Source organism: Salvelinus fontinalis, chromosome 12 (assembly GCF_029448725.1).
Source record: "Salvelinus fontinalis isolate EN_2023a chromosome 12, ASM2944872v1, whole genome shotgun sequence".
Classification (NCBI taxonomy): Eukaryota; Metazoa; Chordata; class Actinopteri; order Salmoniformes; family Salmonidae; genus Salvelinus; species Salvelinus fontinalis.
In genome coordinates this window covers 371,337-443,425 of record NC_074676.1, presented here as the reverse complement: position 1 = coordinate 443,425, position 72,089 = coordinate 371,337, and the positions used below count along the sequence as shown (strand labels likewise).

At 43.2% G+C, this 72,089-nt stretch overlaps 2 protein-coding genes across 2 annotated transcripts; both read left to right on the top strand.

Moving 5' to 3' along the window:
• Window positions 1–1,192: 1,192 nt before the first annotated feature.
• Window positions 1,193–5,110, top strand: LOC129866498 (carboxypeptidase A1-like). Its single transcript, XM_055939284.1, has 11 exons — window positions 1,193–1,273; window positions 1,682–1,763; window positions 1,949–2,083; window positions 2,257–2,361; window positions 2,585–2,686; window positions 2,919–3,020; window positions 3,180–3,290; window positions 3,842–3,932; window positions 4,141–4,340; window positions 4,508–4,592; window positions 4,789–5,110. The coding sequence occupies exons 1-11, from the start codon at window positions 1,206–1,208 to the stop codon at window positions 4,974–4,976; spliced, it is 1,269 nt and encodes a 422-aa protein (XP_055795259.1). The 5' UTR covers window positions 1,193–1,205; the 3' UTR covers window positions 4,977–5,110.
• An 8,439-nt stretch (window positions 5,111–13,549) lies between these two features.
• Window positions 13,550–58,189, top strand: LOC129866593 (testin-like). The gene is made up of 7 exons (XM_055939343.1): window positions 13,550–13,808; window positions 23,109–23,194; window positions 39,586–40,057; window positions 40,719–41,612; window positions 50,493–50,708; window positions 52,183–52,341; window positions 56,969–58,189. The coding sequence occupies exons 1-7, from the start codon at window positions 13,782–13,784 to the stop codon at window positions 57,158–57,160; spliced, it is 2,046 nt and encodes a 681-aa protein (XP_055795318.1). The 5' UTR covers window positions 13,550–13,781; the 3' UTR covers window positions 57,161–58,189.
• Window positions 58,190–72,089: the final 13,900 nt, after the last annotated feature.

Below are 72,089 nucleotides of genomic sequence, written 5' to 3'. Positions count from 1 at the left end.
ACATTTTGAATGCAGGACAGGAAAATTGTCAAATTCACAAACTTATCAAGAGAACACGTTGTCATCTCTACTGCCTCTGTCCTTGTCGACTCACTAAACACAAATGCATATTTAGTAAATATTTATTTAGTGTTGGAATGTGCCCCTGGCTATCCATACGTCTTAAAAACAAGAAAAGGTGCCATCTGCTTTGCTTAATATGAGGAATTTAAAGTTGGTTTGGTGTGTCTAGCTTGAAGGCTTCAAAAGTTACTGTTGGTGAGTTATTTTATATGATCAGACCGAAACATGAGCTCAGGAGTGATCGGGTGAAATATGAAGCTAGTGGACGGAGACAGCTTCAATCAGAACAGCAGTATCAACTTATAGCCTGCCCTTCTCATTACAGACACACAAATATCATACATAGAAGACATGCTAAAGTTCACCATTACAAAAAAATGAAAGGGGAGGTTAGCATTGTCCTGGGGGTTATGATATTTCTGTGTCTAACTTTCTCACTCATTATTCACGATTCATTCAGGATTATCCGTGATCATGGTAGCATCCACATTAATGTAGAAGTGTTTAGAGACATCTTATATTCCTATTTACAATAAAAGTGACTCCAAAATGACACAATACATTATTTACCATACATTTGTATTGGTATAAAATAAATTAGAAGGGAATTAGTCCCAAAACTTTTGCTCCCCTAAAATGTGGAGACTATGTATAAAAAGTGCTGCAATTTCTAAACTGTTCACCTGATATGGATGAAAATACCTTAACATTAAAGCTGACAGTGCACTTTAAACCACATTGTCATTGTATCTGGAGTACAGAGCCAAAATAAAATAAAAATTGTCACTCTCCCAATACTTTTGGAGCACACTGTATATATATAAAAACATTGGGGGTCAGGGGCCCCCTAGCGGTCAGGGGCTCTAAGTGATCATTATGTTGCTTATGTCTGGAACCGGCCCTGAAACTATATGTGTTTGTTTCAGATTTATTCATAAAGACATGTATAAATGTATAAAACTGCTGGCAAAAGGTGCAGAAACCAGCCGTCTGATACTTCCAAATATCTCCGAGCTAGCGTGGGAAGGAAAGCAGCAGGCATAACACGTAAGTACCCTTAAGCAAGGTCGTGGTTAGGTCATGTGATCTGGCGTGTGGCATAAAAGGTGGAGGCTACTGCCTGTGGCTCTACTCCATTGGTAATGATGAAGAGGCTGCTCGTTTTGACTGCGCTGTTTGTGGCCGTTTTCGGCAAGGAGACTTTTGAGGGGTGAGTGGACACACCAATATTTGGTGTCATGTTTGATATATCACCAGTAGTTGCTATGTAAAGATTGAGGAGCCATAGGAAGGGTAATAATGCCATATGTAATGCTTGCCCCTGTGATTCTGGAGACATGAGTTGCTTCTTTAGACTGAACGACAGTCAGGCCTTATTACTTTACAATCATCACTTCAACTGAATCATTAGAAATGACTACTCATGGGGAGGAACGGACAGATATCTTCAATGATAACTGTAAAGAGGAAGCAAAGCTTATGGTTAATGTTGAATAAAACCGTAAGTGATGCTGTAAGCAAGCGTTTAGCCACAGTCTTTGTTGGGTAACATTTTTCTCTCCCTTTCTCAACTCCAAGCATAGCTGTTGAAAGCTGAATGTTTCTCCTGTCTTTGTAGGGACCAGGTCCTTCGTATCACTGCGAGGGATGAGGTCCAGCTCACTCTTCTGAAGGATCTGTCTGAGATGGAACATCTCCAGGTGTGTGACATGATCATCACCACTGTAGAGCCTTGACCAGGACATTTCCCTTTCACTATAGCTGCTCAAAACACTTATATCGGCATACATTTTAGTCCAGGACTAGGCTGAATCTGTGTCTGGGCCCGTCTGGCCCATTGTGTTGGTTTGTTGACCTAACGTGTCATTCCTCTCCTCTGTCCCAGTTGGATGTGTGGATGGAGACCACTGACCTCCCCACTTCAGTGGACATCAGAGTTCCCTTCACCAGCCTGCAGACCGTCAAGGCCTTCCTGGAGACCGAGGACATTGAGTACTTCATCATGATCAAGGACCTGCAGGTAGGAGTGCTTTCTGAGTCAGGGAGAAAGTGACTGAGGTCAGGGTGATTACTTCAGTCTTACATCATCTTGGCTGATCTTTAAATGTGTAAATCCATGTCATGACTTACAGTAAATAAATAAGATGGTTGAATAAGCCTTGTAGTGACTTTTGACCGCCCTTTTGCCCACAGGTTATGCTGGATGAGGAGAAGGAGCAGATGCTGAGTTCTGCCCGTGCCACTGCCCCCAGAACCAGTGATGACTACGACTACTCCAACTACCACACCATAGCCGACGTAAGTTCTGTATCCCGAAACGCAAGCGGCAAGGAGAAATGGGACAGCCCATTTCACATGACCACTCAGAGCAGCACACATTCAGGCAGACACTATTAACTGTTATCATAAGATCCACATAAGAGTGACATGACAGTGACATGGTCTGACATGACACCTAGAGAATTGTTTGAGTTGACTGTAACATCTCTCTCTCTCTCTCTCTCTCTTTCCCTCTCTCCAGATCTACGCTTTCCAGGACATGCTGGTGGCTGAGAATCCCAACCTGGTCAGCAAGATCGTGATTGGCCAGAGCTACCAGGGACGCCCCTTGAATGTGCTCAAGGTAAGTTCCTGACCACAGTGGGCCTTGTCACATTACTAACTAGTACTCTTTACACGTGAAATATACATCTAATAGAGACATACAAGCCTAGTTTTTGCCTGATCCTGGATGAGCCACCATTTTTTGGTACATGTTAATTAAGTGCTTGGTTGTATGTTAAATGTCTCACGTTTACAGTATTTGAGGATTACGGTAGATGTTCTTTACACCCCCCTCCTTCTCTCTTTTCTAGTTCAGCACTGGTGGAACCAACAAACCTGGTATCTGGCTTGACACTGGAATCCACTCCAGGGAATGGGTCACACAGGCTAGCGGCACCTGGTTCGCCAAGAAGGTGCATCAGCACTAACTCCCTGACAGTCTTTAAACCTTTCCCCTCTCTTCATCTACGCATTTGTTCACCAAACCACTGTATCACTCTCACTATTACTCACTATGTATGGGCAGTCATGATTGAAGATTTATGATATAATTTTTCTGTTTCAATGTCCAGATTGTGACCGACTACGGACGTGACGCCGCCCTCACCGCCATCCTGGACAAGATGGACATCTTCCTGGAGATTGTGACCAACCCCGACGGCTTCTACTACACGCACACTAGCGTGAGTCGCTCACAACAGAAAATGTGTCATTTACGGTACATTTTAGGTTAATGTTCCGTACTTGATCACTATGATTACTAAATGTTAGATTTTGTTTACATCATGTTATATCGCTTCACCTCTTTGATTATTAACTACATGTTACACGTGTGCGTGATCTGAATCTCTTATACATATGTAAGATCTTAATTTGAGCCAGTTTGCTACAGCATGAAAATAATCCTGCAGCAACAGGAAATTTGAATAATTATGTGGATTATAATTAATGGATATTTTTGTAAGGGTTGATACTTTTTTTGCAACTGAAAATCAAATCTGAAATGTCAAAGTGGAAATTAGAAACTTCCGAAGTCTTTTCAAACCTCAAATACATTGCACATTTTCAATTTCCTGCGTTGCAGGAAAGTTCTCCTGCTACAGGATGATCAAATTAAGATCCTACATCTGTACCGAATATCAACTATCGAATCTAACTTTCACAAATCTCAGTGTTGTATCCTGTTTTGTCATTTGACTTCGCTCTGACATCATCAACCTTTCGTGTTCCACAGAACCGTATGTGGCGTAAGACCAGGAAGCCCAACCCTGGCTCTTCCTGCATTGGAACTGACCCCAACAGAAACTGGGATGCTGGTTTTGGAGGTTTATTTTCCAGTTCACTTGAATGTTGACTCAAATACAAAAGAGTCAGATGTCACAAACTAAAATCTTAATTTTTTGTCAAATAAAGAGCTATCTCCTTGCAACTGGTGAGACAGTATTTTACTGTGGAAAATGTGCATTGTTATTTTTTAGTCTGGCGCTAATCTTTTTTTATCCTTTTGTCTATCTCCTCTGTTACCTTTGGTAGGTCCCGGTGCCAGTGACAGCCCCTGCTCTGAGACTTACCGTGGACCCAAGGCTAACTCTGAGTCTGAGGTCAAGTCCATCGTGGACTTTGTCAAGTCTCATGGCAACCTGAAGGCTTTCGTGTCCATCCATTCCTATTCCCAGATGCTCCTCTACCCCTATGGTTACACAAAGACCCCCTGCAAGGACGAGAGTGAACTGGTGAATTCAGCATCTAGTTGTCTTTGACATGTTTGGTAACAACTTGTGGCATCCGTGCCTATAGGCAGCACCCTGCCTGCATTCTCCACTACATGTTGCCTCACCAGGGGAAGTGTGGCGCCAACAGGATACTTTAACATTACGTTACTTGTATTTTCTGCCCACAGCACAACCTGGCCAGGAAGGCTATCACTGATCTGGCTTCCCTGTACGGAACCTCCTACAGATACGGCAGCATAATCAACACCATCTGTAAGTGTCAAAACCCAGCTTAACCTATTCATTGCTTTAAATTGATCCCATCGCATGCCATTCCAGTCCACACTAGTCCACCACGGTCTATCAACATGAGCACACTCCATCTGAATAATATAAACAATGGTGTTATATACTCTGTGACATTAATACAGAAACTATTGTCAATTCCCTTTTTTCTTGTCATTTCCAGATCAGGCTAGTGGTGGTACCATTGATTGGACCTACAACCAGGGCATCAAGTACTCCTACACCTTTGAGCTGAGAGACACCGGTCGCTATGGTTTCATCCTGCCAGCTAATCAGATCCTTCCTACTGCCAAGGAGACTTGGCTGGCTCTGATGGCCATCATGGAGCATACCAAGGACAACACCAACTAGATGGGTCACCACGACAACCTACAGGACACTGTGTCATTGTACTGTTGTACATATATAGGAAAAGTTACCATTAAGTCTACCATGGCTCTGTCCAGGGCACAATGAGACCAATAAATGTCAACTGTTAAACCTGATTTTGTCTATTTCATTTTTCATACTCTGCCAAGCTCTTTGGGTGATGCCAAAATGAAGCAGAGAGAAAGGTTGTTATGGTTGAAGTAATCTCTCTTGGAGAGGTACAAACTGTATACGAAAAAACATATTTGAACTTGTATGTCAAAAATAAAGGAGTTTAGTAACATAAGAAAATGCAAAAACATGTTTTAAAATGTCTTCTAAATGAAAAGAAGTGCCCTGTGGGGGTGGGAAATATGGACCTGACAAATATTTATATCGAGTGATGTGGCTTCTAAAGCAGTTTTGGTGTCTCTCTGTCTCCATGGTTTGTGGCCTAACACATGTCTGAAGACGTTCAGCAAGGTTTCCCAGGTCATGTGGTTTAGAAGGGTAATGGGTGTGATAAACCCATTGGATCATTTCACCTGGTTTAATGTACACATATGTTGGTTTGAATTAGTTAGATTGTTAAACTGCAAATCATCTCTGACATGAATGTCTTTAAAGGAGATATGCAGGGCATGTAAAGTGTTGGTCCGATGTTTCATGAGCTGAAATAAAAGATCCCAGAAATGTTCTATATGCACAACAAGCTTATTTCTCTCAAATGTTGTGCACAAATTAGTTTACAACCCTGTTAGAGAGCATTACTCTTTTGCCAAGATAATCCATCCACCAGACATGTGTCACGCTCAGATCTGTTTCACCTGTTCTTGTGATTGTCTTCACCCCCTCCAGGTGTCGCTTATTTTCCCCAGTGTATTTATCCCTGTGTGTAACTATCCTGGTAGATTGATTGATAACCTGAACCAGGTTGCAGGCACTAGTTACAGATTGAAGCTTCCTCTTGACTGGGCAGCATGATGAAAGCCAGTCAATATTTAAATCACCCAGAAAATATACCTCTCTGTTGATATCACATACATTATACAAGCTTTTCACAAGCTTTTTTAGCAGTTGGTGGTCTACAGCAGCAGCCCTATTACTTCAGCAGTATTAACATGAGATCCTCTGTAAGCTTTACAGGAATGTGGTTCTGAATATAAACGTCAACACCTCCACATTTGGCATTTCTGTAAATCTTATAACCATGTATTGTTACCATTGTATCATCAAAGTTATAATCTAAGTGTGTTTCAGAGATTGTCAGAATATGAATGTCATCCGTACTAGCAAATCATTGATTTCATGAAGCTTGCTTCTTAAGCTACATATGTTAATGTGGGCTATTTGTTAGCACTTTTCTGTGATGCCTGATTGCTACGCTTACCAGTAAAGCAATAAAAACAGAGGTGGACATGCTCCGGTTATTTACGTTAGTGCAGGGTGAGCTGCACACGGTGGGCTTCCTGCTAGGGCACACTGTCTTAGTGCTAACAGTATAACTCTGCTTTATAGGCACATGGTTACTGCATACAATAGCTGTAGGATCAGCAGAGGCATTCAGGGCAGTAAGAGGGACATAAATAGGTTACTTACATTGTGTTTTCCGGCACCCCTAGATGATGTAAACTTTCTAAAGCATTATGACAACTCAGCGACACAATGGTAGGGATTAAATGGGCTGGGCATGCGGCCATAAAAGGGCAGGTAACTCCCACGAGCCTATTTCCAGATGGCTGCGACTCATGGTCCGTTAGAGTGGAGAAGTGAAAACTATATGAATCTTGAACAACGTTGATATGTGGTGAAAGCGAAAACTCCAAAGATGATAAGGATATGTTATTTGTTGGCCTATGACATTATCGATTCACAGTCCAGAAAATCAAGAATTTCATTTTATACATTGTTTTCACTAAATAACAAACATCTTACATGATAGGCTAAGCTTCGATTTGGCCTGTGACTGAGCTAAGTTTTATCCACATTTCTGCAAAACCACCCAGCCAGTTACACCATTCCTCAAGAGCCAGCTTAACTGCCAGGAGTTCCCGGTTACCGATGTCAACATTTTTCTCTGCAGGTGAGAGCTTACGGGAAAAGAATGCACATGGGTGGAGCTTCTGATCAGAGGGGGAACGTTGAGACAGAACAGCACCTACCCTGGTGTCGGAGGCGTCCACCTCCACGGTGAACTTGAGTTCTGAGTCTGGCTGAGTGAGGACCAAGAAATGAAGCGGCGCTTGAGTTCCAGGAATGCTGCCTCTGACTCAGGGGTCCAGTGGAACCGAGTGGAGGTGAGAGTGGTTAGAGGTGCTGCCAGATGGCTGTAGTTGCGAATGAAACATCTGTATAAATTGGCAAACCCCAGGAAACGCTGTAGCTGCTTCAGGTTAGAGGGTGCACCTCTACATAGCCTCGTGCTCGGGGCGAGCGAGGTTATACAACCAGATACTGGGGAGAGGAGCTCCAGGCTGGAAGTCAATGGCGCAGTCGTACTGCCGAGCAGGCGGCAGAGACAGGGCATGGTGCCTGCTGAACACAGGATCGTGATACTCGAGAGGAACTGATGACAGGTCCGGAGGTTCTGTAATGGACTGGTGCACAGACAAGGCAGGGGCAAGGGCAGAATGTAGACAATCTGAGGGACAAAATGAACTCCAAGTGGTTTACCTTTCCGGCAGTCCAGTCGATCTGTGGGTTGTGCAGCTTTAACTATGGATGGCCACGAACCAGGGGAGAGTGAGGGCAGTTGATTATGAGGAAACTCATCCTTTCCTGGTGGTTTCCAGAGAGACGCAGGATGACAGGGATGGTTCTCTAACAGACACGGGCGAGGAGCTGTCCGTTGAGAGCGTTGGCATCGAGGGGGGAATCGAGTGGGACAGTGTCCAGGACCAACTGGTTAACGACACCACGGTCCAGGAAACACTCGTCGGCTCTCGATGAGATCAGGCAGAGGCAAAGCCTAGCTCTGCCACACGAGTGTGCCGTCAAGCAGGGGTCTGGGGGGAGAGGGGCAGGCGATTTGGCTCCACAGTATATCCCCCACTGCTGCCGAGCCACCTGTTTTGCTGGGCGCAGGGAGCAAGGGGAGACAAAGTAACCAACCTGGCCACAGTATAGGCAGCTCCTAGTGCTAATTCACCGCTGCCTCTCCTCTGGAGAGAGACGAGCCCGGCCGAGCTGCATCGGTTCAGGTTCAGGACGAGACATGAGAAGGGAGGCAGTCGGGGAAGGAGAACAAGGCAAGGAAGCAGATGTTATTATCGGGCATGCACGGAGAAGGTTGTCGATGAGGATGGCAAGAGGGATGAACTCATTGAGTCCATCAGGCTCATCCCTGGACACCAACTAATCCTAGGTAGTCTCAGTGAGAGCGTTTTGGAACGCTCCCTGAAGAGCCTCCTCATTTCAGTCGCTCTCAGCGGCGAGGGTGCGAAACTCAATTGCCATTTCATCGATACTTTAGGAGCCTTGACAGAGGGACAGGAGTTGTTTAGGGCATCCTTACCGCAGACAGGGTGATCGAAGACTCTCTTCATGTCCTCTGTAAAGCTGGAGTAGGAGAAGCAGATGGGGGACTGTTTCTCCCATACCGCTGTGGCCCAGGAAAGTGCTGCAATCAGGAGTGAAATATTGGCCCGTTCGCTAGCATAAGAGTAGGGCTGTTGCTTGAATACTAGTGAACATTGTACAAAAAAAGCTCCGCAATCTCCGAGGTTACTATCATAACGCTCAGGAGCCGGAACAAACTGCTCACGGGGCGGAGGAGAAGGACTAGGGTCTGGTTGCAAGCTCTGGGCGAAGGTTCAACCCTTCAGGTTAGAAAGTCTCCATGAAAACTCCTTGACGTGCCCCAGAAGGGTTTTCTGGGCTTGGTCATGTTGCATCGAGCAGTGCTCCCTGGCCGGCGAGGATTTGGTGGAGAGGATCTAAGCCAGCTGGGTTCATATCTATGGCCAGTTCGTACTGTTACGTGGGGCGGAGCAGGTGAACCCAAATGCAGACTCAGATGAGGAGACAGAGATAAGGTAACTAAGGTATTTATTGAAAAGTGTGGGGGGTGGGTGCAGGTCAAAGGAAGCTCGGGTGGGTAGCATGGAACTAGGAACTGCGTCTGGGGAAAAGGGAGTAGGGGCAGGGTAAGCAGGTCCGGAGCGGAATCCAAGGAAGCAGGAGAGCGGGGGTCCAGGGCAGGGAAGCAGAACTGACGAGACAAGGGACTGGAGACAGGGACCAGAGTCAGCACGGACGGAATGAGCAGAGGCTACGAGCTGGCAGTGTGGAAGTGACAGGGCTGAGTATTTGTAGAGGCCTTGATTGTGGAACAGGTTGCAGCTGGTGGGGATCTGCTCTGCCTCCAGCACACCTGTCTCCACTCACACAATCACATACACACACAGAGAGAGAGGGAGAGAGCACTGGGGGAGTGGCAGCAGGTTAGGGAGACACAGGATGAGAAGTTGAGGGTGTGGCAGGAGCAGATGTAACAAGCCATCTGATGTGTTTCCAGCTCTTCTCATCAATAATTGACTTATAGCTTGTCCATGAAAGATGACTTTCAAAATATATATATATATTTTTTAAAACAGGACATTTATTTTGTGTGTGCTTGATCTTGTGTGATCTGAACTGTGCCATTCCTATTTAGCTGAACAGACATATTACCTTTTGCATTGAAGTGTGTATGGCTATCACTGTAAGTAGACATTGTAACAATGTAATTCAGGCAGTGCAGCATAGGTTAGATAGAAGGTAAAGGCCCCTTTAAATTCAAACTGTATTTTTACAGGTCCACAGCTATTTGCAATTGTTGTGGTCTTTTCTAAACTTTTTGTCTGTCAGATAGCCTAGGCCTACAGCAAATGTCACTGCAAAAGTTTAACATTCTGCCATCACCTACAAAGACATTTGATCAAGTTCGCTATTGCTATTTCCTTTAGAACACTGCCTCGGCCTAATTCGAATACATCCAAAATATACAGCAAATAAGGGCATTATTGTCACCATAAAAAGTGAATGGTGGGTGATGGGTGTTTTTCAGGGTGAGTTTTTTAATGCTCGTTCACGCTCGCACAGTTTCAGGACGGATCTGATTTATAAAGGGGAACACATGGCGTGCGCTAAGTTTATGAATCTCAATATTTTTGTAAGTGCGCAGTCTCTTCAGAAATAGTGAAATTTACGCAACAGTTATAAATGAGGCCCCAGGTCATTTGAAATGAAATCAGTATGTACTTCCAGTCTCTACATGGTGCATGTTATAAAAAGGGTGACTGCAGTTTGTCTTATGCAATCAAGCTGAAAACAACAATGACAGAGTAAAGATTTTTTTTTCTCCAGATTAAGAAGTATATACAGTATGTCTTGTAGAACAGGGATCTGAATGTGCAACTCTATGTTGTATTTGTATTTATTATGCCCCCCCATGCAGCTACTCTCCTGGAGTCCAGCAAAAGTAAGGCAGTTATACATTACAATACATTAACAACAGATTTAACAACATATTAAATGTCTGCCCTCAGGCCCCTACTCTACTACCACATATCTACAACACAAAACACAAAACTTTAGTATGTTGTGTTTGCTCTATTTGCAACATTCTACATTTTTCACTGAATTCACTCAGGTCACTAAAGTAAACTTAAAAATCCATAAACTTAAAAATCCTCAAATGATGATTACTGTTAACTGTTTTTTTAATACAGTTACCGAGGTACCCGCCTACTGTTTGGCTGTAGCACAGTTACACAAGGTCACAAGTTTTGTGAAACACCCAATGCTTCCTTTGAAAAAGACAGCAAAGCAGATGCACAGGCAGGAAGTCTCTAACCGAATGATTACTACACACTTCCTGCATCTGCATGATAATGAAAACAAGTGGCAGTATGTGTGGGCTTTAGATAGGGAATCGAGGACATATAGTAAATACAGCTGTACATGACTGTATCAAGACTCACTCAATCAGCCCAAGAGGGTCTATGAATCAGCTGTGTGGCAGACATATTGTTCATCTCCATAACAAATGTGTCATTTGTAAATGATGTCTGAGTGTTGGAGTGTGTCCCTGCCTATCCGTAAATAAATAAAAAACAAGAAAATGGTGACGTCCGGTTTGCTTAATATAAGGAATTAGAAATTATTTATATACTTTTACTTTTGTTAGTTAAGTACATTTTATCAATTACATTTACTTTTGATACTTAAGTATGTTTACAACCAAATAGTTTTAGACTTTTACTCAAGTTGTATTTTACTGGGTGACTTTCACTTGAGTCATTTTCTATTAACGTATCTTTACTTTTACTCAAGTATGACAATTAGGTACTTTTTCCACCACTGTAATTGTGTCACTTTTGTTTTAAACAGACTTTGCAATGGGATTTGAACAGGGAACCTGGCTCACACCTGGGAGGCCAACCTGTTCTCAGAGCATTTAGTAGTATTTTGTACTGAAATCTGAGACCCTCCAAATAGTATGATGTTACATTTCATATGGTATGTATTAATTTGTGGATGTCCATCACTCATTTCGTATGATATGTTATAAAATTACAAATCTTATTATATGTTACGATTTTTCAAAACATACAATAAGTTAAGAATTCCCTAAATGTTTATGATGCGTCACAAATTCTAGCTAGGTGGCTAATGTTATCTAGCTCTCTAACGTTAGCTAGGCTAGGGGTTAGGGTTAAGGTTAAGTTTAGGAGTTAGGTTAAAGGGTTAAGGTTAAAGGGTTAGCTAAAAGGGTTAAGGTTAGGGGAAGGGTTAGCTAACATGCTAAATAGTTGAAAAATAGCTAAAAAGTAGTAAGTTGTTGAAAAGTTGCTAATTGGGTAAAATGCTAAAGTTGTCCGTGATGACATTCAAACTCACAACCTTTGGGTTTTTAGATGTTTGCGTTATGTGCCCATCCATCTTCCCACTCTGACAATCCACCATCCTTTAGTTTTTTTGCCAAGTACATCGGTCTTACAGTGCATTCGGAAAGTATTCAAACCCATTGACTATTTACGCAGTTACGTTAGTCTTATTCTTAAATGTATTAAATCGTTTTTTCCCCCTCAATCTACACACACTACCCCATAATAACAAAGCAAAAACAGGTTTTTAGAAATTTTTGCAAATGTATTAAATTTAAAATGGAAATATCACATTTACATAAGTATTCAGACCCTTTACTCAGTACTTTGTTTAAAGCACCTTTGGCAGCATTTACAGCCTCGAGTCTTCTTGGGCCATACGCTAAAAGCTTAGCACACCTGTATTTGGGGAGTTTCTTCTATTCTTCTCTGCAGATCCTCTCAAACTCTGTCAGATTGGATATGGAGCGTCGCTACACAGTTATTTTCAGGTCTCTCCAGATGTTCGATAGGGTTCAAGTACGGCCTCTGGCTTCGCCAATCAAGGACATTCAATTCTTGCATTGGCTGTGTGCGTCGGGTCATTATCCTGCTGGAAGGTGAACATTCACCCAGTCTGAGGTCCTAAGCGCTCTGGAGCAGGTTTTCATCAAGGATCTCTCTGTACTTTGCTCAGTTCTTCTTTCCCTCGACCCTGACTAGTCTCCCAGTCCCTGCCACTGATAAACATGGTGCCAGGTTTCCTCCAGATGTGACGCTTGGCATTCAGGCCAAAGAGTTCAATCTTGGTTTCATCAGACCAGTGAATCTTGTTTCTCATGATCTCAGAGTCCTTTAGGTGCCTTTTCGCAAACTCCAAGCGGGCTATCATGTTTATTTTATTCAGTAGTGGCTTCCGTCTGGCCATTCTACAACAAAGGCCTGATAGGTGGAGTGCTGCAGAGATGGTTGTCCTTCTGGAATGTTCTCCCATCTCCACAGAGGAAATCCGGAGCTCTGTCAGAGCGACCATCGGGTTCTTGGTCATCTCCCTGACCAAGGCCCTTCTCCCCCGATTGCTTAGTTTGGCCAGGAGTCCAGCTCTAGGAAGAGCCTTGGTGGTTCCAAACGTATTCCACTTAAGAATTATGGAGGCCACTGTGTTCTTGGTGACCTTCAATTCTGCAGACATTTTTTGGTACCTTTCCCCATATCTGTGCCTCGACACGATCCTGCCTCGGAGCTCTACGGACAATTCCTTCGACCTCATGGCTTGGTTTTTTATCTGACATGCACTGTCAACTGTGGGACCTTATATAGACAGGTGTGTGCCTTTCCGAATCATGTCCAATCAATTGAATTTAGCACAGCTGGATTCCAATCAAGTTGAAGAAACGTCTCAAGCATGATCAACGGAAACAGGATGAACCTGAGCTGAATTTCGGTTTGAATGCTCATGTAAAGTATTTTGCAAAAAATTGTTTTTGCTTTGTCATTATAGGGTATTGTGTGTAGATTGATGAGGATTTTTATTTAATACATTTTTGAATAAGGCTGTAACATAACAAAATGTGGAAAAGGGAAGGGGTCTGAATACCTTCCTAATGCACTGTATTTAACCATACCAAACATAACATATCATACTAAATAGCTAGTGAGTCAGAGTTATGTACAGAATAATACGAAATGCCATGAGACCATGTTGCAACTGCAGCCCTGTTACAAAAAGAATGTGATCAACTTTCACCCGGTGCAAAAACGCCTACTCGGGACAGATTATACGAATCCCATCAATGCAATCAACCGGACAGCGGTGCTTGAAGAAGTGGTGGGCGAGTAAAATCGATAAACTCTCGGTTTAGTTTCTAAAGATTGGTGTCAACGTAAAGTCAGTCCAAGTTTTTGGTGTTTATTTGCAAGTTACGGCGGGACTCAAACAACATACGGAGGGGAATTGAAAATGGAGGTAGAAAAGGAAATAAAGAAGGTAAGTCTTCATGCTTGTATAGTTCCAGATAAGACATAACGCCCTAAAAGGTATATCCTACCAGGTAGCAAAGTCAGCAAGGAAGGTGCCTGCCTAGTCCTGTCAATGTGTAGCCAGCTACAGACTGCTTTTGATACTTTAAAAAATAGATTAGTATGAGCTATATAACCTTTCACATCTTTCTTTGTGTTAGTTATGACATACAAACCCGGGGTTGTCTTAATATGCATTGACATTATTCGCTTCGTTGGTAGACTACCCTTTTCACGATATTTTCATGTTTGAAGGAGGACAGACGTTCCGTCCTGTCTCACACTAGTGATGGGGTCGTTCGCGAACGAACGGCTCTTTTTGAACGGATCTTTTGTATCGGTGAAATAGCCGTTCAATTGCCTCCCTGATTTGCATACTGCTGCTACTACTTTTTGCGTTCAAAACAACGATTATCTGCAGATAAATTACCAACGAATTCTCTAAGAGCTTGAATCCTCACTGCAGAAACAATACTTAGTGGGGAGAGCCCGTAGATTCTGTGCTTAAAAATAAACACTTTTTTTTGCAGGTGAGCTAATAATTTGACCAGGTTAACATGCATTTGAACACGTATTTCATGATCTGACATAATTGTAGCCTACTTTTTGTCTTTACATTGGAAATTGGTTCTAGGTTGTTCTAAAAAATCATGGTTCTATGTCGATTTTTTTAGCATTTTGAACGAAGAGCAGTTTGGGAGCAAAATGAGCCGACTCTTTTAAGTGAACGGAGCCAAATGAGCCTGCTCACCGAAAAGCCTCGGAATGCCAATTACTATCTTCCACTCGCGAGCACTCAGCAGCAATACCACAATCTCCATTAGCTGCCTGCTGCAGCAGAGAACAATGCAGCATATTTTTTACCCAAAAAAAACCATCATCCACACACTGAGTCACTCACATGCATCATCATTTAAATAACATGACTATGATAACTGTTGTTAAGACAAACAGAGCTCTTCTCCACTCAAGGGGATTCATTTCTGCTGTCAAGTCTGGTGGGGTGGGGGGGCTTTATGATTCCAGACAGCCCGTCTGTCATCAAGGTCCAAGCTCTTGCACAAAGGGATTGTGCCTCGGTTAGTGCAATCCAGGTTCCTTGGCATGTCCCTAACCTTAACCCTTACCTAACCTTAACTTCAATTGGGTGAACGTTATTGGTGCCTGGAGAAGTGGGCATACTAAAATTTTGCCCAACATTTCCCAAATGGCCCGCCCGGCGAAGGAAAGTTGCCCTGTGTGAAAAAGTATATGAAAAAGAGTGACATACACTTTGAATGACCTAAAATGATCAATCTCAAATTGGTCTTTCACCTGCAGGTCAGCCCAAGCTGTACTGCAAGTTGTACTGTGCAAGTAGGCTAATTGTAGGCCTATTATTGAAATAGATAAATGAGATTGCCAACTGAGTAATAAATTCACAGGTTTTCGCTCTCAAAGTAACACTTTAATAGAAAAATAACAAAATTGGTTAAACCACACCAGGAGACCACTTTTGAGGTCTGTGAAAAATGTAGTTACCCTTTAATTCAACTGAGCAGGGACATAGCACTGTTGTTTGGTCAGCAGTATTTCTGAACTGCACATGAGATTGAGTTTGCAAAACAAATGGCCACTGACTCAACCCAGCCCAAAATGGCAAGGATTCTATGGTGTTCCCAAGTGGTTTAAGGAAACAATTCACAAATATTTATATTTTCAGAAGTGATGAACCGTCAGCTGGATATTCTGTTGAATACACAAACAATGAGCTGGACACTTTGGAGAGACTCATGGCTGGCTCAGACCAATATCTAGACCAAAGCCGTTACATTGTAGACCATCTCTGGCTATTTTCCCCGTTCGTTATTAACCTAGACAGATATAGTTGGAAACACGTCTATTGTTGGTAAGTGGAGAAGAGGGAGTTGATAGTTAACGTAAATATTATTTACTGAGTCATGCTCTAGTCTGGCTTTAGTTTTGCGTTCCTCCGTGTACATGCCGGCTGCACATTCCCTGAGGCCGAGGGGGGCTCGCTGCTTCACATTTAGTGCTCCTCCTGAGCCAAAAAAAACAGCTTCTCCAAACAGCAGTGTGTGCTGGAGTCCTGAGGGGCTCTCAGCATTGTGGAATACTTGACCATATAAGGGCGCAGACAGTGTTGACGGGGAAAGACAGACAACACGGGTGTTTGAAGTCCGTCTGAGAAGTGAGGCAGGACTGAATGATGCGAATGTGAGGGAGGGAAGAGTGCTACAGTATGGGCTGTGACTACAAACTCTGGAATTAGCCTCGGCACGCATCCCAAATGGCACTCTATTCCCTACGGGCCCTGGTCAAAAGTTGCACACTTTATAGGGAGTATGGTGCCATTCGAGACGCAGACCTAGTCTAGTGAGTCTGGTTTGATTCGAAAAGGTAGCTAGACAGAATTTTAGAGCTGCTTTATATTTGACCAAAATAGGCACTGAAGTAAAGGAAGTAGAAGAAGAGAATGCATGCAGAGGGTTGAGAAAAGTCGGCTTTATATGTTGCTTGAAGTATCAAATCTGGAATATATCCGAGGGGGAGTTTAGGGATTAATGGGACATCAGATTCCGTATTTGAATTTAGTAAGATGTTTTCCCTCTCACATCTGTTAGGCATGTTTATACGCAAATGTCAAGCTGTACAGTAATGCCGGTTGTACACTACACGACTTTCAAAATCCTAACATCTCTGAGCCTCTCACCTTAAACAACCATCTTTCCTGTAGTTGTTTGTCTTGCCAATGTAGTGGTACGCACACTAAACAATATGGCAGAGACGGTGTGTCACCCGCTACTAGATTCTTCACTTGGTCGTGAGGATTCTCCGTACCACCCCGCAGTCTCGCGAAAACAACGATGCGATTAGATCGTTAACGTAGCTCGAAAAAAAAAAGCAGCCTCCTTGCCGTTTTCAGTAACACATTCACACCTGCCATAAAGAGTTGAAATATCTAGCTTGAATAACATTGCTTGTGAAATTCAGAGATGTAACGATTTGACACTTTGGCTTTGGTGAAAGGCAAGTACAAACGTATGCTAGTAGTAGTCATCGCTCCTGCTCGATCGTCTACACATTCCGGGCGATGCGAAACAACGTCATCATCTCACTGGCTTCTTCTCTGCTGAGCTCTCATTGGCTAATGTTGATCACCTTTCTCAAAACGTTTCATTGCACATCTCACACTTAGAAGATCATTGCAGATTTTGTGCCAATAAAATCAAACATGTTTGAAAATATTGGGACGTCTGGGACTGCTCAAAGACGGGATTGGTAGATTGCATCTCTGACCCGCTCACATTAAACAAATGTTGGTGACGGCCACACGCCCTGAGGATACGACATGGGGATTTTGTCTCTGATCTAAAAAAACTTGTCTGGGACAGCTAAATCGGGGCCAAAATTGTGTAGTGTACACCCGGCTTAACAGAACATTGTAGATTCTGCTAACCTGGGTATTTAAAGAGGCCACTCCAAAACAACTAGGCCTAAGTAAGTACTGACTCCACCATATGAACTACAGTAAATACACTACATGACCAAAAGTATGTGGACACCTCGTTGAACATCTCATTCCAAAATTATGGGCATTAATATGGAGTTGGTCTCCCCTTTGCTGCTATAACAGCCTCCACTCTTCTGGGATGGCTTTCCACAAGATGTTGGAACATTACTGCGGGGATTTGTTTCGATTCAGCCACAAGAGCATTAGTGAGGTTGGACACTGATGTTGGGCGATTACAGCGGTTCGTCCTTTAAAAGTTGCAGCATACTACAGCACAGCTTGCATGGTGCCGCAGAATTCTATGGCATGTTACTTAAGTGTCAGCCATTGTAACCATTAAAGCTAGTTAGTGCTAGTTTGACCACCAGAGGGCATCTTTGAGAAGCATTTGATAACCTTCAATAGTGGCTTAATTAATTTGATTAATATTATGGTGTTTCTATTCCAAGAAAAACGAAAAACCCTCAGGGTTTCCGTTAGGATGGAACGGAAAATATGGAGCTGTACAACGTAACGGTCGGGAGTAGGCTACAGTACTAATAGCATAACATTTCCACACCCTACTAGCCAATACCCAAATGGAGATTCAGTGAAAATAAAAATCTCATTGATTTATCAAGACCAGTCCCCATGCTTGTCTCAGAGCAGCGCGAAACGTTGATAAAATAGTTGACCAAGGCATTGCTTCAAATAGGCTATTGCTTTAAATCCTATTACTTCTAACTCCAATATGCTATTTAAATAAATAAGATCTACACCACATTACTCAACATTAGTGAGCCTCATGTCGCCTACGGTAGGCCTACAGTATATCAGATTATTTTTTTCTTCCAATGATTACATATGGGTTTCCCGGTGGCGGCCGGCACGGGTATCGAACCTGCATCTGTAGCAACGCATTTTGCACTGCAACGCAGTGTCTTAGACTGGTTCGCCAATCGAGAGGCCCCATCCACAAAGTATCAAAATACAGAGAGGTGTTGGTAAAGGTATATTGTCCTGCTAACAGCCCATAGTGGGCTATTATAATACTGTACATGGTGTCCAGGTCAGGATAACCAAAACATTTCTTTATTAAAGACTATCAGAAAGAATGTTGGTACTAATTTATTTTGATCTAAAGCCATGAATAAGTGAGTCACTCAGCTATATGACCGTGCCATCAACATGATAATATATAAAGATATTTTGGAGGTTATTCCATAAAAATAAAAAAAAGTGAGCGATTGTAATATGAATAAAGGTCAATATACACTGCTCAAAAAAATAAAGGGAACACTTAAACAACACAATGTAACTCCAAGTCAATCACACTTCTATGAAATCAAACTGTCCACTTAGGAAGCAACACTGATTGACAATAAATTTCACATGCTGTTATGCAAATGGAATAGACAAAAGGTGGAAATTATAGGCAATTAGCAAGACACCCCCAAAAAAGGAGTGATTCTGCAGGTGGTGATCACAGACCACTTCTCAGTTCCTATGCTTCCTGGCTGATGTTTTGGTCACTTTTGAATGCTGGCGGTGCTCTCACTCTAGTGGTAGCATGAGACAGAGTCTACAACCCACACAAGTGGCTCAGGTAGTGCAGTTCATCCAGGATGGCACATCAATGCGAGCTGTGGCAAAAAGGTTTGCTGTGTCTGTCAGCGTAGTGTCCAGAGCATGGAGGCGCTAACAGGAGACAGGCCAGTACATCAGGAGACGTGGAGGAGGCCGTAGGAGGGCAGCAACCCAGCAGCAGGACCGCTACCTCCGCCTTTGTGTTAGGAGGTGCACTGCCAGCGCCCTGCAAAATGACCTCCAGCAGGCCACAAATGTGCATTCACAAATGGCCTCCTCCACGTCTCCTGATGTACTGGCCTGTCTCCTGGTAGCGCCTCCATGCTCTGGACACTACGCTGACAGACACAGCAAACCTTTTTGCCACAGCTCGCATTGATGTGCCATCCTGGATGAACTGCACTACCTGAGCCACTTGTGTGGGTTGTAGACTCCGTCTCATGCTACCACTAAAGTGAGAGCACCGCCAGCATTCAAAAGTGACCAAAACATCAGCCAGGAAGCATAGGAACTGAGAAGTGGTCTGTGGTCACCACCTGCAGAATCACTCCTTTTTGGGGGTGTCTTGCTAATTGCCTATAATTTCCACCTTTTGTCTATTCCATTTGCACAACAGCATGTGAAATTTATTGTCAATCCGTGTTGCTTCCTAATTGGACAGTTTTATTTCACAGAAGTGTGATTGACTTGGAGTTACATTGTGTTGTTTAAGTGTTCCCTTAATTTTTTTGAGCAGTGTAATATTTGTAAAGGCCAAAACATTTATTTCTGTTTTTAGAGGGAGAGAAACGCTGGGCCAGTTGTGGGAATCCCAGTCATGGGTTGGATGTGATACATAATAATAATAATAATAACACTTTTTGTTGTATTATTTGTTTTGTCTTTTCTGGTGGATTAAACTGAAATTACAACCAATCACGGCCGGTTGTGATACAGCCAACCTAACTAAGAAATACATTTGACGATAGAATTCTCCCCCTACCCTCCTAGGCAATTCTATTGTCCAGCTAATAGCCATAATGGCGCTGTACAACGTGACCGTGTGTGTTTGAAAGAGTATTCTCCAGTAAACAACAATTTGTTTACCTTCATTAGACAACTTTGTTCCAATACTTCTGTAATTCAGTGATATTTATTCCCATAGTAATTCATTATGGATCCATAACTAAATTAACATCTGCCTTTTGAAAGAGTATTTTTATCAGTATTTTATTAACAAAAGCATAAAGATGCTGATGAAGAAATACAGTACTCTACAGTATATGCTTTTACATTTGGATAATAAAGCATTTTGAAGATATAAGCCACCTGCATTTGTTTGTTAGGCTACTGTGCAGTCTGACAAGTAAACATAGCCTACAGTACATACTGTAGTTAACATGGGAAAGTGCCTAATTCCTTACATAAGAGAGAGCAGGCCATATCCAGACTTTCTCGGTGACCTCAAGTACTCATTAACTCTGACTTGAATGCTTTTCGGGTTGTACCAGTAATGGTCAGAAACTTCTGAGACACAGTATTAATGGTAATCCATCTCAGTTGGTATTCTGTTCCCATTCGTGGTATCTCGCTTCGGTTACACATCTTTGGAATAGCAGAACAGCATAACGGTCCGGGCGGCCCTTGCTGTGCCAGTGAGCAGTTGGTCAAGTTCTGTTGTCAGAAGAGGAATGGAAGTGTCAGGGTGAACCGACGACCTGATGAACCCGCCAGGTATGTTGACTCTGCCTGTTGGAGGTGGAGTTCCATAGCTCACAGGTGTGCCTGGCCCTCTTCAACGCGTCATTCTCCGCCTGACTCTCCGCCAACACCGCCTGGCTCTGGACCAATGCATCAGCTGTCGCCCGTATCTCTGCCCTCAGATAATGTTTCTCTTTCTGCTGGTCTGCTTTCAATGACTCGATGTCGGTCTTCAAAGTTTGAATCTGTTCCATGTGCACCTTCATCAGATGAGCAGAATGGTACCGCCCTGAGCCCCCATCGATTACAGTGGCCTATGATAGAAACAGTAGATCAATTAAGAATTAAAAGTGACTCCAACACACAAATGCTGCGTACACATTTTAAGAATCTAGCAAAACGAACCACTTTCTTGGCAACCATGCATTTTTTGGGTGCAGACCGTTGTCCAGCCCTTTTGTCCACTGATCTCCACGCATGGTTGTATGCTCTGCAAAAATACATTCATGTTTTTAGTACACAATAATTATTTTTATTTGTTTTATTTAACCTTTATTTAATTATCGATTTTATTAAACAGTATGCCTACACATTGATAGGCTATATAAAAAAATAGTTTTTAGGAAAATGTACTGAAACCAAAATACCTTTAATTTTGGTGATCCTCTCACCCCCGGCTCATTTTCAAGTCCTCTCGTGGTGATGGTCCTAACCCTGGAACGGGTAGCACCATAGAAAGAAGCTCGCTTGATGAAAATGATGTCCATTTATTCTGTTCTCTTTGGTCGTAATGTCATTTCTTTTTTTAGATAAACAGCTCATTTTTGAATTATAACTGTGTTAAGGGTGGAGTTTAAGGCGGGGTGAGGAGTACTGGAAAGGAGTGACTTTCAACTTACATCAGTATAGAGCAGATCGCCGATTGTCCTCACTTTGATTATGCTACTAATCGGGCAACAAGTGTTTGAAAACCTGTTTTCAAAATGCCACCAGCTGTACATCACTACTGTAAATAAAACATTGCATCTTATTTACATATTGTTTACTTTCTTTATTGTAACCACAATGTCACAAAATCTATCTTTCCAATTACTTTTCGAGTTTGGGATTTACAAATTTGTGCTTTTCATGTCATTTTTCGTTAAAGTATAACTTTTGACTGATGCCTTTAGTGAGTGGTGTAATGCTTTTAATATTTAATAATATCTGCCTTCCGAATTCATATCTAAGGGGCATATTTCACACCATTATTAGTTACATCGTTTTAGTTTGAACGTGCAGACTGGCACTAAGAACAGCGGGAACTTTTCCCTAGTCAGCGCCATTATTAGTGCAATGCCCCTTAAAGTGTTGCTCTGTGCTGGAGCAATGAAGTAGTGACGCAGGGTACTGTACTAAACCACAAATTACCTCTAAGTCCTGCAGCATAATCGCAAAACTTTTAGTGGAGCAACCACTGTAGGTCTGGCTCACGGTCGGCATTCCATTTCATCCCAAAGGTGTTCAATGTTGTTAAGGTCAGGGCTCTGTGCAGGCCATTGAAGTTCTTCCACACCGATCTCAACAAATAATTTCTGTATGGACCTCGCTTCGTGCACAGGGGCATTCATGCTGAAACAGGAAAGGGCCTTCCCAAACTGTTGCCACAAAGTTAGAAGCACAGAATAGGCTAGAATGTCATTGTATGATGTAGTGTTAAGATTTCCCTTCACTGGAACAAAGGGGCCTAGCCATAACCATGAAAAACAGCCCATTATTCCTCCTCCTCTACCGAACTTTACAGTTGGCACTATGCATTGGGGCAGGTAGCGTTGTCCTGGCATCTGCCAAACCCAGATTAGTCCGTCAGACTGCCAGATGGTGAAGCATGATTCATCACTCCAGAGAACCCTTTTCCACTGCTCCAGAGTCCAATGGTGCCGAGCTTTACACCACTCCAGCCGACGCTTGGGATTGCGCATGGTGAATTTAGGCTGTTTTGCGGCTGTTCGGTCATGGGAACCCATTTCCTGAAGCTATTGATAAACAGTTATTTGGAACTCGGTAGTGAGTGTTGCAACCGAGGACATATGATTTTAGCACTCGGTCGTCCCGTTCTGTGAGCTTGTGTGGCCTACCACTTCGCGGCTGAGCCGTTGTTGCTCCTAGACATTTACACTTCACAATAACAGCACTTACAGTTGACTGGGGCAGAAATGTTGTAAACTGACTTGTTGGGAAGGTGGCATCCTATGACGGTGCCACGTTGAAAGTCACTGTGCTCTTCAGTATGTCCATTCTGCTGCCAATGTTTATCTATGGTGATTTCATGGCTGCGTGCTTGATTTTACACATCTGTCCATAATGGGTGTGGCTGAAATAGTGGAATCCACTAATTTGAAAGGGTGTCCACATACTTTTGTATACATAGTGTATCAAACCCTGGCCTGAAACTTTCTACTGTATGAAATCATTTCCCGAGACAGTATAAGTATGTTAATCTCATTGATGTGCTGTGTCTGTTGGCAGATGACCCTGGGCCACGAGATTGGTGCCGGAGCCACGTGCCTGAAATGCAAGGACAAATGCGAGGGGTTCGAGCTGCACTTCTGGAGGTTTGTACTGCTCTCTACTCTGTTGACCCAGCATGGTCAGCACAGGCGGAAACATGTTTTTGCCTATTTTTCAGTGCACATGCAAAAAAATATAATTCTATCCGGTGCACATGCAAAAATATATTTTTTTCTTCTTACTTTTCAATAATATTAAATTCCATATGAACCAGACCCAGTTTGGCAAAAAACAACACTTATTTTCTCTTTGCTACACAACAGGGAAAGCCACTGTCCCCCAAAGCATGTAGCACCGAGCTTGTTGTGTTTAGTTCAGTTTCCTGTCCTCTTATGTTTGGATTACTGTAGAACTGAAGTGGCCTACATTCCTTTGACTTCCTGTCTGATTCCAGACTTACGATGCAGTCATTGTCTGGACCAATGACTCATTAAAATAGTTGTGTCCCCCACTGTCCCCTCTCGCCAATTAAGCCAGCATTCCTGTTTCCCGCTGACCCAGACAATTATCCACACCCGGCTAGCTTTCCTGAGACATCACAACAGGTGCCCTCATGCCTACTGCAGTTGCCGGTCGCTATGGCAACACCTAACCGCCACACAGACCACTGGGCACAACCTGGTTGAATCAACATTGTTTCAATGTAATGTATCAACGTATTGTGACGTGACATGTACGTGAAAAATACATAGAATTTGCAAAAACAGTTGTTTTGAGGGTTACATTTCAACACAGGATTATGGCATCATTATATCCAATTTGAAACAACGTCAGATCTTCAACATTATTACCACTGTCATAAGAAATACATAGGCTGGCTAGCACCTCCTACTGGAAAGTTCAACTTTCTACAGCTATCCATTTGGTCTCCCATCCAGGGTTTTAACCAAGCCCAGCTTTGGTAGGTAGTCCGTGATTGAGAGATCTCTTAATAAGTAAATAGATTTACAGTTGCTATTGAAGTCATTCCAAATTATATGTTTAACACAGCAAATGAAATGTGACCATACTTTATAAGTCATATATCATAAAATTATGATATTTAGGTTGATATAGATTTTGCGAAGTCATCAACAGCTATTGTTTCAAATCAACCCAGGGTTCAACTAAAAATGGAGAATACAAACATTGGTTGATTTCAAATATGATCTTCAAGTTAATAATTAGTATGTTGGATTCACGTCTCCATCTCAACCAAAAATCTAAGTTAAAGAATAGGACTAGGCCTATATCAAATCAAAATTGAAATGTACTATACAATAATAGGCCTAAGGTTCAAGCTCTGGTTGGTTTTCAAATGTAAGGACATTTAGTGATATTGAATTTGAAGGAGATGCTACTTGGATAGTTCCATCTGTGCCACTGACTTAGTCTGGCTTTAATTCCAGTTTGTCTACAAATTAATCATTGATATGTTCACATCTCAATCTCAACCAAAATAAAGAATGGGACTAAATCAAATCAGACTTTATTTAAAGTGCATTTAAAGTTTGATTTAGCTTTATTCTTTTACTTAGATTTTTGGTTGACACTTGATTGCATTGACACTTTTGTAATACAATAAATAGCCTTAACTTAAGGCTATCTTACAAACTAATGTAACAGTATTTATTCAACCTTAAAATAAGTAACAGATACATGGCCACATTTTTGAGGTTACATTGGTCCCCGATTTTCAAATCTTTTAAGATGGTCTGCGGACCCCAAACTGATCCAAAATTGCATTGGTCATTAAAGCGATTCAAACAATACGACTCGCCGGTTCACCATTTTTTCACGATCTTCCAAAAATACCTCATCTTTTGTGACAACTGACTCGTCCTCTCCTTCAGTGTCAAACTAAGCATGTAACTGTGTTGACAGTCATCGATCTACAAAGCATTTTGCATGCCGAACAACCTCAAACTGCACACTGTTCCCAGCTTCATGCGCTGACCAACGCGAGGTAGGCGGCCTGTTCCCGATCTTGCACATCTGCACGGCACCTTCAGCATTCAAATGCTAAAATGGCTTGAACGATACTAGGCTTTATTCGTTAATGGAAGCCTATGTAATTTGCTAGGTTATTGGTATCTACTGTATGCACTGTTGAAAATTGGGTTTTACCGGAATAAAAATAAGCTAACGGAAACACAACTCTCATCTGGCTATGCAGGGCTTAAAATAGATTGTATTTTGATTACTCAGGTTCACCATCAGCAATAGTTTTGGTAGATTTGTTTTAAACAATCAGTGTTTAACATCTGTAGATGTTTCTGTAACTATAAATGTCTTATGTAAATCATAGAAAGTGTAAATGTTCAAGATAGCATGCAAAGTTAACAGGTGTGTGGAGATCTTCACATTTGCTATAATCATCTGCAGAATCTCAAACAGCATTGATCACTTGCACTATGTACACTGAACGAAAAATATAAACGCAACATGTAAAGTCCTGGTCCTATGTTTCATGAGCTGAAATAAAAGATCCCAGAGAAATGTTCCCTACTCACAAAGGCTTATTTCTTTCAAATTTTGTTCACAAATTCGTTTACATCCATGTTAGTGAGCATTTCTCATTTGCAAAGATAATCCATCCACCTGATAGGTGTGGCATATCAAGAAAGAAGCGCAGTGACAAGACATTAAGTTTCTTGTATAAATACAAAATATCGGACTGTCACTCCCTGACCTTAGAGATCCTTATTATTCTCTATGTTTGGTTAGGTCAGGGTGTGACTCGGGTGGGAAATTCAATGTTTTCTGTTTCTTTGTTTTTGGCCGAGTGTGGTTCCCAATCAGCGGCAGGTGTCTATCGTTGTCTCTGATTGGGGATCATACTTAGGCAGCCCTGTTTTTCACCTGAGTTTGTGGGATCTTGTTTTCTGTTTAGAGACTGTTGCCTGACACAACTGTGCGTTTTCGATTTTGTTTGAGTGTTTTTTTAAATTAAAATCATGAACACTTTCCACTACTCTTTCTACCACCAACGAGAGCCGTTACACTGACATTGTATTCCCATGTGAACTTTGTTGTGCTTTTAAATGGTTGATGAAGACAGCTATTGCGTCGTAACTCCTAGAGTGTGCAGCTTTTCTTTTTCTTTTGAATGCGCAGTGATAACACATAGTCAGACATTGTTTTTCCATTGGAATTTGATTGTGCTTTTAGATTGTTGAAGCATGGCGATAACACATTGGGAATTCAACAAACGTCTGGGTGCCTTTTTGAGTGGGTGAATAAGGGTTGAAATCTCATTGATCAATGCCTCAACCAAATATTACCCACATTTCCATGTTGAAATGATTTGATGTGTCCAATGGGAAGGGTCTTTGGTCTTGGTCATGGTCAGACATGTCTGTGGCAATAAGAACAGAACTGGAAAGCTATTCTGTGTGATTTATTTGTTTTGTACATTTGTTTGGGGGTGTTACAGGTACACTATCCATTTCAAATTATATGTTTAAAAAACATGTAGGCTGCTACTAAATACATTAAATGTAAGAAATACATACTGAGTTTAAAGCTGCAATATGTAACTTCTTGGGCGATCCAACCAAATTCACATAGAAATTTGAGTTTTCGATCTGTCATTTTCATTGAAAGCAAGTCTAAGAAACAGATCTGTTCTATGTGCGCTATATCTATGCTTCCCGTTCTTATGTTTTCGTTTTTGTGTCTTTTACTTTTGGTTTTGTACACCAGCTTCAAACAGCTGAAAATACAATATTTTTTGCTTATGGAAAATATATTTCACAGCGGTTTAGATGATACAATGAAGCTATACACTATACTTGCTTGTTTTGTCACACATTGCCACATTTTTATCCAAGATGGCGTAGCAGTCAGATGTCCATTGTCCTCGTCTTGTCCCGTGTATATATATTTTTCTTCGCATATCTTTTTTATATATATATTATTTTCTTCTTAAAAACTCAACTTCAAAACACTCTCCTGCAACCCACCTCACCAAATGTGGTGCGGATCTGTTTTTTTTTTCTTCCTCAAAAGTATTATTCACCTCGTATCCGAAATCTACAACAGAAGCTAACAAGCTAACCAGAAGTTAGCCAGCTCACAAGCTAACGTTAGTAGCTAACGTTAATAGTTCAGCTAACCACAGCTAGCGCTCATCAGCTATCCTTTAGCTCGGAAAACTATTGCCAGTTTTGTACAACGCGACTCAGACCAGAGCATACCAGACCTATTTTTCTCTCCATATCCCCTGGACATTTACACCTGGATCTTGCAGCTAACTAGCTGCTATCCGAGTGACTACCGGCTAACATCAATTCCGGAGCAAACACCAATTATCCCGGAGCTAGCCAGCTGAAGAGTGCCATCAGCCACTCCTGGGCTACAATCACCTATCCGGACCCGTTTTACTGCCGATGCGGAGCCCCACCGGGCCTTCACGACTGGGATACCGACGTTATCTGCCCGAGGGAGTATTTCAACCGGCCCCTCCATCGCGACGTAACCTGAACGTCCATATACTAACTGCGGCCCGCTAATCGTTAGCTGTCTTGAGCATATCGGCTGCTATCTGAACAGGTCTATCGAACAATCTTCTTAGGCCACTATAACTATTTTGACAACTGGATTGGTCCCCTCTACCACACGGAACCCCACTAATCTACCGACGGAATTGCACGGCGTGGCTAAAAACAGACCTCCATCTTCTGCTAGCTTGCTACCCATGACTAGCTGTCTGAGTCACGAAGCTAGCACCAGTTAGCAAACACAATTCTACAACTCACAACCTCTCTTTCACCACCGCCATCCGGCTTGGATTCTCTGTAGACACGACCACGTCTGGTCTGCAGACAAATACCCCATCCGCTGTGCCCTCAACCGGCCTCCGTCTGAGCAGACCCCCTCCGCCTGAGCAGACCACCCCCCCGGGCTACTAACTTTAAACGCCGCGGGCTAGCTTAGTGGAGGCCTCACTACTTCATCTACGGCTGGCCCCTGGACACTATGATCACTTGGCTACATAGCTTATGCCTGCTTGACTGTCCATTAATTCACGGTACTCCATTCTGTTTATTTGTGTTTTATCTGTCGGCTCTGTGCCTTAACCTCTACTGCCTCAGAAACCCGGATCCGGGAGCACCCCCCACCCCCCACACACTGTTTAGCATAGCTAGCATAGCTTCACAAGTAGATAGTAGCATCTAAATATCATTAAATCACAAGTCCAAGACACCAGATGAAAGATACAGATCTTGTGAATAAAGCCACCATTTCAGATTTTTAAAATGTTTTACAGGGAAGACACAATATGTAAAGATGTAAATCTATTAGCTAAAAACACATTAGCATAATCCACCATCTTTTATTTGTCCACCAACACCAGTAGCTATCACCAATTCGGCTAAACTAAGATATTTATAGCCCCTAACCAAGAAAAAAACTCATCAGATGACAGTCTGATAACATATTTATGGTATGGGATAGGTTTTGTTAGAAAAATGTGCATATTTCAGGTAGCTGACATAGTTTACAATTGCACCCACCGTCACAAATGGACTAGAATAATTACAATGAGCAACGTGTTTACCTAACTACTAATCATCAAACATTTCGTAAAAATACACAGCATACACTAATCGAAAGACACAGATCCTGTGAATACAGACAATATTTCAGATTTTCTAAGTGTCTTACAGCGAAAACACAATAAATCGTTATATTAGCATAGCACATAGCACATAGCAGCCCAGCATTGATTCTAGCCAAAGTGAGCGATAAAAGCCAACATCGCCAAAAGATATAAATTTTTTCACTAACCTTCTCAGAATTCTTCCGATGACACTCCTGTAACATCATTTTACAATATACATATACAGTTTGTTCGAAAAGGTGCATATTTAGCCATACAAAACCGTGGTTACACAATAAAAATACTAGGAAATCAAGCCTCAATATGTCTGACGTCATCTATCAGAGTGATCTAGTTTAATTGAAAGCTAATCATATACTTGACTAAAAAATACAGGGTTTACAGGAATCGAAAGACAAATTAGTTCTTAATGCAACCGCTGATTTACATTTTTAAAATTATCCTTACTTTTCAATACAGGGTTCGCCAAGTGAAGCTATACCAAACAAAATGGCGAAATATGCGTTTAAAATATTTCGACAAACACGATTTATCATATTAAATATTGCTTACTTTGAGCTGTTCTTCCATCAGATTCTTGGGCAATGTATCCTTTCTATGTTATAAACGTCTTTTGGTCGATAGATGTCCTCTGTCCTTCGAAATGTCCACCACCAACGACCGACACCCCAAAACGTGTCCAAAGTTTCAGAGTGCACAACAAATAAATTCCTCAAAATCGCACTAAACGGATATAAATTGCTATAAAACGGTTCAAATTAACTACATTATGTTTTTAACACCTATAACGAGTAAAAACATGACCGGAGAAATTTTGCTGGTTAAAAAACGATTTGGAACGAGGCAGGTCCGATGTCCTTCACGCTTCAGGCGCACGACGAGAAAGGGCGGTCTCTATACATTTTGGTCTTTTATAATGGCTGTGAATGTCCCATCGATTCCATTGAAAACGTGATGACGTACAGACACCCAGAGGAAGACGTAGGCAGTGTCGGTTTCTTCATAGCATTCACTGTCGCCTTAAAAACAGACCCCAGATCAGAGGTAAAAATTTCTGAAATCTGAACCCTGTCATGAAAAGTGCTGTAGAAATTGTTCTGTACCACTCAGAGACAAAATTCCAACTTCTATAGAAACTAGAAGGTGTTTTCTATCCAATAATAACAATAATATGCATATTGTACGATCAAGAATTTAGCACGAGGCAGTTTAATTTGGAGACACAAATATGCTAATGCGGAACAGCACCCCCTATAGTTCCAAGAAGTTAACTCAGGATCTGTGTGTAGTTAATCCGACCCTCTCTGCCCAGTCGTCGTCATTTTTACCTTCTGTTGCTGTGTTAGCCGACTAGCTGCTGTTATCTGACCTGCTGTTTTAGCTAGCTCTCCCAATCATGACCTGCAATCACTTTATGCCTTATTGTATGTCTCTCTCAAATATCAATATGCCTTGCATACTGTTGTTCAGGCTAGTTATCATTGTTTTGGTTTGCAATGGACCCCGTAGTTCCACTCTCCGTACCTCTGATACCTCCTTTGTCCCACCCCCCCACACATGCGGTGACCTCACCCATTGAGACCAGCATGTCCAGAGATACAACCTCTCTTATCATCACCCAGTGCCTGGGCTTGCCTCCGCTGTACCCGTGCCCCACCATACCCTGGTCTGCACATTATGCCCAGAATCTATTCTACCACGCCCATAAATCTGCTCCTTTTATTCCTTGTCCCCAACGCTCTAGGCGACCAGTTTTGATAGCCTTTAGCCGCACCCTCATCCTACTGCTCCTCTGTTCCTCGGGTGATGTGGAGGTAAACCCAGGCCCTGCATGTCCCCAGTCACCCTCATTTGTTGACTTCTGTGATCGAAAAAGCCTTGGCCTCATGCATGTCAACATCAGAAGCCTCCTGCCTAAGTTTGCCTTACTCACCGCTTTAGCACACTCTGCCAACCCTGATGTCCTTGCCGTGTCTGAATCCTGGCTTAGGAAGGCCACCAAAAATTCTGAGATTTCCATACCCAACTATAACACTTTCCGTCAAGATAGAACTGCCAAAGGGGGAGGAGTTGCAATCTACTGCAGAGATAGCCTGCAAAGTTCTGTCATACTTTCCAAGTCTATGCCCAAACAGTTTGAACTTCTAATTTTAAAAATTAATCTCTCCAGAAATAAGTCTCTCACTGTTGCCGCCTGCTACCGACCCCCCTCAGCTCCCAGCTGTGCCCTGGACACCATCTGTGAATTGATCGCTCCCCATCTAGCTTCAGAGTTTGTTCTGTTAGGTGACCTAAACTGGGATATGCTTAACACCCCGGCAGTCCTACAATCTAAGCTTGATGCCCTCAATCTCACACAAATCATCAAGGAACCCACCAGGTACAACCCCAAATCCGTAAACATGGGCACCCTAATAGACATTATCCTGACCAACTTGCCCTCCAAATACACCTCTGCTGTCTTCAATCAAGATCTCAGCGATCACTGCCTCATTGCCTGTATCCGCCACGGGTCCACGGTCAAACGACCACCCCTCATCACTGTCAAACGCTCCCTGAAACACTTCTGCGAGCAGGCCTTTCTAATCGACCTGGCCCGGGTACCCTGGAAGGATATTGACCTCATCCCGTCAGTTGAGGATGCCTGGTCATTCTTTAAAAGTTACTTCCTCACCATATTAGACAAGCATGCTCCATTCAAAAAATGCAGAACCAAGAACAGATATAGCCCTTGGTTCACTCCAGACCTGACTGCCCTCGACCAGCACAAAAACATCCTGTGGCGAACTGCGATAGCATCGAAGAGCCCCCGTGATATGCAGCTGTTCAGGGAAGTCAGGAACCAATACACGCAGTCAGTCAGGAAAGCAAAGGCCAGCTTTTTCAAGCAGAAATTTGCATCCTGTAGCTCTAACTCCAAAAAGTTCTGGGATACTGTAAAGTCCATGGAAAACAAGAGCACCTCCTCCCAGCTGCCCACTGCACTGAGGCTAGATAACACGGTCACCACTGATAAGTCCGTGATAATCGAAAACTTCAACAAACATTTCTCAATGGCTGGCCATGCCTTCCACCTGGCGACTCCAACCTTGGCCAGCAGCCCCGCCCGGCCCGCTGCTACTCGCCCAAGCGTCCCCAGCTTCTCCTTTACCCATATCCAGATAGCAGATGTTCTGAAAGAGCTGGAAAACCTGGACCCATACAAATCAGCTGGGCTTGACAATCTGGACCCCCTATTTCTGAAACTCCGCCGCCATTGTCGCACCCCCTATTACTAGCCTGTTCAACCTCTCCTTCGTATCATCTGAGATCCCCAAGGATTAGAAAGCTGCCGCGGTCATCCCCCTCTTCAAAGGGGGAGACACCCTGGACCCAAACTGTTACAGACCTATATCCATCCTGCCCTGCCTAGCTAAGGTCTTCGAAAGCCAAGTCAACAAACAGATCACTGACCATCTCGAATCCCATCGTACCTTCTCCGCTGTGCAATCCGGTTTCCGAGCCGGTCACGGGTGCACCTCAGCCACGCTCAAGGTACTAAACGATATCATAACCGCCATCGATAAAAGACATTACTGTGCAGCCGTCTTCATCGACCTGGCCAAGGCTTTCGACTCTGTCAATCACCATATTCTTATCGGCAGACTCAATAGCCTCGGTTTTTCTAATGACTGCCTTGCCTGGTTCACCAACTACTTTGCAGACAGAGTTCAGTGTGTCAAATCGGAGGGCATGTTGTCCAGTCCTCTGGCAGTCTCTATGGGGGTACCACAGGGTTCAATTCTCGGGCCGACTCTTTTCTCTGTATACATCAATGATGTTGCTCTTGCTGCGGGCGATTCCCTGATCCACCTCTACGCAGACGACACCATTCTGTATACTTCCGGCCCTTCCCTGGACACTGTGCTATCTAACCTCCAAATGAGCTTCAATGCCATACAACACTCCTTCCGTGGCCTCCAACTGCTCTTAAATGCTAGTAAAACCAAATGCATGCTTTTCAACCGTTCGCTGCCTGCACCCGCACGCCCGACTAGCATCACCACCTTGGACGGTTCCGACCTAGAATATGTGGACATCTATAAGTACCTAGGTGTCTGGCTAGACTGCAAACTCTCCTTCCAGACTCATATCAAACATCTCCAATCCAAAATCAAATCTAGAGTCGGCTTTCTATTCCGGAACAAAGCCTCCTTCACTCACGCCGCCAAACTTACCCTAGTAAAACTGACTATCCTACCGATCCTCGACTTCGGCGATGTCATCTACAAAATAGCTTCCAATACTCTACTTAGCAAACTGGATGCAGTTTATCACAGTGCCATCCGTTTTGTTACTAAAGCACCTTATACGACCCACCACTGCGACCTGTATGCCCTAGTCGGCTGGCCCTCGCTACATGTTCGTCGTCAGACCCACTGGCTCCAGGTCATCTACAAGGCTATGCTAGGTAAAGTGCCGCCTTATCTCAGTTCACTGGTCACGATGGCTACACCCACCCGTAGCACGCGCTCCAGCAGGTGTATCTCACTGATCATCCCTAAAGCCAAAACCTCATTTGGACGCCTTTCCTTCCAGTTCTCTGCTGCCTGCGACTGGAACGAATTGCAAAAATCTCTGTAGTTGGAGACTTTTATCTCCCTCAACAACTTTAAAAATCTGCTATCCGAGCAGCTAACCGATCGCTGTACGTAGTCCATCTGTAAACTACCCACCCAATTTACCTACCTCACCCCCATACTGCTTTTATTTATTTACTTTTCTGCTCTTTTGCACACCAGTATCTCTTCTTGCACATGATCATCTGATGATTTATCACTCCAGTGTTAATCTGCTAAATTGTAATTATTCGATTTATTGCCTACCTCATGCCTTTTGCACACATTGTATATAGATTCTCTTTTTCCTACCATGTTATTGACTTGTTTATTGATTACTCCATGTGTAACTCTGTGTTGTTGTCTGTTCACACTGCTATGCTTTATCTTGGCCAGGTCGCAGTTGCAAATGAGAACTTGTTCTCAACTAGCCTACCTGGTTAAATAAAGGTGAAATAAAAAAATAAAAAATAAACTGAAATTAGGTGAACTATTAGCATTTTAGCAACCAGGAAATGGCGGCGCGATTTCTGCATAGTGCATCTTTAAGTGATAATACATTCAATATCAACAGGAAATGAAAATAAAGAAGTGGGCCTCCCACCCAGCCAACATGTCTCCATCTACAAGGCCGCCCTCCAGATCGAAATTTACATTGTTTTTCAATTTTGTGCCAAATAGAAATAGTGAGCAATAATAGGACTAAAGTGTAGTTTACGTTGTTTAAGGGATACATCAGTGAAGACCACCTCTTCCAGGGAAATAGGAGACACCATATTTCTCTCTCTACTCAGCCAGAGGGCTGAGTATTGTTTAATGGTATCATGTCTAAACCAATGTAGTATGGGACAAAATGCTAGTGCCTGGAAATATAATTTATTGTCTTTCCCTTTGCAAGTGTGTTAATTTTATCCGGTCTCGCGATACCTTGCAATATACTTTTTGTAGCTGCACTATGGATTTTATTCCAGTAGACAGAAGGGGGAGACAAAGGAAGCAGAAATTCAGCCGTGGCAATATATTCATTTTGACAAATATTCTGTCAGTTAAAGTAACTGGGATATTAGTCCATCTACTGAGGTTGTGTTGAATTTATTTGAGCATTCTGTTAAAGTTTCTGGCAATGGTTTTATCTAAGGAAGGATATCTATTCCAATATAAAATGGGAAACGATTGGGATTCCATAAGTAGAGATGGAGTCCTCTATCAGGGTCTTGAGAAGCAGTAGGGCAGATTTGGTGAGATTTATTTTATAACTTGAGATGGAGCTGAATTTGTCTATGATCTTCAAAGCTTTTGGGAGGGATTGTCATTGTCTAGATAAAGTAAGACATCGTCAGCGTATAATGAAATGACGTGATCTGTACAATTGTGAAATATTGGTCTAATTTCTTTCGATTGTCGAATTACCTGGGCCTGGGGCTCCAGAGACAATACAAATAGAAGAGGTGAGACAAGATCACCTTGCCTGCTACTTCTAGTTATTCTGAAAGGAACAGAGCAATCTATTGCCTATTATTACTATGCCTGAGGGATTGACGTATAGTATTTTAATCATATGAATGAAATTGGAGCCAAGTCCCATATGTTCCAAAATCGACCAAAGATATGACCATTCTAGTTTATAAAAGTCTATCAAAAGCTTTGCGTTGAGAGGTAGAACTGCCCAAGCAGCTTTGGATTCTGCCTAACCCTTTAGGACACATAGCGGCCGTCAACGGCCTTTCTTTAAATTACTATAGCGGCCAGGAACGGCCTTCTTTTTTAAAACTTTGAAAGTGATGATGACGAGGTGAGTGAAATAAGTAAATAGCAGTGGTGTTGTTGATGTTTGATGCTGTGAAACTTGGGAAATAGCTGTGATGATGATCACTTGGTTGGTATAGGTGAACACATCAGCAGTGGAGCAGGAGCTCAAATGATTGCTCTCTGTCTCATGGAAATAGTTGCAATGTTTAGCTGTTTATAGTCAGCTAACTAGTTGGTAATTTTGTCTTATTTCTACCAATGTAATTTAAATGAAAATGGCCCATGCTGCTTGCTATAGGTAGCTAATCTGTCAGGCAAGAAAAGTTGCATGTTGTGGTAAATTTGGCCTGCATTTGCAAAGCGTCAACTTCAGCTGTCACTTTCACTACAGACAATAACTAGCCACCGAAATGGAGATTAAAGTAATTAGTGTTTATCTGTTGGGCTTGGTCATGGTTTGTCATGTTTGCTAGGTACAGATATTCATAGGCTATACAGTTGAAGTTGGAAGTTTACATACACTTAGGTTGGAGTCATTAAAACTCGTTTTTCAACCACTCCACAAATGTCTTGTTAACAAACTATCGTTTTGGCAAGTCGGTTAGGACATCTACTTTGTGCATGACAAGAAATTTTTCCAACAATTGTTTAGACAGATTATTTTACTTCGAATTCACTGTATCACAATTCCAGTGGGTCAGAAGTTTACATACACTAAGTTGACTGTGCCTTTAAACAGCTTGGAAAATTCCAGAAAATGATATCATGGCTTTAGAAGCTTCTGATAGGCTAATTGACATCATTTGAGTCAATTGGAGGTGTACCTGTGGATGTATTTCAAGGCCTACCTTCAAACTCAGTGCCTCTTTGCTTGACATAATGGGAATATCAAAATAAATCAGCAAAGACCTCAGAAAGAAAATTGTAGACCTCCACAAATCTGGTTCAACCACCTGAAGGTACCACGTTCATCTGTACAAACAATAGTACGCAAGTATAAACACCATGGGACCACGCAGCCGTCATACCGCTCTGGAAGGGGACGCATTCTGTCTCCTAGAGATGAATGTACTTTGGTGCAAAAAGTGCAAATCAATCCCAGAACAACAGCAAAGGACCTTGTGAAGATGCTGGAGGAAACAGGTACAAAAGTATCTATATCCTCAGTAAAACGAGTCCTATATCGACATAACCTGAAAGGCCGCTCAGCAAAGAAGAAGCCACTGCTCCAAAACCGCCATGAAAAAGCCAGACTACAGTTTGCAACAGCACATGGGACAAAGATCGTACTTTTTTGAGAATTGTCCTCTGGTCTGATGAAACAAAAATAGAACTGTTTGGAGGAAAAAGGGGGAGGCTTGCTAGACAAAGAACACCATCCCAATTGTGAAGCACAGGGGTGGCAGCATCAGGTTGTGGGTGTGCTTTGCTGCAGGAGGGACTAGTGTACTTCACAAAATAGATGGCATCATGAGGCAGGAAAATGATCTGGATATATTGAAGCAACATCTCAAGACTTCAGTCAGGAAGTTAAAGCTTGGTCGCAAATGGGTCTTCCAAATGGACAATGACCCCAAGTATACTTCCAAAGTTGTGGCAAAATGGCTTAAGGACAACAAAGTCAATGTATTGGAGTGGCTATCACAAAGCCCTGACGTCAATCCTATGGAAAATGTGTGGGCAGAACTGAAAAAGTGTGTGCGAGCAAGGAGGCCTACAAACCTGACTCAGTTACACCAGCTCTGTCAGGAGGAATGGGCCAACATTCACCCAACTTATTCTGGGAAGCTTGTGGAAGATTACCTGAAACGTTTGACTAATTGACTGTATGTAAACTTCTGACCCACTGGGAATGTGATGAAAGAAATAAAAGCTGAAATAAATCATTCTCTCAACTATTATTCAAACATTTCAGTCTTAAAATAAAGTGGTGATCCTAACTGACCTAAGACAGGGAATATTTACTTGTATTACATGTCAGGAATTGTGAAAAACTGAGTTTACATACTGTACACCTTAGCCAAATACATTTAATCTTGTACAGTATGTAACTTCAACTGTACATTGCCTTGTTTTCCTTTATTTTTTTTACAGCTTCGCTGTCTTGTTAGGGTTTGTGCTCACGCAGTGGAGCTTATATGATATTGAGTTGCATTGATATTTGTTTACATAGACGGCTAATAAGTTGCTTGTTTTGTCCCGTTTCTACCGATGCAATTCATTTGGATACTTTCCTAGCTATGTAACTAATCAGCTAACATTGGCAAACTCTATAGTTAGTTGGTCAGGCAAAAAATAGAGAGGAAGCAGGGGGAGAGGAGGAAGCAGAGGGAGAGCACACCCGAGAGGGGAGCCTACGTTTCCATGAAGTGTGTCTGCCCCAAGTCCCACCATTCACCAATGTACCACATAGCCTGGAACTAAAGTGACAGTAGCAAGGGTTTTGGAGTCGTTTTTGAAAGTGGTAGGAGTCTGTTGTTTAACACCAACATGTCCTCCACCACATCCACTGAATCCACATCCACAGTTACTGAATTGTTGTCAAGGTCTCTTTCTACATTTTGTGTCAGGCATAGTTTGTACCTAATCGTATTGAGAGAGGTTATATACATTTTTAAATAGTATCTGAATAGTTGTTTGCATTTTTACATTGTTACGGAAGTAAGAATCGTTGTCAATCGAATAGTCTACTTTGTGTGGGTTTTGTAATACTTTCTGAATATTGTCCACTGGTCACATTTTGGATAATTTTTAACATATTTATATATAAATATTATTTATAAGTAGAATGTATTTTTCTTGGTACATTTTTGCGTGAGTAATTTAGTAATTTAATACAATTTAAATACTCTAGAGTTTTTTGTTGTTTTTAGTGTTAATGGTTTTTTGATAATGTCTTTAAACGTGACAAAATTACATGAATGTGGTGTCATATTCATTAAAGGTTGAGGTTGTGCTTTTTAAAACTAAGTTAACTTGTAATTGTTCTTTGTTTGTTTGTTTATCTTGAATATTCTCAGTAATCTATAGCGGGGGTTCCCAAACCTTTTCACTCAGGCCCCCCCTTCCAGCATTGGGGAACATTCATGGCATAAACTGTTCACACCACTCTTGTTGGCGGAAATAACATTTTGCAGTTTTAAAGCAAATTTTCTTGCAATTGTATAGATTTTGCCACATCTAATGTGTATTCATGTGATATTTGAGTGACTCAAACATTACGACAAAATCTATGGGCAAAAAACCTAGCTAAAAAAACATTGCTAGAATATCAGGACCTCTGGAATGCTTGATAGGAATATTAAGGCCTTTCAAATTCCACGAGAGAACAGCTAGTGTTGACATTGTTTTTCTAAAATGTAATTGTTATCTTTAGTATTGATAAGCCAATAGATGTCAAATAAAAAGCAGAACCACAGGGAAACCCAACCATTGGTCACTCCCCACCCAGAAGACCCTTTCTATAAATCGTTCCCCCTTACCCAGCCCCCCTCCTCCCTAGCCCTTAGCCCTCCAACCGGGGTTTACCCCACCCTGCACTGTAATTACAGGGTTGTAGCATAACGCCGAGGGGCAGCCTGAGATCTCCTAAGCAACATATTTTTGGTCTTTGAGTAGGTACTGTATATATAATAATATTATTAAAGTAAAACAAAATAAGTAACCAATTTAGACCTTTACAATTAAATTAGCAGACATGAGGATTAGGAGTGGGTAATGAAAAGAAAAAAAACAATGTATGACAGATATGCAAGCCTGAATGTCTGAACAGTAACACAAAAAATACGATAGCTGTAGGATCCATATATTGTCCATTGTTCATTAATTGGCATCAATGCTCAGCAATGCTGAGCAATAATAGGAATATTGTTCCTTGTACCCTAACATGAGGGGTATCCTCATCATTCTCTTATGCTTCGTGCAGCATCATAGCCATAGGCTAAGCTGCATGATTGTACATGGAAAGCATACCTGAATAATGAGCCAGTAATGGGGTTCCATCTGGCGGCTTGTCCCCTTGTGGGTTGGGTTCGATGTGCTTCTTGAAGAAGTCTTGAGCTTCATTGGCAGTGGAAAACGTGTGTGTTGTGTTTCTGGAAGGTCAAAATGAGTTTTGCCGGGTGGATGAAGCCACATCTCAGGTTTAGCTGGCATAGCTGGGATCTCACCTGGTTTTAGGTCTCCCTTTGTTTTTAGCAGTTCGGACCTCAAGGGGTGCACATTTTGTTTTTTGCCCTAGCACTACACAGCTCATTCAAGTAATCAACTACTCATCAAGCTGTGTAGTGCTAGGGCAGAAAACAAAACCTGCACCCCTTGGTGTCCCGAGGACCGAGTTTGGGAAACGCTGCTAAAGGGCCTACTGTTTTTCCTGGTCAGATGATCATTAAGGAAACCTATACATTTGAGAGTGCTTAGGCACAACCAAAAATATTTTCTAACCTAACCCAGTCCCTTTCCTTATTGATTTTCCCCTCCACAGAAAAATCTGCCGGAACTGTAAGTGTGGCCTGATGGACCACGATGTTCAGATGAACTCTGAGGATAACAGGAAGGTTGGCAAGCTGTTTGAGGACACCAAGTACACGGGTCTCGTCGCCAAGCTCAAGACAGACGGCGACCCCACATACAAGGGCAACCAGGTCACCTTCTCCATCTCCTCCAGCCCCATGTCAGCCACCGCTGTACCATACAGTCCCCACACTGTGCCAGCCAATGCTGGGGCCGGTGCTGGATCTTGGGGCGAAGTTGGGGCGGGGGCCGTAGCTGGGTCTGGTGCTGGAGCAGGCGCCGGTTATGGGGCCAGTGCTGGGGCTGGTGCTGGGCCCGCTACCATGTCTAAACCAGGGGCAATCAGACCTAATGCTGTGTCAGTCAATGTCGTGCCAGTCAGGAAGGATGCCGTGATGTCTGTCACCTACGAGTGGGCACCGCCAGGGGTCAAACAGTATATGGTAAGGGTATAACTACTGTATCATAGGATTTAAAATACCTAGGAATCCCAAGAGTAGTGTACACGGGTCTGAACCTGAAAGAATCTGGTGCTGTTCCCTTGGCATGATGCTATTCATTCTAGAAGCAAAGTCATCATAATGTGCTGTACAATGAAATATTATTAAAATCTTGAGGTTGCAATATAATATACTTATGGGTCTGTAGTTGGTCTGGTTCAGTTCACTAAACAAGGCATTGGTGTGTTGTAATGGAAGATATTGTCCACTAGAGGTCACTGACTTGAAGTTCTGTGCCACCAGTGCTCATGATCTCTTCGTATCCCTCAACAAGCAAATATGTGTTCTTTAGGGAGAGGTTGTAAGTTGTCCTCTAATAGCTGGCTTCCTCTCCCCAATTCTCCCTTTACACCAGTTCATTAACACAGCTTAATTTTAGTCTGTTCCTTTCTGCCTCTTTATCTCTGTATTTCTATCATTTTTGTTTTCACTCTCTCTCTATTTGTGCCTATGACTCTTCCTTCCTCCCTTTTTATGTCCTTTCTGCCCCTCCTCTCATTGTCTCTCTCCCTCTCTTCTATCTTCCCCTCCCTCTCTCTTCTCCTCCCATCTCCTTTACAAAGTCCTGATATCCTCTCTCTCCTCTCCACTTTGCCCTCATCAGGCAGTCCGCTACATTGAGCTCCTGCCCCCAGAGAGGCGTCCCATAGCGGGCACGGAGGGTGCAGCCTACCGCCGGCAACAGATGGCAGTGCAGCTACCGGAGCACGACCAGGACCCGGCCAAGTGCCACGAGCTGACCCCCGCAGAGGTCAAACAGATGCAGCAGTTCGTCCGCAAGTACAAGGACGAGGCCCTGGGAGTGGGAGACATCAAGCTGCCCGAGGAGATGATGGGACAGGGTCTGGGTCAGGAGAGAGGACCAGGACAGGGAGCACCAGGCATGGGAGCACCAGGCATGGGAGGACCAGGGATGGGAGCACCAGGGATGGGAGCACCAGGCATGGGAGCACCAGGCATGGGAGCACCAGGCATGGGAGCACCAGGCATGGGAGCACCAGGCATGGGAGCACCAGGCATGGGAGCACCAGGCATGGGAGCACCAGGCATGGGAGCACCAGGCATGGGAGCACCAGGCATGGGAGCACCAGGCATGGGAGCACCAGGCATGGGAGCACCAGGGATGGGAGCACCAGGCATGGGAGCACCAGGGATGGGAGGACCAGGGATGGGAGGACCAGGGATGGGAGGACCAGGACAGGGAGGACCAGGACAGGGAGGACCAGGACAGGGAGGACCAGGAATGGCAGAACACCCAGGGATGGCAACAGCTGGGGGAGCCTTTGGGCCTGCAGGTCCTGGTCTTCGGACTAGACCCGGGGCTGGGGGTGCACTTGGGCCAGCCGGACCAGTTCAGCCTGGGATGTGGGCTGGGGGTTACCCTGGGGCAGGAAAGGGTGCACCAGAAGACATGGGTACTGCTGCCACCACTACCGCTGGGTCAATGGGCACTCCGGGAGCCCCTGGACCTCACCTGACTGGGCCCTGTGGACAATACGTAAGTGAGTGAGTGTGAGAGAGAGAGAGAGAATTGTGAATGACTGTGCTGGTTGTAACTTCCCCATCGTGGATTTAAAAGCACTGGCTAGGTTTAATCAATGTGACACCCACCTAGGGCTGGACCGGTTTGGGTTTTTACCTTACCTTCTATAACGGTATTTCAATGTTTTGTTTGTTAAATAAGATACGCAACTCCAGCGCGTGTAATGTCAGTTTATATAGTTTACTCCATTTGTTACTTGTAAGTCGTCGCTCTCCATTTCCTGCATGCCACTTCCCACAACAAGCCCTGCCCCTGAAGGAGAGCAGTTGTTGGTGTTGCTCGACCATGGAGTCATGAGCACTTCACTTGCCGTTCATTCTGCATGGTCAGACGCAACAAGATGTTGGTGACAACGATGCTGCTTTCAAAGCTTTCTATAACTGCACTTCATTTGTGTATCTTACTGTCTGAAAACAGCTAGTTTGTCTTTTCTTAGCAAGTTGTGGCTAAAATAAATTGTGTTAGCTGCTAAAGCTAATTGCTAGTTAGTTGGCTAGCTAGCTAGTTTGTAATCAGAGTCAGGGCAAACCTAACTAGCTAATACAGCCTGATACCAGTGCTGGTGTACCCATACAGAAAAGTAATAAATGGCCTTATACATGTATATCAAAGAACGTGACATATATTTTTTAATATATTCTCATATATTTTAAAACATATATAAATCTCATACAAAACAATATCATACAAAACAATATCATATGGATATGTATTTTCATCATGAAAAATTTACTCAGAATATTCCTTTTTATTTGTTCGACGCATTTAATTGCTTTGAAATGTGTTCCAGAAATGTTTAAATTTTTTACATGGCATATAATCTCACATGTGGGATGAATTATTTTCTAATTTAGTGTTAGGCAACCTTGTGACTAATTTGTCGTATCTTTGTATCTACTATAAATGTTGCCATCTCATTTTGAGATTAGTTTGACATGGTGTAGACTATTGTAGGTTTATAGTTTCTGATGTACAAGTTTTGAAAACGCACAGAAACCTATCTAAGTATGAATGTTTATTTTCATTCACTATAGTTGTGGTTGCCCATAAGGTTATGGAATCACATTGTGTTCATAACACGTGGTTTAGGTATCGTTGTAATCAATGACTGTATATTGTTGTAATCCACTATTATTTTGGGCTGAGTCCTCCAAGGATTTCCATTGGGAATTTTTTATGCCTGTTGCCACCAGCAGGGGGTGAGGAAGCGCAGCGGTTTGCGTCTCCCCTCCCCTCAACAACACTTGAAGAAGACGCCTGTGACAACTTTTACTGTTTCTCCTACTCTTTAAAAAAAATAAAAAAATCTCTTAAACAGGTATGTAGTGTACACAAGCACATTGTCTACAGAAAATGTTAGTCAAAATGGTTATCTGAGTGATACTTACCTTTTATGTTGAAATTGTAAAGTTTTTAAATCTGTAAATTGATTGAGGGAAAACTGTTAGCGATCTTGACATAGAGATGACTGGGTTTGTGGTTGCTAAGCAAGGCTAGCCCATAGAATAACATAAGAAAAGATGGCGCCAGATAATATTCTGTTTTGAATTTATTGATTTAGCTATAGCTCCTCTGAGGTAATATTGTAGTTTGATTTCTACTCGTTTGTATGGTCTAGGCCCTGACATCTCCCCATCCAAGTGTTATATATTACAGAGTTGTGTTTTTTTGTTTAAACTCTATACGCTAACTACGCTAACGCTAGCCTGTTAAGCCTATACGGTATTAGCTTAGCGGCTAACGTAAACTCACCCCATTCCGTACAAATGTGCGCAACCGCAACATTCAAACGAGGCTACAAAGAAAACTAATGGGACTGTAGCGACTGTGTTGACTTCAAAATCGGGGGTGTGAACTAGGTTTCTATTCAAGCATTGATCGACATGGTAATGGCTCTATAGTATTGGAGAAAAGTTGATAACGGACCCTCCGTTACATCGTGGCGTGTCATGTCGTAACGTACAGCACGCATAAAGCAACTATTTCTGTCTTACAATCTCTCTCCACCAGGTGTAGCACTTCTCTCATCGTTTAAAAACAAGAAATTGACAGTGACGGGGGTAAGGGGGGATACCTAGTAATTTTTTGCATCATCATTGCATGCATCATCATTCTCAAAGCCGCTGTTTACTTCTAAGATCACTTTAGCACCGCCCTAAAAACCCGATTCAAATTCGACACAAACCTTCAAATAGGTATGTAATGACACATTATATAAACTCTTTATAGTGTTTTATTTACATTTTAGAGGCGATAAGGTGATAAGTTGGACAGATCGAGTAGAAAAAAAGCAATTTTCCCACACAACATCTCTCCTTCTCACTATCACGCATTAGTTTCGCTTCCCCACCCGCCATTTTTAAAAGACCCGACGGGGCTCATTGCCTGCTTGAATTATGCAGAAACGGGAAGCGTTTAGGTCATGTAATTGATCATGTTGGAAAGGGGAGAAATTGTGCTTTACAATGGTATTGACATTACAGTTGATCTGGAAGTATTACGTTTTTGAGGCGCTAAAATAAGGTCAATTGTACGGACCAAGGCGATGTACGAGTTTACGTGAGTTTACGTAAGTTTACGTTAACGTTAGCTGGCTCAGTATTGAGATGACTACTGGTTTATGGTTCATTTAGCTATTTAAAGGCATTTTTTATTGAAACATAGTACATGAGATTAAGATAAATACTGAGAAGGTTTATTTTTTAATACAAGTCAATGTATTAGCTAGTATGACTTTTTAAATACAGAGGATATATTATGTTACAATACTTTTTAGTCTTTTACAACATCTGACTGAATTATTGATTTTTTGCAGATGGAAATTCACCCTGGCTCAAACGTTACAGTCCTAAAGAACGTCTGGAGGGCAGCCATGCAACCAGGCCAACAGTTCCACTACAATGGCAACAGCACTTTTGTGTGGTTTAGATCGGGTTTCCCCAAACTTTTTGCCCAAGCACCACACAGCTGATTCAAATAACTAACTCATAATCGAGCTTTGATTATTTGAATCAGCTGTGTAGTGCTAGGGCAAAAACCAAAGCGTGCACCCAGGGGGGGCCCCAGGACCGAGTTTGGGAAACACTGCTTTAGATGTTGACATGTTGCTGAAAAACAACCTGAGAGTTATGTACATATATTATATAGACTGCAGAATTAGAATGATTAGAAGGGGAATAAGCCCTTAGATCATGGCTAGGAGGGGCTCTGCCTTGGAGGTGAGGGAGGAGCTTTCTCAGGCTCAATAGTTTGAAGAAGATCATTTCAGATCATTTTTGGGGGCCGGGTCTCTATCTCAGAATACACATATAAGGAAAACAGGTGTTGTGTCAGAGATATATCGCCTATGAAAAGAGGCTACTTACTGTTCACCCAAACCAATGCTGTTTTGGATGGGAATGTCCGCTCCACTCGTTGTAATTCTATGTGACAATGGCTATGGTCCAGTATGTTCAGTGCCTTTGGGAAAATTATTCAGACCCCTTTTTCCACATTTTGTTACATTACAGCCTTATTCTAAAATCAATCTAAACACAATACCCCATAATGATGAATCAAAAACAGGTTTTTAGAAATGTTTGCAAATGTATTACGAATATAAAACTGAAATAGTACATTTACATAAGTATTCAGACCCTTTACTCAGTACTATGTTGAAGCACTTTTGGCAGCGATAACAGCATCGAGTCTTCTTGGGTATGACGCTACAAGCTTGGTACACCTGTATTTGGGGAGTTTCTCCCATTCTCTGCAGATCTTCTCATGCTCTGTCAGGTTGGATGGGGAGCGTTGCTGCACAGCTATTTTCAGGTCTCTCCAGAGATGTTTGATTGGGTTCAAGTCCGGGCTCTAGCTGGGCCACTCAAGGACATTCAGAGACTTGTTCGGAAGCCACTCCTGGGTTGTCTTGGCTGTGTGGTTATGGTCGTTCTCCTGTTGGAAGGTGAACCTTCGCCCCAGTCTGAGGTCCTGAGCACTCTGGAGCAGATTTTCATCAAGGATCTCTCTGTACTTTGGTCTGTTCATCTTTGCCTCGATCCTGACTAGTCTCCCAGTCCTTCCCGCTGAAAAACATCCCCACAGCATGGTGCTGCCACCACCATGCTTCACCGTAGGGATGGTGACCAGGCTTCTCTCAGATGTGACGCTTGGCATTCAGGCCAAAGAGTTCAATCTTGGTTTCATCAGACCAGAGAATCTTGTCCTTTTAGGTGCATTTTGGCAAACTCCAAGTGGCCTGTCATGTGCCTTTTACTGAGGAGTGGCTTCCGTCTGGCCACACTACCATATAATGGCCTGATTGATGGAGTGCTACAGAGATGGTTGTCCTTCTGGAAACTTCTGGAAGTTTCTCCCATCTCCACAGAGGAACTCTAGAGCTCTGTCAGTGACCATCGGGGTTTTTGGTCACCTCCCTGACCAAGGCCCTTCTCCACTGATTGCTCAGTTCGGCCGGGCGGCCAGCTCTAGGAAGAGCCTTGGTGGTTCCAAACTGCTTCCATTTAAGAATGATGTAGGCCACTGTGTTCTTGGGGACCTTCCCCAGATCTGTGCCTCGACACAATCCTGTCTCGGAGCTGTACGGACAATTACTTCGACCTCATGGCTTAGTTTCTGCTCTGACATGCACTTTCAACTGTGGGACATTTACATTTAAGTCATTTAGCAGACGCTCTTATCCAGAGCGACTTACAAATTGGAAAGTTCATACATATTCATCTTGGTCCCCCCGTGGGAATTGAACCCTGGTCCCCCCGTGGGAAATGAACCCACAACCCTGGCGTTGCAAGCGCCATGCTCTACCAACTGAGCCACACAGTTTGGGACCTTATATGGACAGATGTGTGCCTTTCCAAATCATGACAAATCAATTGAATTTACCACAGGTGGACTCGAATCAAGTTGTAGAAACATCTCAAGGGTGATCAACGGAAACAGGATGAACTTGAGCTGATTTTCGGTTTGAATACTCATGTAAAGTATTTTGCACCTGAGCTCAATTTCGAGTCTCTTAGCAAAGGATCTAAATAAGGTAATTTTTTTTATATACATTTGCAAAAATATGTCAAAAAAATAATTATAATAATTCGCTCTGTCATTATGGAGTATTGTGTGTAGATTGCTGCGTATTTTTTTTCTTCATGTTTTCGAATAAGGCTGTAACGTAACAAAATGTGGAAAAAGTCAACGGTCTGAATACTTTCTGAACGCACTGTATACGTATGTATTATTTGTAGCGTTGTACACATAAGCCAGAGTCATTATCTTCAGACCTAACTAAAATTGTAATATCTGGCTGTGTCATTATACATAACGATGGTATTTATGAGATCATCTGACTCTGGGTAATTAGAAAAACAACCAATAATCTCCAAATCTCTCAGTATCACTTTAAAAATGAATTGCCCATTTAATAAATTGAAGATGATAAAGGGATAGTTAACTAATTTTTACACCTTATAGTCCGTTTTTTTGTTAGCCATCTATGTGGGTGATGGGGGCAATTAGACAAAGTTCAATGTTTGTGGCCAAATCCCCTCAAGTTCAAAGTGGTTATTTGAACAACTCTGAAACATGGATTACAGTTTCTGCTGGCCCATAGACTACTTTCAGGGTAAGGAACCATCTGACTGGCTATGAGCTGTAAAAAAAAATAATTACTATCCCTTAATTTAATTTACAATTCAATCATTGCACATAGGGCATTAATGGTCAAGGATTTCTTATTAAACTGAATCTGATAATCTTTTCACAAAATTGTTTCCATAAAAAAATAATATGCATTCATGACCCCAAACCTAACCCCTAACTGTTCTATGTACTCTTTATCTTGTATTTGTTGCTTTCTTTCCACAGATGCTGTCATGAAGCGATTCCCTGGTGCAACAAAGTGGGAACGGCTTAAAACAGTAAAATGGCTGAATTGAGAAGCGAAGAGAACATTTTTAAATGAATAGGATTAAATGTTGTTTTTGTGTCATTTGTTCTAATGTTTTATTACCATCACTACAAGTATCACTGAAATAATTATCCCCTAACATACGGTGCGTTCGGAAGGTATTCAGACCCCTGGACTTTTTCTTCAACGAAGTACTGCATAAAGGGTCTGAATACTTATGTCAAATTGTAGTGTGTCACCATACATGTTAACAATATGTGTTAACATTTACAGTGAATTTTTCCACATTTTGTTACGTTACCCCTTTGCTATGAGACTTGAAACCTGTTTTTACTTTGTCATTATGGGGTATTGTGTGTAAATTGATGAGGAATAAAACAATTCAATCAATTTTAGAATAAGTCTATAAAGTAACAAAATGTGGAAAAAGTCAAGAGGCCTGAATTCTTCCCAAATTCACTGTATATGCTAACACATATTGTTAACATGTATTGTGACATACACTACATGGCCAAAAGTATGTGGATACTCCTTCAATGTAGTGGATTAGGCTATTTCAGCAACACCCGTTGCTGACGTGTATAAAATCAAGCACACAGCCATGCAATGTCCATAGAGAAACATTGGCTGTAGAATGGCCTGTGCTGAAGAGCTCTGTGACTTTCAACGTGGCACCATCATAGGATAACACCTTTCCAACAAGTCAGTTTGTCAAATTTCAGCACTAATCAACTGTAAGTGCTGTTATTGTGAAGTTGAAACATCTAGGAGCAACAACGGCTCAGCTGAAAGCCACACAAGCTCACAGAACGGGATCGCCGAGTGCTGAAGTGAGTAAAAATAGTCTGTCCTTGGATGCACCACTCACTACTGAGTTCCAAAGTGCCTCTGGAAGCAACGTCAGCGCAATAACTGTTTGTCGGGAGCTTCATGAAATGGGTTTCCATGGCCGAGCAACCGTACGCAAGTCTAAGATCACCATGCACAATGCCAAGCTTCGGCTGGAGTGATGTAAAGCTCGCCGCCATTGGACTTTGGAGCAGCGGAAACGCGTTCTCTGGAGCGATGAATCACGCTTCACGATGCGGCAGTCAATTCTGGGTTTGACAGATGCCAAGATAACGCTACCTGCACGAATGCATATTGCCAACTGTAAAGTTTGGTGGAGGAGGAATAATTGTCTGGGGTGGTTTTTCACGGTTCGGGCTAGGCCCCTTAGTTCCAGTGGAGGGAAATCTTAACGCTACAACATACAATGACATTCTAGACAACTTTTTTACTTCGTGGCAACAGTTTTGGGAAGGCCCTTTAATGTTTCAACATAACAATGGCTCTGTGCACAAAGCGAGGTCCATACAACACAACACCCCATCAAACACCTTTGGGATGAATTGGAACGCTGACTGTGAGCCAGGCCTAATCGTCCAACATCGTTGCCTGACCTCACTAATACTCTTGTGGCTGATTGGTAGCAAGTGCCCGCAGCAGTGTTCTAACATCTAGTGGAAAGCCTTCCCAGAAGACTGTAGGCTGTTAGATCAACAAAGGGGACCAACTCCATTTTTGGGAATGAAACGATATATAACAATATATATTTATCCTTTCCATATATAATATGGGTTCATGTTGTAACCAGAAAAGTGATAAACAAATCAAAATATATTTGAGATTCTTCAAAGTAGCAATCCTTTGCCTTAATGACAGCTTTGCACACTCTTGTCAGGCAAAGGGTGGCTTCTTTGAAGAATCTAAAATATAACATGTTTTTTATTTGTTTAACACTTTTTTTGGTTACTACATGATTCCATATGTGTTATTTCATAGTTTTGATGTCTTCACTATTATTCTACAATGTAGAAAATAGTAAAAATAAAGAAAACCTCTTGAATGAGTAGGTGTGTCCAAACTTTTGACTGGTACTCAATGTGTAGTCACCTTAGGGCCATGAACTACATAAAGCATTTAGAACTTTTATAATTCAAAAACGTCAAATACTGTCATACCCTCAAAAATGTAAACAATATGGTGATATGATATTTTGGCCATATTTCCCAGCCCTACCCCTGAGCCATTTGATAAATGAGGGGTGATTTCTAAGATTGTTTTCCGCCATCCAATGCTTTTAAATCTATGAGGGGTGAATGAGGGAGTGTACGTAGAGTGGACTTAATCAAAGAGCCGGTATGCACTTCCTCAAAATAGTCCAAATGAATCTAAGATAAATCAAGAAATCTGTCATTTTTGATATTTTGCCAAGGAGTTCTTAGTTACGCAATTTTACATCTATGTTTGGTGAAGTATTTGTCTAGTAAAAAAATGTGCATGAAAAATAGTCGTCTCCCATTGAATCACAACAAACACTTAATGGAAGAATCCCGTCATAATATATACGCTAACCATTTCTACTGGGAAGAATGCGACGGGCTTAATTCCCAGCAGAGAATAGTATCTGGTATTTTAGATATAGAACGTAAATTCAACGGGCCACAAGATGGAGCCAGGAGTAAAAATATCAATCACTTTTTGGCGGAAAGTTTTGTACACTTTTACATGGTGATTTGTTTATCGTGGTTTTAATGTACCATTTTTCCATCTAACAGAGATTTGGCTCATGCAAACCCCTGTCTGTCTGTCTCTACTCGTCTCTCCCCATATGCAGTTAGTTATTCAAACTGAATGATTTTTTTTAAATTTATGGGCATTGTCAGGCAGTGTCTTAAACTGCATAATGATAACAATGATTACGATTTAAGTGTATAATGGCAATTGCATAAAATAATAGGATGGGTCTATGCTACAGAGCCATTGTTTTTGTGAGGGCATTGCTAATGAAGGTCTCCTTCCTCCTTTTTATCTCCTCTCCTTCCCTCTCCTCCTTCCTTCCCACTCTCTCCTTCCTCCCCTCTGTTCCTCATACCCCCCTGCCCCTCCTCCAGTCGTGCCACCAGTGCCAACTGCCCATGCGTCAGGGCGAGCCTGCGGTGTATGCAGAGCGTGCTGGCTACGACAAGCTGTGGCACCCAGCCTGCTTTGTATGCTGTACCTGCTCAGAGCTCCTGGTGGACATGATCTACTTCTGGAAGAAGGGACAGCTCTACTGCGGACGCCACTACGGAGACAGCGAGAAGCCCCGCTGTGGAGGCTGTGACGAGGTGAGGGATTTGAGGGGGAGGCAGGGAGGAGAGAGGTGAGCGGGGGAGGCAGGGAGGAGAGAGGTGAGCGGGGGAGGCAGGGAGAAGAGAGGTGGGGGGGGGAGGCAGGGAGAAGAGAGGTGAGGGGGGGAGGCAGGGAGAAGAGAGGTGAGGGGGGGAGGCAGGGAGAAGAGAGGTGAGGGGGGGAGGCAGGGAGAAGAGAGGTGAGGGGGGGAGGCAGGGAGAAGAGAGGTGAGGGGGGGAGGCAGGGAGAAGAGAGGTGAGGGGGGGAGGCAGGGAGAAGAGAGGTGAGGGGGGGAGGCAGGGAGAAGAGAGGTGAGGGGGGGAGGCAGGGAGAAGAGGGGTGAGGGACGAAGGGACAGGTGCACTAGGATGTCACTACGGAGACATCCGAGAAGGGGGAAGGTGTGACAAGGTGAGGAGGGATGGGGAAGACAGGGGTGTTAAAGGAAGAGAGGTCAACAGGAGAGTAAGATTGTTATTCACACACTTTATGTAGATTCAGGTGTGTAGAGATGAAAAAACTGCAACGCAAACAAAAATAGATGTACTGTAGGGAAGAGTGGGGTAATTGAACCAAAGTGGTATGTTGAGCCACCCTTGTTTCTAGGAAATCATACACAAAATTCATAATTTGACCACATATTTAGGAAGAGGTCATTGTTTGATGGAGTCTGAAGTTAGAAACCACATGGAAAAAGTGGTAAGCAAGTTATGTTCAAAAAAACAAATGGATTTTCACCAAGTCAAATGAATGCATTGTTTGAGGTTGCATGATCCTTGTATCTAAACCAATGTAGATCATTTTAAGATTGTACTATACATCAGTTGGAGTCTCTATAAACTTCAGTATGTGGTTCTAAACCTAGCGTGAATGTGCATCCTTGTAGCTGTATGGGCTAATATAGTCAAAATGTTTACCTTTGGGTAAGTTGGGCCAATGGTTGAGCCAATAGCATGTTGAACAAATTGAAGTATTTTCTTCTCAGGTGTAATGCAAGGCATTATCGCTGGGGTATGATGTAAAAACAGGGCCTGGTCTATGTTAAAAGTGTTTTTAAAAAAGTACAAAGCCTGTGATAAAAGATACTTAAAATGATTAAAATACAAACTATTTTGATTCTGTTGAATTGTGTTTGGGAAATAAAGATTGACATGGTTATAAAAAGGTAGTGGTAATATTTAATTCAGTACAGAAATGTGTAGGCGGCTTTACTTACCCTGTCCCGCGGCTCAACCAAACCCCTAGTCCATTTTTTGGAAAAGCAATGTTTTCAAAACTTTAAGTGTTTACATGAATTCTGATTTATTTCCAGGGATACACAACATCCTGAAATATATGTAGATATTGTTTGAAAGAATACTATATTTCCGTTCACGGAGTGATGCTGATTGTAAAAAAAAAAAATGGCTCAACCTGTTTATTGCTCTTCAATGTGTTGAATTAACTGTATCATGATGTGTGTCTCTACAGCTGATCTTCAGTAATGAGTACACACAGGCCGAGGACCAGAACTGGCACCTGAAACACTTCTGCTGCTTCGACTGTGACTGTGTTCTGGCTGGAGAGACCTATGTTATGGAGAACAACAAGCCTGTCTGCAAGCCCTGCTACATGAAGAGCCACGCAGTAGTAAGGACAGAGAGGGAGAGTGTGTCTGTGTCTGTGTCTGTGTCAAATCAAATGAAAGTTTATTGGTCGGGCACACAGATTTGCAGATGTTAGCGCAGATGCAGCGAAGACCTTCTGTTTCTAGCTCCAACAGTGTAGTAACATCTAGCAATACAACAACAATACGCACATAAGCCAAAGAGTACAAAAATATATCAGAACGAGCAATGTCAGAATCCAGAGTATAAATATATACACAGAGTATACAAAACATTAAGAAGACATGCTCTTTCCATGACATAGACTAACCAGGTGAATCCGGGTGAAAGCTATGATCCCTTATTGATGTAAATTGTTAAATACCCTTCGATTAATGTAGATGAATGGGAGGGGATAGGTTAAAGAAGGATTTTTAAGCCTTGAGATAAGCCTGGGATATCTGGAAGGTGTTCCTAATGTTTGGTATACTCACGATGCGTGTATATATATACAGTACCAGTCAAAAGTTTGCTGGAAGTTTGCTCAACCAGCTTTATGAGGAATGCTTTTCCAACAGTCTTGAAGGAGTTCCCACATGCTGAGCACTTGTTGGCTGCTTCTCCTTCACTCTGCGGTCCAATTCATCCCAAACCATCTCAATTGGGTTGAGGTCGGGTGATTGTGGAGGCCAGGTCATCTGATGCAGCACTCCATCACTCTCCTTCTTGGTCAAATAGCCCTTACACAGCCTGGAGGTGTGTTGGCTCATGGTCCTGTTGAAAAACAAATGATTGTCCCACTAAGTGCAAACCAGATGGGATGGCGTATCGCTGCAGAATGCTATGGTAGCCATGCTGGTTGTGTGCCTTGAATTCTAAATAAATCACTGAGTGTCACCAGCAAAGCACACCCACATCATCACACCTTATCCTCCATGCTTCATGGTGAGAACCACACATGCAGAGATCATCCATTCATCTTCTCTGCGTCTCACAGAGACATGGCGGTTGGAACCAAAATATGTGTAATTTCATAGTTTGATGTCTTCACTATTATTCTACAATGTGGAAAATGGTAAAAATAAAGAAACCCTTGAATGAGTAGGTGTGTCCAAAATGAAAATGTTGACGGGTACTGTGTGAATATATACAAATATTATACATATATACAAATATTTACACATGTTAAGTTTGCTGAAAATAGACGCAGTTGACTGTTAGAGGACGTTTCTTTTTTTTGCTGAGTTTTTATATTATATATATATAACTCAGCAATATACAATGCTCAAAAAAATAAAGGGAACACTTAAACAACCCAATGTAACTCCATATCAATCACACTTCTGTGAAATCAAACTGTCCACTTAGGAAGCAACACTGATTGACAATAAATTTCACATGCTGTTGTGCAAATGGAATAGACAACAGGTGGAAATTATAGGCAATTAGTAGGACACCCCCAATAAAGGAGTGGTTCTGCAGGTGGTGACCACAGACCGCTTCCTGGCTGATGTTTTGGTCACTTTTGAATGCTGGCGGTGCTCTCACTCTAGTGGTAGCATGAGACGGAGTCTACAACCCACACAAGTGGCTCAGGTAGTGCAGCTCATCCAGGATGGCACATCAATGCGAGCTGTGGCAAGAAGGTTTGCTGTGTCTGTCAGCGTAGTGTCCAGAGCAGAGGCGCTACCAGGAGACAGGCCAGTACATCAGGAGACGTGGAGGAGGCCGTAGGAGGGCAACAACCCAGCAGCAGGACCGCTACCTCCGCCTTTGTGCAAGGAGGAGCACTGCCAGAGCCCTGCAAAATGACCTCCAGCAGGCCACAAATGTGCATGTGTCTGCTCAAACGGTCAGAAACAGACTCCATGAGATTGGTATGATGGCCCGACGTCCACAGGTGGGGGTTGTGCTTACAGCCCAACACCGTGCAGGACGTTTGGCATTTGCCAGAGAACACCAAGATTGGCAAATTCGCCACTGGTGCCCTGTGCTCTTCACAGATGAAAGCAGGTTCACACTGAGCACATGTGACAGACGTGACAGAGTCTGGAGACGCCGTGGAGAACGTTCTGCTGCCTGCAACATGCTCCAGCATGACCGGTTTGGCGGTGGGTCAGTCATGGTGTGGGGTGGCATTTCTTTGGGGGGCCGCACAGCCCTCCATGGGCTCGCCAGAGGTAGCCTGACTGCCATTAGGTACCTAGATGAGATCCTCAGACCCCTTGTGAGACCATATGCTGGTGCAGTTGGCCCTGAGTTCCTCCTAATGCAAGACAATGCTAGACCTCATGTGGCTGGAGTGTGTCAGCAGTTCCTGCAAGAGGAAGGCATTGATGCTATGGACTGGCCCGCCTGTTCCCCAGACCTGAATCCAATTGAGCACATCTGGGACATCATGTCTCGCTCCATCCACCAACGCCACGTTGCACCACAGACTGTCCAGGAGTTGGCGGATGCTTTAGTCCAGCTCTGGGAGGAGATCCCTCAGGAGACCATCCACCACCTCATCAGGAGCATGCCAAGGTGTTGTAGGGAGGTCATACAGGCACGTGGAGGCCACACACACTACTGAGCCTCATTTTGACTTGTTTTAAGGACATTACATCAAAGTTGGATCAGCCTGTAGTGTGGTTTTCCACTTTCATTTTGAGTGTGACTCCAAATCCAGACCTCCATGGGTTGATACATTTGATTTCCATTGATAATTTTTGTGTGATTTTGCTGTCAGCACATTCAACTATGTAAAGAAAAAAGTATTTAATAAGAATATTTCATTCATTCAGATATAGGATGTGTTATTTTAGTGTTCCCTTTATTTTTTTGAGCAGTGTATTTCAAGGACTACCTTCAAACTCAGTGCCTCTTTGCTTGATATCATGGGAAAATCAAAAGAAATCAGCCAAGGCCTCAGAAAACAGTTGTAGACCTCCACAAGTCTGGTTGATCCTTGGCAGCAATTTCCAAATGCCTGAAGGTATCACGTTCATCTGTGCAAACAATAGTACGCAAGTATCAACACCATGAAACCATGCAGTCGTCATACCGCTCAGGAAGGAAACGAGTTCTGTCTCTTAGAGATGAACGTACTTTGTTGCGAAAAGTGCAAATCAGTCCCAGAACAACAGCAAAGGACCCTGTGAAGATGCTGGAGGAAACAGGTACAAAAGTATCTATATATCCACAGTAAAACGAGTACTATATCGACATAACCTGAAAGGCCGCTCAGCAAGGAAGAAGCCACTGCTCCAAAACCACCATAAAAAAGATCGTACTTTTTGGAGAAATGTCCTCTGGTCTGATGAAACAAATATGGCCATAAAGACCATCATTATGTTTGGAGGAAAAAGGGGGAGGGCTTGCAAGACGAAGAACACCATCCCAACAGTGAAGCACGGGGGTGGCAGCATCATGTTGTGGGGGTTCTTTGCTGCAGGAGGGCCTGGTGCACTTCACAAAATAGATGGCATCATGAGGTAGGAAAATTATCTGGATATATTGAAACAACATCTCAAGACATCAGTCAGGAAGTTAAAGCTTGGTCGCAAATGGGTCTTCCAAATGGACAGTGACCCCAAGCATACTTCCAAAGTTGTGGCAAAATGGCTTAAGGACAAAAAAGTCAAGGTATTGGAGTGGCCAACACAAAGCCCTGACCTCAATCCTATAGAAAATGTGTTGGCAGAACTGAAAAAGTGTGTGCGAGCAAGGAGGCCTACAAACCTGACTCAGTTACACCAGCTCTGTCAGGAGGAATGGGCCACAATTCACCCAACTTATTGTGGGAAGTTTGTGGAAGGCTACCTGAGACAATTTAAAGGCAATGCTACCAAATAGTAATTGACCCACTGGGAATGTGATGAAAGAAATAAAAGCTGAAATAAATCATTCTCTCTACTATTATTCTGACATTTCACATTCTTAAAACAAAGTGGTGATCCTAACTGACCTAAAACAGGGAATGTTCACTAGGATTAAATGCCAGGAATTGTGAAAAACTGAGTTGAAATGCGCTGTTGTCCCTTCTTCACCTTGGGTGTCGGTGTGGTGGGACCATTTCTGGTCCTTGATGATGTGAACAGCGTTTGACCCCCTCCACTGCGGCACCATCAATGTGTATGGGCTTGCGCTCTCTATGCTGTCTCCTGTTGTCCCATTCAGCTCCTTTGTTTGAGGGAGAGGTTATTTCCCCGGCACCACTCCTTTCTGTAGGCCGTCTCGTTGTTGGTGATCAGGCAAACTTGATGATCGAGTTGGTGCGTAGCCACGAGGATCAGCGTGGTGTAGGTGTTGTTGCCTACCCTCACCCCCTGGGGGCGACCCGTCAGGAAGTCTAGGACCCAGTTGCACAGGGAGGGGTTCAGTCCCAGGGCCATGAACTTAGTAATGAGCTTGGGCGCACTATGGTGTTGAAAGTCGAGCTGTAGTCGACGAACAGCATTCTCAAATAGGTATTCCTCTTCTCCAGGTGGGATAGGGCGTTGTGCAGTGTAGTGGCTATTGTGCGTGTGCATGCATGTGTACCTGCGCGTGTGTGTGATATGATACCCTGTATTAAATGTGTACAATGTATATTGTATACATGAGATACAACTCTCTGCTACATACTTTTGTCTACGTTGAATATGTGTGTGTGTGATTTAAACACACATCCTCTCCTCACTCTACAGGTATGTACAGCCTGTCAGAACCCAGTGGAGCCCGAGGCCCAGCGTGTCTCCTACGGGGAGTTCTGCTGGCACGCTGAGCCCCAGTGCTTCCAGTGCTCCTGCTGTGCTAAGTGTCTCATTGGAGAGCGCTTTATGGCCATACAGGGCATGCTTTTCTGCTCTGTCGAGTGCAAGAAGAAGACCATGACCTAAGAAGACTATGGCCCAGAGCAGCGCACCGCAGCTCAACCTGATGACAAAATTATTCAAGTCTGTTCTAGAATGCGAACAATGGTCATTTCCCTTGAGCCTCAAACAACGTGGCTCAGTCTGCAACTGATTCTTGCCCAGATCACAATCAACTCTGCTCCTGATGACAACCAACCCCAGTCCTGAACTCAGCTAATTTGAGTTTTCACTCTGCTTATTTCCGCTCAAGACTGCAACCAATCATCTGAATAACAGTTGGGAATAACCTCAATATTGTCTGTTTCTCACGTGACATGCACTGTTTTCTTCTACTGTGTCTCAATGAAACTACTCTAGTTTTATTGAGATACATTTAGTTGAAGTCTTGTTTCAGCACACTTGTAATTTCACAGTCACTTATTCATCCGAGTGTAAATCGGCTTTGGGTTCACTACTCTGTCTACTACCAAAATAACTACCTTGGGTTGTTCTCATATCATTCGGCCTGTTGCTTTCTCTCTAGAATGTACGACTGATTACAGATATCCAACTCTAAGCAGCAGTACAATAGCAATAACCTTACGAGAAATGATGCTTTGTGTGCAGTGTTGCTTTTCCGCTAGAAGCAGCTCTTTGTTGTTACAGGCGGATAAGTATCGGACTATGCCAAGTGGCTGACTGAGTCTCTCCAACACGGTCCTGGAGAACCCAGGGGAACGCAGGTTTTCACAAGTGACACTACTATGGAAAACATCACTGAAATGGGAAGGCAGGTGATGTCACATCTATGTGATCTACAGCACATCTTCAAATTACGACGACTCTTGAGGACCAACGAAATGATAAGAAGAAATGAGAAAGTGCTGTTCTTTCTACTGTGGTGTCTAATTACCTGCGTCCTCCTTTCCTTCCTGCTGTCTTTTTTATATTATAATATTGTCTTCACAATAATTTGCCATTTGCTTTCTGTTGTTTCTTGCTCAATGAAAAGCACTTGATGATATTTTCTCCTCACGCTCTTACAACCTAATAAAGATTTTTTGCCATGATTAACCCTGTTTGGTTCATACTGGCATACAGGACATAAGTCATCACTCCCACAGGTGTTAACGACATACCATTTAGAACGTAACCTGTGTACTTGTGAGCGCACGTGTGTGTGTGTGTGCATCTGTGTGTGATTCAGTTGCCAACATAGCTAGCGCACCCAGTGTCGCTAGCAGGCTAATGTGACGACTACTGTGTTTCACACGGGTGGAACAGCAGCTCCGCCACAGAACCGGACCCTCCTCTCCTGGGGGAAAAAAAGAGCTCAGAGAGTAGCCTTGTTGTGTTTAACCCGGTGCACAATTCAAGGAAGCCCCATTTTCTCTCAGGCCCCATTGTCTTTAGTGGCAGCCGGCCCAAAGCAACGCAGAGGCTTCCCTCGCCATACTGTATGTAGCCTCACCTCTACTAGGCTTATACTTCCATCATACCCTTTGATGTCATACTCCTATTGGACTTTTCACTGTACTGCTTTCCATGCCTATGTCCCCCCCCCCCCCCCTCTCCCCCAGTTGCCCCCAGTTGTACTGTATTTTCCTAGGACCTAGGTAGAGGAGAGGTTTTTATTTCCCCTGCGTTCTGACATGTAGAGATGATCTGTTGATTTGCCTTTGTTTCTCTCTACAATGAGAGCCAGGTGCATGGCACACTGCCCGCAGTGCTCTCTTGTGAGAGCTGGATGATCCCTCCTTCACATGTATGTAATCATTGTTTGGATTTACTTTATATTTCCATTTCGACATATCTGGATTGTGCTGAGAATGCAGGCTCGTCACCATAGATCATAATCTCGTACATGATTGTATGTGACAGCCAGCCATGCACACTGGATTAACTATATGACTTGCGTAAACTAGCTATGAGTCAACGTCACATGAAGAACCAGGGAGATTAAATCTAAATTTTAAAAATGAAGCTAGCCTTCGAGTCTGCGTCTTGCATTGCAACAATCAGAGGCTCAGACCCAAATAATAGTCTCTTTTAAGATTGTATCTCGATTCTACTAGCTTTGATATTATCCACTATGTTATTCACCAGCATACGCCTATGGGATGCATAAACCACAGCCGAGGACCAACTGGAAATACCACGGCATATACCTCAATGTGCTCCGTAATAGGAAAGTGAGGCACATTCTTTGGTATACCATTGCTGTGACATGTCCCCACACTACCGTCAAAATGAACTTTTTGGATATGAAAAGGACTTATTGAGGGAAAGTTGGCCGTTGGTGGCATATCCATGTCGTCAGTATAAAAACAATCCAGTGAAGTTCTTTAGGACAGTTTGGCTCAGTTCCTGCAGAGGGCACACTTTCCCATTCTATGGTGTTGGTCCATTAGCTCTAACTAACCAGTATGGCCACAGTACATTATCGCTCACTTTTTAAGTACATTTAGCTAGCTTTGGCTATGACACTAAATTCTAATGGACACACGGTCTGTGATGCTACACCATCTTGTCAGCTTCAGTTGTGTGAGAGGGATGCAATGTAGGCACTATACCATGCAGGGTAGATTTGGGGTCTGGTCCAGCTGTGCCAAGTCAAAGCCAGAGGTATGTGAAGGTCTAAACACTGATACTACGTGAGGAGAAGCAGCAGCAGCCATCTCTGGATAAATATCAGCAGTCTGGAAACCCAGATAACACTCCTCACACGCATTCCTTCACCCTGGAACGAAAGAGAGGTGGAGAAAGAGAGAGATGGACAGTGGATGGGACGGAAAGGAGAGAAGATACACCTTTTTAGGAATGTTTTTACGGAAGGCCGAGGCATGGGAATGATTATCTACAGTACGGGAATATTTGAAGATATCTTCAATGGTTGTCATATGCTGAAGTCGGGATGTCTGTGACCTCTCTGTGAGTGTATGATTTAATGATACTGTACTCTGTTTAAAGGTAGCCTTTGACCTCTTTGGCTTTGTGCTCAAATGCAAGTCATCATGATGTGGGCAATGTGTTCCCCTAAAATGGGTGCCGCAGGGAGTAAAAAAACATCAGGGTACGAAAAATTAAACAAAATCATAGGGAATAGTGCGACAGCCCATCCTATGTTATGCAACCTGTACACCTACGGGTGGGGGACTTAGGTGGGGTATGGGAGTGAGGCAGCCCCTTAAAGTGATAGATCAAATAGTGACAGACAGTTGAATAGGTTGTCGTTAAAGATAATCATGATCGCTACAGTAAACTGTTTTTAAGTAGTCCCCCCCCCACCCAAAGAATACCCATTTCAGCCCACTTTACATCACAATGACAAGATGGTTTGTGTACATCAGTATTATGACTTGAAGCCGTTAGTAATTGGAGTAAATATAGAAAGAAAGTTACTTTCTCATTTTCTCTCCCTCTCTTTCTGCCCTCCCTCTTTCTTTTCTATCTCACACCCTATCTTTGGAAGTTTGGTTCCAGGGTTTGTCTCAGGCCGATGTCCAGATGCAGCCAGTTAGTTTCAGCGTGTGGCTCGGGCTCTCACGTTATATGGCGTCCAGATTCCTCACATGGTTTATATAGAATCCAGGATAGAGAAGATAGAAAACCTAGGAGTTCTAGGCTAGGATATGCTGACCACACCTTACCATTGTATCTGGAAGTCTCTCTCTCTCACTCACTCACTCACACTCTCTCTCTCTCTCTATCGTAGGCCAGTAGGGGGCCCTGTATCCTGTGGACGAATTCACTTATACCAGTTGCCAAAGGACTGTTTTTGAGACCTGCTTGTAACAAAACACAGTGGTGGGAAAAGTACCCAATTGTCATACTTCAGTAAAAGTAAAGATACCTTGATAGTAAATGACTCAAGTGAAAGTCATTCAGTAAAATACTACTTGAGTAAAATGTCCAAAAGTATTTGGTTTTAAATATACTTAAGTATCAAAAGTAAATCTAATTGCAATAATATACTGCAAAAGTAAACGTATAAATCCTTTAAAATTGCAAACCAGAAGGCACAATTTAAATTTGGGGGGGGGGACCAAGGTCACAAAAATTATTTACAAAGGAAGCATTTGTGTTTAGTGAGTCTGCCATATCAGAGGCTGTAGGGATGACCAGGGATGTTCTCTTAAAAAGTTAGTGAATTGGACCATATTCCCGACCTGCTAAGCATAAAAATGTATTTCAGTAAAAATGTATGGATTAAAAAGTACATTATTTTCTTTAGGAATGTAGAGAAGTAAATGTAAAAGTTGTCAAACATATCATTAGTGAAGTACAGATACCCCCAAAAAGTACTTAAGTAGTACTTTAAAGTATTTTTACTTAAGTACTTTACGACACTGACGAAACACGCACTTCATGTCTGTGTCTGCAGGGTGTCTCCATGGAAAACATCCCTACCCTAACTAATCCTACCACTGCTGACCGCAGCACCTGTCAGTGAAGAAGTGGAAAAAAGCTTCCTGTCTGCCATACATCACATCAACTCAGTGGATTCCACACAACATGCTCTGCTTATGTTAAACTCTCTAATGAGGTACAGTGGACATTCAGTTAATATATCATAGAGATATAGAACCCACAGTTTTATCTCTTTGGTTTATGATATCAGCGGCAGTCGGTGCCGTTTAAGATTAGGGAGGACGCTTTTTTTTAGTGAGGATGGATATTTTTTTATTACAGCATATTGGATGACTGTCATTAATATTCCATTAACCCAGCTCAATATAACATCGATGTTTAGGCTGTAGCAACCCATCATGAGGTTGCTAAAATCTAGCCTACAAAGTTTATAACATACAGGTCGAGAGACAAATTGGAGTAATCAAGGTGACAGACAGTGACACATTCGATACCGCCTTGCACACTCTTGCCTGCATCAAGCTGGTCTAGGGTGTAGGCTTGTCCAAAGGGTTGCAAAACTTAACGTTTAACGGAACGACTAAAACGAGAGTTACTGTTGAACTAGTTTAGGTAGGTCTATCCCGGTTTCGTTTAGTTTCTCTCTACTATTATTCAAACATTTCACATTCTTAAAATAAAGTGGTGATCCTAACTGACCTAAGATAGGGACTTCTTTCTAGGATTAAATTTCAGGAATTGTGAAAAAATGAGTTTAAATGCTTGGATTTGAACCAGTATCTGTGCGTTAGAGACCTCTCTAACGCCTAGAAAGCTCAGTGTCACGTTCTTCGTCCTCCTCGTCTGAGTAGGAGATATCGGACCAATACGCAGCGTGGTGAGTATTCATATTTATTAGGATACTTTCAAGAAAGAACAAAAACAATAAACTGACAAAATAAATGAAGACGCAACAGTCCCGAAATAGTGAACACTAAACACAGGAACAGGAACAATCACCCACAACCCACAATACAAAACAAGCTACCTAAATATGGTTCCCAATCAGAGACAAAAACAAACACCTGCCTCTGATTGAGAACCATATTAGGCCAAACAACAAATCCAACATAGAAACACAAAACATAGAATTCCCACCCAGCTCACGTCCTGACCAACTAAACAAAGACTAAACAAAGGAAATAAGGTCAGGAACGTGACAGTAGCCACCTGAATCTATAGGGGAGGGTCTGGGTGGGCATCTGTCCACGGTGGCGGCTCTGGCGCTGGACGTGGCCCCCACCCCACCATAGTTAATCCCCGCTTCCGTGGCCTCCTCCTAATGACGACCCACCAAAATAACCCCACTGTACTGATGGGCGCCTCTGGACAGAGGGGCAGCTCCGGACTGAGGGGCAGCTCCGGACTGAGGGGCAATTCTGACGGGCGGCTCTGGCAGGTCCTGGCTGACGGGCGGCTCTGGCAGGTCCTGTCTGGCGGGCGGCTCTGGCAGCTCCTGTCTGGCGGGCGGCTCTGGCAGCTCCTGACTGGTGGGTGGCTCTGGCAGCTCCTGACTGGCGGGCGGCTCCTGACTGGCGGGCGGCTCTGGCGGACGGCTCTGGCGGCTCAGGACAGACGGCGGCTTTGAAGGCTCAGGACAGATGGGCAGCTCAGACGGCGCTGGGCAGACGGGCAGCGCAGGCGACGCTGGGCAGACGGACAGCGCAGGCGACGCTGGGCTGACGGACAGCGCAGGTGGTGTTGGGCAGACAGCAGACTCTGGCCTCTGGAGACACACAGGAGGCTTGGTGCGTGGTGCCGGAACTGGTGGTACCGGGCTTAGGGCACGCACCTCAGGGCATGTGCGGAGAGAAGGAACAGTGCGTACAGGGCTCTGGAGACGCACAGGAGGCTTGGTGCGTGGTGCCGGAACTGGTGGTACCGGGCTGGAGACACGCACCACAGGGCGAGTGCGTGGAGGAGGAACAGGGCTCTGGAGATGCACTGGAAGCCTGGTGCGTGGTGTTGGCACTGGTGGTACTGGGCTGGGGTGAGGAGGTGGCACCGGATAGACCGGACCGTGGAGGCGTACTGGAGCTCTTGAGCACCGAGCCTGCCCAACCTTACCTGGTTGAATGCTCCCCGTAATAACCCGCACTGGGCTGTGCTGGCGAACCAGGGACACCATGCGTAAGGCTGGTGCCATGTACACCGGCCCGAGGAGACGCACCGGCTTCATGACACCTGGCTCAATGCCCAACCTAGCCCAGCCAATACGTGGAGCTGGGATGTACCGCACCGGGCTAAACACACGTACAGGAGACACCGTGCGCTCCTCCGCATAACACGGTGTCTGCCTGTACTCCCGCTCCCCACGGTAAGCCCGGGAAGTTGGCGCAGGTCTCCTACCTGACTTTGCCACACTCCCCTTTAACCCCCCCCAATACATTTTTTGGGCTGTCTCTCGGGCTTCCTACCACGTCGCCGTGCTGCCTCCATTCGCCGGTATCCCTCCGCACATTGCTCCATAGAATCCCATGCGGGCTCCGGTACTCTCCCTGGGTCGACCGACCACCTGTCTATTTCCTCCCAAGTAGTGTAACCCAGATCCTCATTCTGCTGCTGAGCTAGCTCCTCAAAACGCCACCTCTCTGCTTTCGCTGCCTCCAGCTCTGCCTTTGGGCGGCGATACTCCCCTGGCTGTGCCCAGGGTCCTTTACCGTCCAATTCGTCTTCCCATGTCCATTCCTGACATCGCTGCTGATGCTGCTGTCCGTTACCACGTTGCTTGGTCCGGTTTTGGTGGGTGATTCTGTAACGGCTGTCGTCGGATGAAGGAGAGGAGGACCAAAGCGCAGCGTGGTATGTATCCATATTTATTTGAATACTTCTTCAATACGAACAAAACAATAAACAAAGGAAATAAGGTCAGGAACGTGACAGGTACCTTCAGGCGTTTGGAAATTGCTCCCAAGGATGAACCAGACTGGTGGAGGTCTTGGCTGATTTCTTTTGATTTTCACATGGTGTCAAGCAAAGAGGCACTGAGTTTGAAGGTATTCATTGAAATACATCCACAGGTACACCTCCAATTGACTCAAATTATGTCAATTAGCCTATCAGAGGCTACTAAAGCCATGACATCATTTTCGGGAATTTTCCGAGCTGTTTCAAGGCACAGTCAACGTAGTATATGTAAACTTTTGACCCACTGGAATTGTGATACAGTGAAATAATCTGTCTGTAAACAATTGTTGGAAAAATTCCTTGTGTCATGCACAAAGTAGATGTCTAACCGACTTAAACTATAGTTTGTTATCAAGAAATTAAATCCATTGGAGTCATTAAGACTCATTTAAATGCGGAAGACACATTTCAGTTGAAGGCATTCAGTTCTACAACTGACTAGATATCCCCCTTCCCCCTAATAACGGTCCTCTGAGTACATCAAAAAAGTTTGGTATACCTCAACTGGTATGTCATCCAGCCCAGGAGTTGTCAGACTTAAAAGGCTTTAATTGCATCAAGAATTTCCTTCTCTGTAATTTGGTCTACACATGAGTCTTTCTGTACAGCTGTTAATTATACATTATCAATAGAAAAAATCCATACAATTAACTTTGGTTTGTGGAGATGGAAGAGACTGAAATTAAAACTTAAAGTGCTTAAAGTACTTTGCTACCGCTTTCCTCTTTTACTTTTATAATATACTGTATTACACTTGATGTTTCTTGAATAAGTTCATCCGTTTCTTTTAGTTTTTCCTCTAACTTATTCTGTGCCTATATGGTACAGTTTTTATTGCTATCTATCTGTAGGGTTAGTCTTTTTCTTTTCATTGTTAATATGGACTCTTTTGACCTAAATTGCTTATGTTTTAAAGATGAGTATTGAATTGCATGGCCTCTAAAGGCACATTTAAAAGTGTCCCATACAATAAGGGCAATCTGCTGTACCTATGTTATATCGTAAAAAAAAGTTAATTAGAAATGTGTCTCACCTAGTTAAAGTTATCATCCAATAAGCTTTGATTTAGTGTCAAATATCCTGAAAGACTAATATATACAGTATGCCAATTATTTAATTGTCCGGCCACATTATGTCTAAAGTAGTTAAGATGACTAGCTTGGTTGAGCCTCCACCATGTATACCTTACTAGGTCAGGATATTTAACCCTCCATGTATCCACTAGTTCTAATATATCCACGATATTTGTGATTTCCTGAAGTGCATGAAGGGGACAGTTTGTAGTGTTGATTTCCTTTACGGTCCATTGAGATATTTAAAACCGTTCTAAAATTGTCCACCATCATAATAGAGTCTTGTATTACTTGTAGGTTTGATAAATTATATATATTTTCAAAGAAGCATAGACCATCATTATTTGGACCGTATAGATTTATCAGGTACCAAGGTAAGACTGCAGGCAAACGACAGGTCAAGGCAGGCAGGGGTCGATTATCCAGAGTAGAGGCCAAGGTACAGGACGGCAGGCAGGTTCAAGGTCAGGCAGATGTCGGTAATCCAGAGGTGGCGCATGACCGGCAGTACCGCAATACAGACTACTCTGGGTCTGTCTCAAGTCTGCGTACTCGTTCGGCTGGAGACAGCCTAGCCCTGCAGGGCTGCATCGGCTTGGGAAGAGGTGAATCGGCAGTCTCCAGAGGCTCTTGGAGGGACTCAGGTAAGCTCGGTTCCTCTCTGGGACGTAGACGCCGGGGACTTCCAGAGTTCATCAGATGCCAGGTGGGACCCCTGAGTGAGCGATTGGGACTGCAATCGGACCTCTTCTCCCTCCTACGTTCCCGTAGCCGACTATCAATCCGGATGGTTAAAGCGGTGAGTGAGTCCAAGATCCGTCGGTAGTACTCGGGCTGCCAGCTCATCCTTTACCACCTCCGATAATCTGTGCAGGAACGTGTCGAACAGCACTTCCGGGTTCCAGGTACCCTCCGCTGCTATCGTGCGGAACTCCACCGCATAATCTGCCACACTGAGGGTGTCCTGCCAAAGCTGGAGTAACTTCCAGGCAGCCTCTCTCCCGGACACCCGAGCCTTAAACTTTTCTCACCTCCGCCACAAATACCTCCAGAATGAGGCAGACGGCGGTTTGTTGCTCCCACACCACCGTGGCCCAGGCGAGTGCCCTCCTGGACATCAGCGTAATGATGTGTGTTATCTTTGAGTGGTCCGAGGGGAACAAAGAAGGCTGCAGCTCAAAAACGAGGGAGCACTGGGAGAGAAAGGTCAGGCAGGTTCTGGAATCTCCATCGTAGCGCTCTGGGGGAGGTAAGCGCGATTCCCAGGAAACCGGGGTGACAGAGCTGCTACCAGCCGGGTTACAGAGGGGCTGGGAGGTTACCTCTATGGGAACGTTATAATATTTATAATAGCCATTGAGTAGTCTTGGTGTATCGGAACAATTGGTTATCAATATACAGTTTTGTCGAAGAGGAGAGCCACACGTTTCCCTTTAAATCTATTCACCTTGAAGAGTGGGTACAGAATTTCTGCAATTTCCATCAGGAGCTGATCATTTATGCCTATTTTTGGTGCCAGCGAGTCTTTTACCCAGGCTTTTAACCATTATTTTATCTTTAAAGGATGCACATTTTGGCAATGATTGGGCGCTCATATCGTTTGATTTTGTACACGATCAGGTTTGAATTTGTTGACAGTATCGCCTGGGATCTGTAGAGCTGTAAGAAAGAATTCTCTCACCACACTTTCAGGATATCCCCTCTTTTCTTTCATACCAGTAAGTACCATATTTTCTCTCATTGATCTAGTCTGTATTTCAAGTAAGGCTTCTCTCAGAAACACGTTCTCCTTTCTAAGTTCTTCAACGTCCATTTAAATTGCATTGATTTCTTTTGTGTCGTTATCCAGATTGAAGGTTATTGCCCACGAGTATGTGGAGTAAAGTGCTAATATTTAGTCAAACTTACAGATATTGCGTTTTTATCTTGAAGCATTCTGCACCGCTGTGTTCAGTCCGCCATGACACGTTCATCCATGTTTCTCAAACATAGCATTTTGAAGTTGTTGCAAACGTCAAATTTGAAAGTGTTTAAGGTTAAGTTTAGGCATGAACTCCGAAATTCTAAAGTTAGGCATTAACTCCGAATGGTTTGGGATAGGCTGGGGAGAGGCTAAAAACAAAATTCTCAAAAAAACACTTTCTATCGCTGGATTTGAACTTTAACTTCAAGAATTAGAGGCAGATGCTTGCACCCCATCCACGACACCCTCGCAAAACCGCAACCTACTTGAAGGTAACAGAGCTCACTGTTGCCCCTAGTGGCCGGTTTTTACATAATCTCCTGGCATCCTCCGACATGGATGAACGTCAAATACTGACTTGTATCACGGATGACCTGGCTGATTAGTTTGGGTGGTAAGGTACAGTGGAGTTAAAAACAGAGGTGCTCACGCAGGTTCGTGTTGTGTTGTTTTTGTTGTCGTCAGCCAATAGACAAGGCTCTGAGAAACACTTATCCTGTAATTGGATGTACTGCACAATGGCTTCTAGACAGCTACGATGAGAGATGACGATAATCATGAATTATCATTTCAATATTTGTTTATGACCCTTGTACCCAGTGGTAGCATAATGACTGTGTGGCAGCTAGATCATCTGCTCATTTGACATCTGTCCAATTGCTATTGCTACCTGTTGCCGGGGACTGGGGGATTCTTTAGACGTCGGGAGAAGTCAGTAGGTTCTAGGTACATAGAGACAGGGAGAGATTCAGTAGCAATAGCATTGGTCAATCAATGGCTCTTTCAATAAAGTCACTATTTCCAAACTGCTAGGCCCAATGTTTAGATACATATTAAACCTAGCTCGGCTGCAATTCAGGTAATTTCACTTGCGACTATGCACCCCAAAAATGAATAAACCCAAGGTGTTTCTAAGAGCAGATTGCTATCCTTTCATGTTAGTAGCGTGGACTTCTGTCCAGCAACATTAGCAGCTGTACCCTGATTCTCTTTACAAGTTTCCCTTTCCTGTCATTGTGCACCGCAGCACTTCCTCTTTCCAGAGTTGGAAAAAGCCTACATTCACACAACCAATCACTCCTTCTCTCAAACTAAAAGAGCATAGGCCTTAGAATTGTCCCCCAGTCACAATAAACACTGTGTCAGAAGTGCTTTCTATGGACAACACTCCCCTATAGCTCACTGTGATCTCTCTAACAAGTGGCGGTAGAAATGGGGAGGATGGGCTCATTGAATATGGACTCATACATTTCAGAAAGTACCCATTGTTAAAGGCAAACTATTTCCAAATAACTATTAGGTAAATACCAGTGGAAAGTGTTTACAGATAAAGACAGTTTTCCCTCATTTTGATTGCAGTGGTTCTCCTCTCCCCAGCAGTACTAGGATTGGGGAAAACCTTTCACCATAGAGAATGGTTGAGGAGAGCCAGTACAGTATAACCCCCTGGCAGTCAGTCAATCCTAATGTAAAGCTCTCGCTCTAGTGGCATCATAAACAACGGAGGGTGTTAGAAGCTCTGTCTGTATGTTAGAAGCTGTAAAGCCAGGTGTTAGGCCTTTAGCCAGTGGTGGAAAAAGTACCTGATTCTCATACTTGAGTAAAAGTAAAGATGCCTTAATAGAAAATGATTCAAGTAAAAAAAGTAAAAGTCTGAAAGTATTTGGTTTTAAATATACTTAAGTATCAAAAGTAAATGTAATTGCTAAAATATACTGCAAAAGTAAACGTATAAATCCTTTAAAATTGCTTACATTAAGCAAAACAGATGGCACAATTTTCTTGTTTTTAATTTATTTACGGATAGCTAGGGGCACACTACAACATTCAAACATCATTTACAAATGAAGCATTAGTGTTTAGTGAATCCGCCAGATCAGAAGCAGTTGGGATGACCAGTCATGTTGTCTTGACAACTGCGTGAGTTGGACCATTTTCCTGTCCTGCTAAGCATTCAAAATGTAACAAGTACTATAAGGTGTCAGTGAAAATGTATGGAGTAAAAAGTACATTATTTTCTTTAGGAATGTAATGGAGTAAAAGTAAAAGTTGTAAAAAATGTAAATAGTAAAGTACAGATACCCCCCCCAAAATACTTAAGTAGTACTTTAAAGCATTTTTACTTAAGGACTTTACATCACTGCCATTAGCCTTACAATCAACAAAGTGTTCCCCCTTTTACCTCACTTTTCTAAAACACACCTGTCCTCTCCAACGTTGCTGCTTCACTCATTCCATTTGACACCATATTAGCCATGACATGAGGAGTTGTAGTGTAGTTAACTCTGCACATTAAATTGCCATCATACGTTGCGCATTCAGGCAATGTTATTCATGTTGTGCATTTGTGTTCATTCAGATTTCCAAGGCTCAACTGCATGTGAAACCCTACAGATACAGTATAATACATCACACACTCTCTCTCGCGTTCTCTCTTTTCCTGCCTCTTCAAAGACTGAGGCTAGATACGCACAGGGACGGTGTGCTCCCCCAGGACTGGTCGGTCTGGAGCACTGTTCCGTTCCACTAATAAATTGTTTCTGTTCGACAGTCTCCCTCCTCTTCTGTAATGACCGGAGGACTTTTCCACCGTTGCGTTCTGCCTGGCAGAAGACTATAATCCTCACGTTAAAGACACATGTAAACAAAAAGTTGCTCCACACAGTATGGATTTAAGAGAAACCAATGAGTTGCTCGTCCACACACTCACAACAATTGAGTCATAGGCATGCTGAGGCCAGTGAGCGTACTGCATTTTTTACATAAACACATTCATGCCACCAGCTGAAAAATACAAGTGAGTCATATTGGATCGAGAGTCTCTGAAGTTTTGTTTGGTGTGTGTTTTCTCGCTGTATATATTATTCTGTATATGTTCCGGAGAGAGCCCCTCTCCAATGCATTAGCCGATCCATAAAACTGCAGGACTACATTGTCTGTTATATATAGCCCAGACATCATTGGGTAAGTAACTTGAAGCGATCTTCCCAGTCTCAGCGGGAATTGAGGACACTTCTCATTGTAGCCCCTACAGTGCATTCGGAAAGTATTCAGACCCTTGACTTTAAACACATTTTGTTATTTTTTCCCTCAATCACAACCCCCTACACACACTACCCTATAATGACAAAGGACAAACGGGTTTTTAGAAATGTTTACAAATTGATTAGAAATAAAAAACTTATCACATTTACATAAGTACTCAGACCCTTTACTCAGTACTTTGTTGAAACACCTTTGGCAATGATTACAGCCTCGAGTCTTCTTGGGCATGACACTATAAGCTTGGCACACCTGTAGTTGGGGAGTTTCTCCCATTCTTCTCTGCAGATCCTCTCAAGCTCTCTCAGGTTTAATGGGGAGAGTCGCAGCATGGCTATTTTCAGGTCACTCCAGAGATGTTCGATCAGGTTAAAGTCCAGGCTCTGGCAAGGCCACTCAATGACATTCAGAGCCCAAGTCAGCGGTCCTGAGCGCTCTGGAGCAGGTTTTCATCAAGGATTTCGCTCTGTTCATCTTTCCCTCGATCCTGACTGGTCTCCCAGTCCCTGCCGCTGAAAAACATCCCCACAGCATGATGCTGCCACCACCATGTTTCACCGTAGGGATTGTGCCAGGTTTCATCCAGATGTGACGCTTGGCATTCAGGCTAAAGAGTTCAATCTTGTTTTCATCAGGCCAGACAATCTTGTTTCTCATAGTCTGAGTCATTTAGGTGCCTTTGGTGCCTCCGCTATGCAATCTGGTTTCAGAGCTGGTCATGGGTGCACCTCAGCCACGCTCAAGGTCATAAACGATATCGTAACCGCCATTGATAGGAAACAATACTGTGCAGCCGTATTCATTGACCTGGCCAAGGCTTTTGACTCTGTCAATCACCACATCCTCATTGGCAGACTCGACAGACTTGGTTTCTCTAATGATTGCCTCGCCTGGTTCACCAACTACTTCTCTGATAGAGTTCAGTGTGTCAAATCGGAGGGTCTGTTGTCCGGGCCTCTGGCAGTCTCTATGGGGGTGCCACAGGGTTCAATTCTTGGACCGACTCTCTTCTCTGTTTACATCAATGATGTCGCTCTTGCTGCTGGTGATTCTCTGATCCACCTCTACGCAGACGACACTATTCTGTATACTTCTGGCCCTTCTTTTGACACTGTGTTAACAACCCTCCAGGCGAGCTTCAATGCCATACAACTCTCCTTCCGTGGCCTCCAACTGCTCTTAAATACAAGTAAAACCAAATGCATGATCTTCAACCGATCGCTGCCTGCTCCTGCCCGCCTGTCCAACATCACTACTTTGGATGGCTCTGACTTAGAATATGTGGACAACTACAAATACCTAGGTGTCTGGTTAGACTGTAAACTCTCCTTCCAGACCCACATCAAACATCTCCAATCCAAAGTCAAATATAGAATTGGCTTCCTATTCCGCAACAAAGCATCCTTTACTCATGCTGCCAAACATACCCTTGTAAAACTGACCATCCTACCAATCCTCGACTTCGGTGATGTCATTTACAAAATAGCCTCCAAAACCCTACTCAATAAATTGGATGCAGTCTATCACAGTGCCATCCGTTTTGTCACCAAAGCCCCATATACTACCCACCACTGCGACC

What these genes read in the sequence shown, in the direction of transcription:
- LOC129866498 (XM_055939284.1), top strand. Translation starts at nt 1,206, where the DNA reads ATGATGAAGAGGCTGCTCGTTTTGACTGCGCTGTTTGTGGCCGTTTTC. An exon ending in ACTACCACACCATAGCCGAC is followed by an intron (nt 2,362 to 2,584) that starts GTAAGTTCTGTA and finishes CCCTCTCTCCAG; the next exon opens with ATCTACGCTTTCCAGGACAT. An exon ending in CAGCATAATCAACACCATCT is followed by an intron (nt 4,593 to 4,788) that starts GTAAGTGTCAAA and finishes TGTCATTTCCAG; the next exon opens with ATCAGGCTAGTGGTGGTACC.
- LOC129866593 (XM_055939343.1), top strand. Translation starts at nt 13,782, where the DNA reads ATGGAGGTAGAAAAGGAAATAAAGAAG. An exon ending in TTCGAGCTGCACTTCTGGAG is followed by an intron (nt 23,195 to 39,585) that starts GTTTGTACTGCT and finishes TCCCCTCCACAG; the next exon opens with AAAAATCTGCCGGAACTGTA. An exon ending in CTGGGCCCTGTGGACAATAC is followed by an intron (nt 41,613 to 50,492) that starts GTAAGTGAGTGA and finishes CCCCTCCTCCAG; the next exon opens with TCGTGCCACCAGTGCCAACT.